This window comes from Pleurodeles waltl, chromosome 7, assembly GCF_031143425.1.
Source record: "Pleurodeles waltl isolate 20211129_DDA chromosome 7, aPleWal1.hap1.20221129, whole genome shotgun sequence".
In the NCBI taxonomy this organism is placed as follows: Eukaryota; Metazoa; Chordata; class Amphibia; order Caudata; family Salamandridae; genus Pleurodeles; species Pleurodeles waltl.
In genome coordinates this window covers 687,834,880-687,906,968 of record NC_090446.1, presented here as the reverse complement: position 1 = coordinate 687,906,968, position 72,089 = coordinate 687,834,880, and positions in this window count along the sequence as shown.

The window sequence follows — 72,089 nt, the reverse complement described above, 5'->3', positions numbered from 1 at the left end:
TGCGTGGAAATTATTTAGAAAGTCTTAGAGTGCACCCAGATTCACATACCATGTCACACAAGCCATGCAATTATGTTGTCAGTATGGTATGGTTACATGTGTGTGCATGCTCATTCATGTCTTGACATTGGTATGTTTTACCTATATGTTTGTTTATGTGTGTGATGCAAGAGATGACTGATAGCATGTGCATATGTACGTTTGTAGTTAGACTGTGTCCACATACATGTTAGCACATGTGTACTATGAGTGTACCACATTGGAATGTCTGATATACAAATATACTCATACCAACAACACAAATGATATGATGGGCTGCGTCCAATACATGGCAAAGCATGGGATATAAAACGTCACATATCTATCTTCCTACATGCACACATGTTTGACTTTGACAAATGCCTGTGTAGTCATATCAGTGCCACTTATGTTTTTTATGTGTCGGAACACATAAAGGTAATTTTTTTCTGTCAATGATCTTGTGATACATTTGCATTTAGATGTGTCGTAAGTTGCCTTTTGTTCAGACTCCAATACACATTATCAGGCCTATGCCATTTAAGTTGTACATATGTGCAGACATATCTGGCATATGTGTGCCTGCCACCAACTAGGTACTCACAATCAACCACATGTTGTTTGCTATGACTGTCACATACAATGGCATTCCACTATGTAGCAGTGTTGCAGTCTGGCAAAGATGGGAGCCTACTCTTCATCACTAGTGTGGGAGTTTTTTATGCCAACACAGACCCATGGTTGCATGTTTAGGTGCAGGTTTACAGAGCTCCACTACTCAGTCCACTGTGCATTAGTCCCCTGACAATATCAATAGTCTATGTAGCCTGAGCAGTGGTGTTAGGGTGTTTTGGGTGGGGATGTATCCTCTTCATGATTGCTACTCAGCAGAGCAATGCACAGTCCCCTGCAGACAGACACATGCACAATTGTGATCAAATGGACTGGGATATAATTTGTCGTCTGGGGTACTTGATGTCAGCTTTCCCCTATCATCTACTGAGGATTGGCTACTTGCACGTGAAGGGCATGTCTCATCATTTGGCATGGTCTGACAGACATGATTTTATGTCTTTTGTAATTTCCATGGGCAGCTTGGTTAGGGGTTCTATCTCTGTTGTGACTTCTATTTTGGGAACGTGCCATGGGACAGATGCTGTTATCTGTCACTGCCTCCTGTCATGTTTGTATGCGATGGGCAACAGGTTATTGTAGTGACAAACATGAATTGGTTATATACTGTACTAGCCATCCTCTCTCTACATATGTTGGGTGATCACATGTTGACATTGATGTGTTGCACAGTTAGTATTGGTCTATGTGTGTTCCTTCTCCACTTTTTACCACATAATTTGTTAGAAATATTTTGTGTCCTACATTGATGCCAATCTTTAGGCTGCTTACACTTTGTACACATCTTCTACAACAACATATTTCAATCATACATGCACAGGATGCAATGTGTGACTTGTGTAAATTGTAGATGTACACATCTTCTACTACTAGCTATGTGACAGTTACCATCCTATCGCCTGGCTTTGCGAGATTACATGACTACCACACAAACATGACATTACACCTGCCACAGCACTTGTGTTGTCTCCAAGTGACCTCCCATGTTGTATTTCCAAGTATATGTGGGTATCTCTCAGCTGTCCATCCACATCTTTCATTAAACATGGGTATGCATTTATTCCTGCATTCCATAACCTATGTCACTCTTACCATAACTGTATGATGTTAGTGTGTGAAATCATCTCAGTGCTGCTTTTTTCATTAGTCGATGCAACATATCTATCTACTTCTACTCCCATTAATTTTTTAATGGGTCTGTGACGTTTGGACATTGTTGAACATACTTCCAAATCCCACAACTGATTGACATGTTGGAGACCTAGACATATTAGGGAATTTTATCACTGTTGGTAACTTGCTTTTGGTTTGGCATGTGAGTGACAATGAGTGGTGTGTATTGATAAGTGCTGTGTGATGGTGTAATACATACTATACTAGGTTACCTTGCTGACACATGTCAACCATTGTTGGTACTTACAAACCCTTTGCTACCTAGGTCATACACCTGTACATCAGTCTTCACATGTATATCCAGATTTGCTGTAGGCATGTGTCAAGACAGCAGATTTGTGTGACAAGTGTGTATAGAATGTAAATAGGGAACACATTCTGCCTACATTCTGCCCAGACAATAATTTGGTGGTGTATTGTACCATTTTATTTTTAAATTCTGACAATGGGCCATATGTTTGGATAGTGGTTCAGCTCCCATTGATTCTTCTTTTGTCAGACAACCCATAGAGCACTCCACAGCCGACGTGTGTGTGCCATAAGTGAGGTACAGCACAACATGGGTCAGGGTTGGGTCTAATGGCAGTGCCAGGACATAAGCCCATGGATATTCAGTGTAGGCTCTGCCTCTAACGTTGGTTACTAACCCTGTACAGTAACTGAAGGTATATAGTTACCAATGATGCCCCCTATTGTCACACATGCACTGTGCTGGCGTAGCAGCAATTTGCCTGAGATGTGACACTGTTCAGTTCCTACATTACTTCAACACCATTTGATAACGGCCCCTACCTTATGTATACCCCCCCTTGCATACATCCTGACAAGCGTGGTCATGATGTGGGGAAAGGACTAGGAATTTGCACATTGCCCACTTAATGGCACGTTATATGTTGTGGTGCATGGATCTAGGCCTTCAAGAGCCACAAGCCCATGAGTTATGTGACACTAATGTGTGACATGGAGGCACTAGATCCTCTTACATCACAAACTGTGTTACATACTTGTAACTGTTGTGTTTCTTTCCTGCTTTCTGAGGTATGAGTTCCATTCCAATGGAATGTGTAGTGGAGAATGAGTAGATCATGGTGATTCAGTAATTTATTGGTGATATCTACAAAGTGATTATAGTTGTACAGTGACTCTGTGTAGTTCTGTACAATTTGTACTCTCTTGGGAACTCCGGCAACAGTGTTTTGTAGTTCCCCCTCCAAATGTACTGCCCCATTGTCATCCTCCTCCTCGTTGGGGACATCTACCTGTTCATCCCAGGGAACATTGGTCCATATACATATATTATGCCAGATTGCACATACCATTATCATCTTATATACCAGTGGTGGAGCATATGACAGGCTTCCTCCTGTCTGAGCCAGGCACCTGAACCTTGAATTCAGAAGCCCAAATGTTCTCTCACCACATTTTGTGTTCTTCTGTGCTCTTCATTACATGCATACTCTTCCACCATTGTGGGATTGCCAAATGGAGTCATCACCTATGGCTGTCTGTCATAACCTTGGTCTTCTGCAAAGGAATGAGAGAAGATGTGGGTTGTGGCTCAGGGACCTGAGGCTTGTAATATTGAATCCAAACTGATGGTTCAACCAGTGCAAATATGTGTTGTGTTGTCCATATTTGTGCCAGTGTCCTATTATTTGTGGAACCATCCATTCCCTTGCACCACAGTAGTGTCATATGTACAGACACCATGGTAGCCCTACAAAGCCAAACTCTGGCCTCCATGTTATCATGTGGCACTACGCATGCCGTGCAACACATCAGTCCTCATTCTAAGATTGGTGGCAAATGTGGCGGAGGAGACCCCTATCAGTGCCAGGGAAGGAATTGCCTGTCACTGAGAGTGCCTACCACCATGGTTTTCGTGGCAGTACAGAAACCACAGAAACCATGGTGGTGGGCAGGGTCAAAATGCCATGGGAGGCCTAGTGATGCCCACCGGGCTGGAGACTGTAGTCTCCAGGCCGGTGGTCGTTACCGCCATGGGGGTCGGTGTGTTAACTTGGCGGTTTGGCTTTGGCCAAACCGCCAATGTCATAATAGTGGTGGTATGTACCGCCAGCATGTTGGCGGTACTACTGCCACTATTGCACCGACCGCCGGGGTCGTAATGCCCCCTATAGTCACCCTTTGCGGTAGGTGATGGCTGTGCTAGCCATCAAATCTACTAGGGTGTGAATCACACAATTTTAGGATGAGCAAAAGTTGGTACAGTGGAATCTCCTAAATTCCTAAACATGATTTACCACAGACACTTTCAACACATGCACAGTGCAGGCATTGGGAGAGGGCACACCATTCTTTTACAAGGGTCCTTATGCACAGTGCATGGAAGGTCAGATATGTCCTCTACACTGCTACAGAGTCCTACTGTGGCATAAATGATCTTTACAGTCTTGCACAAACTCTGTGCCATGGTGGACCATTTCTTATATATGGCACACACATGGTGGTGTTAGAGGGTGTTAAGGGGTGCATATGAGGTGGCACTGAACTTGGTGCTGCACAACTTCTCTTCATTCTGCCCCATGGTCTTTCATGACAGGTAATGTTATATTCCTATGTGTGTGACACAATCAATCAATCAATCAATCAATCAATCAGTAAGAGCATTTGTAAAGCGCACTACTCTCCCATGAAGGTCTCAAGGTGCTGATTGGGGGGGGCTGCTACTGATCGAACAGCCAAGTCTTGAGGTGTCACCTGCAGGTAAGTAGGTCCTGTGTCTGTCATAGGTGGGTGGGAAGAGTGTTCCACGTCTTGGTGGTGAGGTGGGAGAACGATCTGCCGACAGTTGTTGTGTGGATGCATGGGACGGTGGCAAGGGAAAGGTCAGCGGAGCGAAGCTGTCGGGTCAGGGTGTAGAAGGAAAGCCATCTGTTGAGGTATCCTGGTCCAGTGTTGTGTAGTGCCTTGTGAGCACGGGTTAGGAGTTTGAATGTGACAGGGAGCCAGTGCAGGTGGGCTGTGATGTGGCTGTGGCAGGGGATGTCCAGGATGAGGCGTGCAGAGGTGTTCTGTATGCGTTGCAGTCTTTTCTGGAGCTTGGCCGTGGTTCTTGCATAGAGGGTGTTGCCGTAGTCTAGTTTATTGCTTACGAGGGCTTGGGTGACTGTCCTTCTGGTTTCAGTGGGGATCCATTTGTAGATCTTCCAAAGCATGCAGAGGGTGTTGAAGCAAGAGGAAAAGGTGGAGTTGACTTGCTGGGTCATTGATAGCGATGAGTCCAGGATGAATCCCAGGTTGCATGCGTGGTCGGTGGGTGTTGGTGCGGTTCCCATTGTGGCACACAATGCAGCAGACAGGTGAATATTCACTCTACAGGTATGTCAGGTATATGTAGGTTGTTAGAAATGGGGTCTTTGGTTGGCTGTCAGGTTACCCCCTGTCCAAGCAAGGACCCACACTCTAGTCAGGGTAAAGGAGAACCACCCTCAGTTAACCGCCGCTCACCCCCTTGGTAGCTTGGCAAGAGCAGGCAAGCTTAACTTCAGAAGCAATGTGTATAGTATGTGTACCAACACACATAGTAACTCAGTGAAAACACTACAAAATGACAAAACACAGGTTTAGAAAAATAGGTAATATTTATCTAAACAAAACAAGACCAAAATGACAAAAGTCCAAAATACACAAGTCAAATTATGAATTTTAAAAGGAATAAGAGTCTTAAACCTAAGAAAACAGTGAGAACAATGTTATTTCACCAAAGTACATGGGTAGCATCAGAATACAGCAGCACAGCCGAGTGTGCATCCAAAAAGGCCAGTGATCGGTCGATTTCTTACCCGCAAGCGAGAACGTGCATCGTTCCTCATCCAGTCATGTCGATGTGCGTCGTTTCTACTCTTCCTCAAGAGAGTGATGGGTCGATGTGGACAGGCACCTCGGGTCTGGGCAGGCTTTGCCTGGTTTTTCTGCACCCAGCGATGTTACATCGGAATCCGGTTGCACAATGTCAAGAAACCATGCTGGGTGGGGGCTTGCATCATTGACAGCAGCCCCTGCGGGTGTTGCGAGTCATTTCTCCAGCCACGTTGCATCGATCTCCCAGCCGAGATGCAGGTGGAGGATCTATTTTAGCTGACAGGCCGGCAGCACATCGTTTATCAGCCACGAGATGGGTGGTGCGTCGAAAGTTTCCCCGTACAGTGGTCTTTGCGTGGTTTTCTGTTCTTTTCCACCAGCTGCTCCTTTCAAGGGCCCAGAGGCAGGTTAGGGCACCACTTAGCAGGCAGGACTCTCAGCAGAAAGCCCAAGTGCTGGCAGAGAGAAGTTCTTGTTGTCCTTGAGACTTCAACAACAGGAGGCAAGCTGAGTTCAGGCCCATGGAGATTCTTCACCAGTGGAAAGTCACTCAAAAGTCAGTCTTTGCCCTCTCTCAGGTAGAAACAGCTCCCACAGGCCAAACCAGCCAAGCACAGTCACAGGCAATGGGGCAGTACCCCTCCAGCTTCTCCAGTTCTTCTCCTGGGCAGAGGTTCCTCTTGGTTACAGAAGTATTCTGATCGTCAGGGTTTTGGGTGCTTTTCTTGCACCCCTTTCTGCCTTTGAAGTAGGCCTACTTCAAAGAGAAGTCTCTGTTGTTTTCAAGATCGTGCCTTGCACACGCCAGGCCCCAGACACACTGTCAAACTGACCAGACAGGGAATCCACAAACAAGCAGAGTCACAGAATGGTTTAAGCAAGAAAATGCCTACTTTCTAAAAGTATCATTTTCAAGCACACAACTAAAAACCAACTTCACTAAAAGATGTATTTTTAAATTGTGAGTTTAGAGACCCCAAACTCCACATGTCTATCTGCTCCTAAAGGGAATCTACACTTAAGCGATATTTCAAGGCAGCCTCCATGTTATCCTATGAGAGAGATAGGCCTTGCAACAGTGAAAACTGAATTTGACAGTACTTCACTATCAGGGCATGTAAAACACGTAAGTACATCTCCCACCTCTAACATACACTGCACCCTGCCCATGGGGCTACCTAGGGCCTACCTTAGGGGTACCTTACATGTACCCATAAAAAGGGAAGGTTTAGGCTTGGCAAGTGGGTATCCTTGCCAGGTCAAATTGGCAGTTTAAAACTGCACTCACAGAGCCATGTTTACACGGCTACTAATGTGGGTGGCACAACCAGTGCTGCAGGCCCACTAATAGCATTTGATTTGCAGGCCCTGGGCCCCTCTAGGGCACTTTACTATGGACTTACTAGTAAATCAAATATGCCAATCATTTATACATGGAACACTTACACTTTAGCACTGGTCAGCAGTGGTAAATTGTCCAGAGCAAACATAAACAGCAAAAACAGAGTCCAGCAAACAGAAACAGCCTGGGAAGTAGAGGAAAAAAGTTAGGGAAGACCATGCCAATGATGACAGGTCTAACATACGTAATATGAAGTTGGTCATGGCAACACTTGGGTGGCATTTGATATTGGTGCTGCCATATCCTTGAACCCCATGACTGATGTAGGGCTGTGCCTATGTGTGACTTTCTTTACATTGACATGGCCCATGCCATTCATATTGCTGAGCTACACATTATTAGGTGTAATGTGTGTGGGATCTGTATTAAGGTGTCAACCAGTGGACACTTGCAGTGGTTTGTGCCCAGCTTCTATAGGCAAAGAGGACATAGCTCCACCTGTCCTCATGTGGTATGTGTTAGACTTTTCATCCTTGGCGTGGTCTCCCTTAACTTTTTCCTCTGTTCCCCAGGTTATTGATGTGTGCTGGACTCTGATTTTGCTGTTTTTATTACTCTGGGCACTTTACCACTGCTAAGCAGTGCTAAAGTGCAAGTGCTCCTGTTTAAAATGTGTATGTAATTGGTTCACCATGATTGGCATATTTGTTTTACTGTTAAGTCCCTAGTAAAGTGCACCAGAGGTGCCCAGGGCCTGTAAAACAAATGTTACTAGTGGGCCTGCAGCACTGGTTGTGCCACCCACACAAGTAACCCTGTAATCATGTCTCCGACCTGCCACTGCAGTGTCTGTGTGTGTATTTTTACACTGTAAATTCGACTTGGCAAGTGTACCCACTTGCCAGGCCTAAACCTTCCCTTTTCTTACATGTAAGGCACCCCTAAGGTAGGCCCTAGGTAGCCCCAAGGGCAGGGTGCAGTGTATGGATAAGGTAGGACATATAGTAATGTGGTTTATATGTCCTGACAGTGAAATACTGCCAATTTCGTTTTTAACTGTTGCAAGGCCTGTCTCTCTCATAGGATAATATGGGGGCTACCTTTAAATATGATTAAAGTGTAGATTCCCCTAGAGAGTAGATGGACATGTGGAGTTTGGGGTCCCTGGACTCACAATTTAAAAATACATGTTTTAGTAAAGTTGGTTTTGAGATTGTGTGTTTGAAAATGACACTTTTAGAAAGTGAGCATTGTTTTACTTAAACCATTCTGTGACTCTGCCTTGTTTGTGGATTCCCTGTCTGGGTCAGTTTGACAGTTGGGTTGTTTTTCACCTCACACTAGACAGTGACACAAAGGGAGCTGGAGTGTAACGTGCATTTCCTGATTAGCCATCTCTGCTAGGAGGGAGGGGTGGAGTGGTCACTCTCATCTGAAAGGACTGTGCCTACCTCTGACAATGCAGACTCCAACCCCCTGGTGTGTGTCTGAGGCCTTGCCCGGGCAAGGCAGGATTTCACAAGTAGGTGTAAATCCTCTTTGAAGAAAGGTGACTTCAAAGACTAAAATGGGTATAAGAAGGGCACCCAAATCTACAGACTTTAGAAACACTTCTGGAACCAAGAGGAACCTCTGCCTGGAGAAAAGCTGATAGCTGAGGAAGAAGTGCTGCCCTGCCTGTGACTGTGCTTTGTGGAGATTTCCTGCAGTGCTGCTTCTGCCAGAGTAAGAGGGCAAAGACTGGACTTTGTGTGCCTTCCATCTTGTGAAGAAATCTCCAAGGGCTTGAGTTAGAGCTTGCCTCCTGTTGTTTGAAGTCTCAGGGACAGCAAAGACTTCTCTCTGCCAGCACCTGGAGTCTCTGGAGAGACTCCTGCTCTGAAAAGTGGTGCCCTATCCAGTCCCTGGGCCCTTGAAAGGAAAGCTGGTAGAAATCCAAGGAAATCGACTTCGGACGACTCCGGACCGACGCCGCTGCTGAATCCGGTGACGCCGCCTGCACCCGACGCCGTAACCTTCGCTGGAACGCGACGCTCTTCGCAGGCCCGAAGCCGCCGCAGCCCCGATGAAGTCCGCGACTCCGTGGAAGTCGCCGCACCACGTCGTGACCGACACCGCTCGAAGTGCACGCACAGACGCCGCGATCCCCCGACTTCGCGCATCGGCTTGTTTTCACTCTTCACCAAAGGTACTGTAGTTGGGGGTATACACGACTCCGTGTCCGGCGCCGCTGGTGTCGGCTTGTTGGGAATGACTCCGTCACGACGCCGTGTTAACATCTCATCGAAGCATTTTTGTTTCTAAGCGCTATTTTTGAGTTTAATCTTTAAAAATTCATAACTTGACTTGTGTATGTTGGATTTTTGTTGTTTTGGTCTTGTTTTGTTTAGATAAATATTTCCTATGTTTCTAAACTGGTGGTGTGTCATTTTGTAGTGTTTTCATTAAGTTACTGTGGCCCTGATTCTAAGCTTGGCGGGAACCGCCAGAAGACCGTACCGCGGTCAAAAGACCGCGGCGGTCATTCTGGGTTTCCCACTGGGCTGGCGGGCGACCGCCGAAAGTCCGCCCGCCAGCCCAGCGGGAAACACCCTTCCCACGAGGAAGCCGGCTCAGAATGGAGCCGGCGGAGTGGGAAGGTGCGACTGGTGCAGTTGCACCCGTCGCAAATTTCAGTGTCTGCAAAGCAGACACTGAAATTCTTTGTGGGGCCCTCTTATGGGGGCCCCTGCAGTGCCCATGCCATTGGCATGGGCACTGCAGGGGCCCCCAGGGGCCCCACGACACCCCATACCGCCATCCTGTTCCTGGCGGGCGAACCGCCAGGAACAGGATGGCGGTATGGGGTGTCAGAATCCCCATGACGGCGCAGCAAGATGCGCCGCCATGGCGGATTCCCATGGGCAGCGGAAAGTCGGCGGTACACCGCCGGCTTTCCGCTTCTGGCCGCGGCTGTACCGCCGCGGTCAGAATGCCCGGCGGAGCACCGCCAACCTCCGCCATGGCGGTATTTACCGCCAGGGTCAGAATGACCCCCTGTGTATGTTGGTACAAATACTTTACACCTAGCATTCTGAAGTTAAGCCTACTGCTCTGCCAAGCTACCAAGGGGGTAAGCAGGGGTTAGCTGAGGGTGATTCTCTTTTACCCTGACTAGAGTGAGGGTCCTTGCTTGAACAGGGGGTAACCTGACTGTCAACCAAAGACCCCATTTCTAACATTGGTGATCAGCGGTTGGGATTTGGACTTGTATTTGTACTTGACATACAGTAATTAAGTGTACACTACTGTTTGAGTTCAGACCACTACGTGACCACATACTACTAGTCTTGTGATTTTTGTTTTTTTTCTATTTGGACTGTTTTTGCTCTGCATTCAGTTTCTTTTTTTCGCTGATCCTGTGATTGACTTTTCTGGAACTTCATTTGGGAACTTGTTTCTGCATTTGGAACTTTGCACTCTTTTCACCTTTCATCATGTCTCTACTTGGAGATGCATCAGTTGAAGCTGTTTTTGACCTGAAGCAATTGGATAGTTATAACAAGGCTCAGCTAAAGCAGTTTTGTAAAAATGTTGGTTGTCCCATTAAGAGCTCTTCCAAGAAGGATGAGCTGAAAAAGGCGCTGAGGGCCTGGGTGACAACCAGAAGCACTGGAGGGCACACTGAGGATGAGGAGGAGGATGAGGATGAGGAGGGAGGGCAATCAGTATATAATGGTATAGTGGGGGACCTGTTATTCCCAGGGAGAGAGTCTCCAGGGCAAGTAGCAGTGTGTCCTCCAAGGGTCTGACACCTGAAGAGTTACAGGACAGACAGTCAGAGAGGGAGTACCAATTGGAGCTGAAAAAGCTCAGTCTAGAGATGCAACAGAGATGGCTGGCCATTGAGGAAAGGAAGTTAGCAATGGCTCATGAGCTCAGTTTAAAAGAGATAGATCAGAGGAGTCAGCCCAGTAGGGATGGTGGCAGCAATCCTACAGTGCAGCCTGAGAGAAGGGTACACATCCCAAAATACCTTGTGAGGGATAATAAGAGGGAGGATGATATCTACTTGTGGTTCAAGGTTATGAGTCAGCTCTCCACATGAACCTGGTCCCTGAAGCTCATTGGGGGGCAGCCCTGTGGAAGCATTTTGAGGCAGAAGGGAGGGACACACTGACAGCCTTAGGGGATGCTCAGGATCTCACCTACCCTGTCATGAAGGAGGCCTTACTCACCAGGTATGGTCTCACCCCTGAGCAGTACAAGGAGAAGTTTAAATCCTACAAGAGAAAGGAATCCCAAACATGGTTGGAATGTGTTGATTCTTTTTGCAGGTCACTGGATGGTTGGGTGAAGGGCAGTAAGGTAAACACGTATGAGGGGCTTTACAATTGAATTGCTTGGGAGCACTTGTACAGTTTATGTTTTCCAGAGCTGCGCCAGCACCTCATTGACAGCAAGCTGACTGACCCCAGGAAGCTTACGAAGGAAGCGGACCGCTGGGAGAGCACCAGGGTCCAAAAGAGGTATGGGGGAGACCATGCCAAGGGTGGGCAGGGTCCCTCTCAGAAGAAAGGGGGGGTAAGGGCAAACAGGGGGAGTTCTCTAAAGGGCCCTAAACTGATTTCCAGGGTAAGGATTCCCAACCCCCCAGTGAAAAGAAGCCATGGTTGTCCAAAGGGAAGCCAGTGGCAGGTGGTCCCCCATGTAAGTGCTATGCATGTGACCAGGTGGGTCATGTGAGGGAGGACCCCAAATGCCCCAAAAGTACACCGGCACCCATTGGTGCACCGTCCCAGGGTTTGACCAGTGTAGCGCTTGGGGAGGAGTTGGTTTCAGGTGGGTGGGAACCAGCAGAAATGGCCCTTGTCTCACTAGGGGACAGTGAGATGGTCCAGAGAAACCTAGTGCCTGATAACACTAACAAGTACAGGCAATGGGTGACCATCAATGGACAGAGGGTGGAGGCTCTGAGAGACACAGGAGCCAGTGTGACTACAGTGAGGAGTCACCTGGTGTCTGAAGAGCAGATTGATCCCCAGGTACTTCACCAAGTAGTTGCAGTAAACAACTCTGAGCACCTCTGCAGAGAGGCGCAGGTTCCCTTTGAATGGGAGGGGGGGTCTCAGGTTCCTGGAAAGTAGCTGTGAGTCCAACCATGCCTGTTGATTGTTTGCTAGGTAACGACCTGGAGGATTCCCCTTGGAAGGAGGTGGAACACAGGTCTCACTTGGAGATGTTGGGTCTGCCTGGGCGGGTATTCGTATCCACCCGGTCTATGGCAGCCAATCAGGGTAGTCAAGAGCCCCTGGAGCCTGAAACAGTGGCCCAGGGGACCGCCAAGAAGGGGAAGGGCAGGGGGCACGGGAAACCGGCCGCCGAGGTTCCCACGGTCCGGGAGGAGGCAGAGCCTGAGGGTGACGCCCCGGAACCTACAGGGGAGCAGGTGGCTGAACTGGGGGAGGTCCCTGAGCTGTCACAGTGGCAGCAGGAAGGGGGACCCACCAGGGAAGCATTCTGCACAGCGCAGAAGGAGTGCCCTACTCTTGAGGGGCTGCGGCAGCAGGCTGCAGCCCAGGCGGCTGGCGAGGCGCCAGGTACTCACCTGATATATTGGGAGGATGGCCTCCTGTATAGTGAGCCTAAGGTTCCTGAGCCTGGGTCAGCTCGTATGCTGGTGGTACCCCAGTGCTTCAGGGCCTTCCTACTGGGTTTGGCTCATGATGTGCCTTTGGCAGGACACCTAGGGCAAGACAAGGCCTATAATAGGCTTGTCTCCCACTTTTACTGGCCCTTGATGCACAAGCAGTCAGCTGCTTATTGTAGGTCTTGTCAGACTTGTCAGGCAAGTGGCAAGAGTGGGGGGAAATGCAAAGCTCCCCTCCAACCTTTACCTGTAGTCAGTACTCCCTTTGAAAGGGTAGGAATTGACATTGTGGGGCCTCTGGATCCCAAGACAGCCATGGGCAACAGGTTCATCCTGGTCTTGGTGGACCATGCCACACGGTACCCAGAAGCCATTCCTCTAAGGACGGTCACTGCCCCCGTGGTGGGACGTGCCTTGATGGGAGTTTTTACCCGCATGGGGTTCCCCAAGGAAGTGGTATCTGATAGAGGTACAAACTTCATATCCACTTATATGAAGTCTCTGTGGAAGGTCTGTGGGGTACCCTACAAGTTCACCACACCTTACCACCCCCAAAGTAATGGTCTGGTTGAGAGATTCAACCGCACCTTGAAAGGCATGATTCAGGGCCTGTCAGAGCCCTTGAGGCATAAGTGGGATGTCCTCTTGCCATGCCTTCTGTTCGCTTACAGGGAGGTGCCTCAAAAGGGATTTGGCTTTAGCCCCTTTGAGCTCATCTATGGCCACCCTGTGAGGGGACCGCTCAGTCTGGTGAAGGAGGCTTTGGAGAAAGCTCCTAGTAAACCACCCCAGGATGTATTTAGCTACATGCTGGCACTAAGAAACCAGACTGCCCGCTTCAGGAGTCTTGCTCAGGAGAACCTGGAAGCAAGCCAGGAGGATATGAAACGGTGGTACGACCAGAATGCCACTCTGGTTGAGTTTCAGCCTGGACAAAAAGTGTGGGTCATGGCACCAGTGGAGCCTAGGGCTCTCCAAGATAAGTGGACTGGGCCTTTTGAGGTGGTGGAAAGAAAGAGCGAGGTCACCTATCTGGTAGACTTGCAATCCCCCAGGAACCCTTTGAGGGTCCTACATGTCAACCGCCTCAAACCACACTTTGAGCGAACTGAGCTATCCATGCTCCTACTGACAGATGACGGGGTGGAGGAAGAGAGTGAGCCTCTTCCTGACCTCCTGTCTGCAGGAGAGAAAGATGGGTCTGTGGAGGGAGTGATCCTCTCCCCCTCCCTGACTGAGGAACAGGAGAGGGACTGTCACCACGTGTTGGCACAGTTCGCCTCGCTGTTTTCCCTGATCCCAGGAGTCACACACCTGTGCACACATGATGTGGACACTGGGGACAGTACACCTGTTAAACATAAGGTTTACAGGGTGACTGACAGGGTCAGGGCTTGCATTAAGGAGGAAGTCTCCAAAATGTTAACCCTAGGGGTTATTGAGCAATCCAGCAGTCCTTGGACCAGCCCAGTGGTATTGGTCCCAAAGGCTGCTGCTCCTGGTCCCACTCCTGAACTTAGATTCTGTGTGGACTACCGGGGTCTCAATGCGGTCAGCAAGACTGACGCACACCCCATCCCCCGAGCTGATGAGCTCATTGATCGGTTAGGAGCTGCCAAGTACCTCAGTAGGTTTGATTTAACATCTGGGTACTGGCAGATTGCCTAAGCTGAGGGGGCAAAGGAGAGGTCATCATTCTCTACCCCAGATCAGCACTTCCACTTCAAAGTGATGCCCTTTGGGATGAAGAATGCCCCTGCCACCTTTCAGAGGTTGGTCAACCAGGTGTTGGCAGGACTGGATGAGTTCAGTGCCGCCTACCTGGATGACATTGTTGTGTTCAGTTCCACATGAGAGGAACACCTGCAACACCTCTGGAGAGTGTTAGAGGCCCTGCAGAAGGCAGGCCTCACTATTAAGGCGAGCAAGTGCCAAATAGGGCAGGGTTCTGTGGTGTACTTAGGACACCAGGTGGGGAGTGGCCAGGTGGCACCCCTACAGCCTAAGATTGACACGATTCTGGCTTGGGAGCCTCCCAAGACCCAGACTGAAGTGAGAGCCTTTTTAGGTCTCACAGGATACTACAGGAGGTTTGTTAAGGGATATGGTACCATTGTTACCCCCTTAACTGAGTTGACTTCTAAGAAGCAACCCAAGAAAGTGATCTGGACAGAGGCTTGCCAGAACGCTTTTGATGCCCTGAAGGCTGCCATGTGCACAGCACCTGTGCTGAAGGCACCTGTCTACTCCCAGGAGTTTGTTGTGCAAACAGACGCCTCAGAGCATGGTATTAGAGCAGTACTCTCACAGCTTAATGAAGAGGGCCTAGATCAACCCGTAGCCTTCATTAGCAGGAGGTTACTACCCAGGGAACATAGGTGGAGTGCCATAGAACGCGAAGCGTTTGCTGTGGTCTGGGCACTGAAGAAGCTAAGACCCTACTTGTTTGGGACTCACTTCCGAGTTCAGACCAACCACAGGCCCCTCAGATGGTTAATGCAGATGAGGGGTGAGAATCCAAAACTGTTGAGGTGGTCCATTTTCCTACAGGGGATGGACTTTACAGTGGAACACCGTCCTGGTACAGAGAACGCCAATGCTGATGGTCTGTCCAGGTTCTTCCGCCTTAGTGATGAGAACTCCCATGAGGTTGGGTAGTTGCTCCCCACTTTTAGCTGGGGGGGACACGTGTTAGACTTTTCATCCTTGGCGGGGTCTCCCTTAACTTTTTGCCTCTGTTCCCCAGGTTATTGATGTGTGCTGGACTCTGATTTTGCTGTTTTTATTACTCTGGGCACTTTACCACTGCTAACCAGTGCTAAAGTGCAAGTGCTCCTGTTTAAAATGTGTATGTAATTGGTTCTCCATGATTGACATATTTGTTTTACTGTTAAGTCCCTAGTAAAGTGCACCAGAGGTGCCCAGGGCCTGTAAAACAAATGTTACTAGTGGGCCTGCAGCACTGGTTGTGCCACCCACACAAGTAACCATGCAATCATGTTTCCGACCTGCCACTGCAGTGTCTGTGTGTGTATTTTTACACGGTAAATTCGACTTGGCAAGTGTACCCACTTGCCAGGCCTAAACCTTCCCTTTTCTTACATGTAAGGCACCCCTAAGGTAGGCCTTAGGTAGCCCCAAGGGCAGGGTGCAGTGTATGGATAAGGTAGGACATATAGGTGGTCATTACAACCTTGGCGGTCTTTTTACAAGACCGCTGAGGGACCGCCGTGCGGAAGACCGCCAGTAGTGGCGGTTTGCCGCTCGGCGTATTAATACTGTAGGCTGCTCTCCGTCCTTTTTCCGACGGAGAGCCGCCAACAGCCATACTGCCGGGCGGCGGGGAAGTGGAGGTTGCTCCACCTTCGCCGCCACGCCAACAGAACACTGCCTACCGAATCACGTCCTGTGATTCGCCGCAGCGGTGTTCTGTTGGCGGTGTGGTGTCGGCGGAGCAGCCCCCATGGCTCCCGTCCCATCCCGGAGGATCGACGGAACAGGTAAGTCAATCGTCCGTTAGGGGAGGGGGGTGGTGTGGTGTTGTGTGTTGTGTGGGTGCATGGGGGTGTGCATCTGTGTATGTATAGGGGATGTGTGAGTGTGTGTATGCTTGCAGGGGTGTTTCGTGTTTTGGGAATGAGTGCGTGTATGTCTGTGGGTATATCTGTATGGATGTGTGCGTGTATGTTTGTATGTGGGTGTGCGGGTCTGACTGTGTGTGTGGATGTAGGCATGTATGTTGGTGTGTGTGCGTGTGTGTGTTGGTGGTGCGTGCGTGTCGTGTGTGTGTGAGTTCTGTGATGTTGGGGGTCAGGGTGGGGAGGGGGGCCCTGCCACCTTTGGGGGGTGGCAGGGGTGGTGGGGGGTGTAGGGGAGGGAGTCGGGGTGGGGGGTGGGGGAGACCCCTATCAGTGCCAGGGAAGGAATTCCCTGGCACTGATAGTGCTTACCGCCATGGATTTCATGGCGGTTCCAACCGCAGGAAATCCACGGTGGTAAGCCGGGTCAAAATACCCCCGGCGGTATAGTGACGGCCGCTGGGCTGGAGACCCAGGTCTCCAGCCCGGCGGGCGGAACGGAGAACCAGCGGATGACCATGGCAGTTAGACCGCCAGCCTGTTGGCGGTCTTACCGCCGCTTCTCCGCCTTCCGCCAGGGTCATAATGACCCCCATAGTAATGTGGTTTATATGTCCTGACAGTGAAATACTGCCAATTTCGTTTTTCACTGTTGCAAGGCCTGTCTCTCTCATGGGATAATATGGGGGCTACCTTTAAATATGATTAAAGTGTAGTTTCCCCTAGAGAGTAGATGGACATGTGGAGGTTGGGGTCCCTGAACTCACAATTTAAAAATACATCTTTTAGTAAAGTTGGTTTTGAGATTGTGTGTTTTAAAATGACACTTTTAGAAAGTGAGCATTTTCTTGCTTAAACCATTCTGTGACTCTGCCTTGTTTGTAGATTCCCTGTCTGGGTCAGTTTGACAGTTGGGTTGTTTTTCACCTCACACTAGACAGTGACACAGAGGGAGCTGGGGTGTAGCCTGCATTTCCTGATTAGCCATCTCTGCTAGGAGGGAGGGGTGGAGTGGTCACTCTCATCTGAAAGGACTGTGCCTGCCTCTGACAATGCAGACTCCAACCCCCTGGTGTGTGTCTGAGGCCTTGCCTGGGCAAGGCAGGATTTCACAAGTAGGTGTGAATCCTCTTTGAAGAAAGGTGACTTCAAAGACTAAAATGGGTATAAGAAGGGCACCCAAATCTACAGACTTTAGAAACACTTCTGGAACCAAGAGGAACCTCTGCCTGGAGAAAAGCTGATAGCTGAGGAAGAAGTGCTGCCCTGCCTGTGACTGTGCTTTGTGGAGCTTTCCTGCAGTGCTGCTTCTGCCAGAGTAAGAGGGCAAAGACTGGACTTTGTGTGCCTTTCATCTTGTGAAGAAATCTCCAAGTGCTTGAGTTAGAGCTTGCCTCCTGTTGTTTAAAGTCTCAGGGACAGCAAAGACTTCTCTCTGCCAGCACCTGGAGTCTCTGGAGAGACTCCTGCTCTGACAAGTGGTGCCCTATCCAGTCCCTGGGCCCTTGAAAGGAAAGCTGGTAGAAATCCAAGGAAATCGACTTCGGACGACTCCGGACCGACGCCGCTGCTGAATCCGGTGATGCCGTCTGCACCCGATGCCGTAACCTTCGCTGGAACGCGACGCTCTTGGCAGGCCCGAAGCCGCCGCAGCCCCGCTGAAGTCCGTGACTCCGTGGAAGTCGCCGCACCACGTCGTGACCGACGCCGCTCGAAGTGCATGGATTCAACGCTTCGCACAGACGCCGCGATCCCCCGACTTCGCGCATCGGCTTGTTTTCACTCTTCAACAAAGGTACTGTACTTGGGGGTCTACACGACTCCGTGTCCGGTGCCGCTGGTGTCGGCTTGTTGGGAACGACTCCGTCACAACGCCGTGTTAACATGTCATCGAAGCATTTTTGTTTCTAAGCGCTATTTTTGAGTTTAATCTTTAAAAATTCATAACTTGACTTGTGTATGTTGGATTTTTGTCGTTTTGGTCTTGTTTTGTTTAGATAAATATTTCCTATTTTTCTAAACTGGTGTTGTGTCATTTTGTAGTGTTTTCATTAAGTTACTGTGTGTGTTGGTACAAATACTTTACACCTAGCATTCTGAAGTTAAGCCTACTGCTCTGCCAAGCTACCAAGGGGGTAAGCAGGGGTTAGCTGAGGATGATTCTCTTTTACCCTGACTAGAGTGAGGGTCCTTGCTTGAACAGGGGGTAACCTGACTGTCAACCAAAGACCCCATTTCTAACAGTATGCCAGTCAGGTTGTGGTTGTTTTATGTACATGTGGGTGTATATGTGTGTGTAATGTACAATGATTGCGGTGTAGTGTGGCATGTGGCATACAGTATGTGTTGTTGCCTGTACATCTCTGTTCCCCTGCCTATGTGTTTTTAGTGTGGTGTATGTCTGGTTTGTTCTACATGGTAGGTGTGTTGTCAATGTACTGATTGGTATGGTGTTTTACTTACAAGTAGGTCATTGCCATATTGGCCAAGCTGGAACCGCTCATTGATAATGAAATGCCAGAATATGTAGACATCATATTCGCTGCTGGGCTATTCGGCAAGGATGATTGAGAAGAGCCCACAGTGGTCCACAATGGCCTGCACATTTATGGAATAGGTGTTCTTATTGTTACTGTATAGGTGTTCCGTTCCTACAGGTAGCACCAGTTGGACATGGGTGCAGTCCATTGCACCCAGGACATGCGGTAACCCAGCAATTAGATAGAAACTTTGCTTGGTCTCCTGCTGCAGTTGCTGAATGTTTGGGAAGCAGATGTGGTGGACTGTGAGGCATATGATTGCGTTCAGAACCTTTGGAATGAAGACTGAGAAGGATGGCAGGGACATACCATCCACTTGTGCGCCCGTTGTCTGAAAAGATCCTGATGCCAGGATATGGAGGACAGTGAGGAGTTTGGTCATAGTTGGTATGTTTGTTGGAGTTGCCACCCTTGCAGTAATGTCTGGCGCAATGTGATGTAGCAGGCGTACAATTGACTCCTGGTTCAGATGCTAATTCCTGATGACATCTTGTTCCCTGAGCCCAAGGATGGTTGCAAACTGTTGAAAGAGCCTCTCCTGCCTTCAGGGCTGCCTTTCTGGCTGCTGTGTTGGTGTTTGGGGTTGCTGTGATGGCGGTGGTGGTGGTGGTGGAGGGAGTCATCAATGGCATCTGTGGCGTGTGCCAAGCTGGAGCAGTAATACTTCCATGTTGTCCTGGAGGTTGCCAATGCTCCTGTGTGTTTTCCTTAAGTGGTGGTGTGTGGGCCTCTTTTTAACGTCTGGTCTGACCAGGCATTAAAATTTGACGCATATTGGCCTTTGCATCATTTTTTGGCTCCGCCTCCTTTCTGTGCGTCATTTTTACATCAAGAGGTAAATATGGCGCTGGTGGGCTAGCATCATTTTTTGGAAGGGAATGCCTACCCTGCATATCATTGTTGCAATACAATGCAAGGTGGGTTGGCACTGCCAAAAAATAACACTAACTTGGTTATTTTGACGCTTGGTGGGTCTACCATCTAAATATTAATATGGCATTAGGTTTGCGCTGCTTTTGCATAAAAAAATTATGCAAAGGCGGCACAAACTTTTCATAAATCTGGCCCTTACTGTTTAACTTTCCACTTCTTCTTACCCTATTTTACCATGTATTTTTCCTCCACTACCCCTCAATCCTACTTTGTTACTTTCTAAGTGTTCTCTAATACCTCACCTAGGTTGTTGTTTACTATTCTAAAGCATGCTCATCTATCATATACATCAGCTGACTACTTCTGCCTACAAACTATTAAAGCCCCAACTCTTTTTTTCTCTGGTGTTTCTCTATGACAGCTTTAATTGCTCCCTCTAAATCCCTAACTCAAAAACAGTGGGTCCCATTCACAGACTACATTCCGTAATACGTTTTGGAATACTAAAACCTTTTTTAAAAAGGAATGTGGAGTTTATGTCTGCGCTTTTCCAATTTTTTCTGTGCCGAGGTCTTCAACCCAACTGCAGAATCACAGTGCGCAAAATATACATTTTAGTAGTAGATGTGGAAGGAAGAGGAGTGGTTCATTAATGGAGAATACTTATTTGCTAAAGTGGAGGGGTTTAGGGATGGATAAGGAAGGCTAGGGATGTTTAGGAAAGGGTTAAGCAACAGATGTGTACCCAACCACAAAACAGTAAGGGCCAGATGTATCATGTATGTTTGTGGTTGCAAACGGCCCGATTGGGCTGTTCGCAACCGCAAAAATGCATTCAGGTATGTATGAACTCTAATTTGCGATTCTGTAACATGTTACTGAATCACAATTTTGAATTGCGACTACATACAATTTCGGTATTAGGAAGGGGCATGTCTAGGGCGTCCCCTCCTAATACCGAATCGCAGCGGTATGTAGGAATGTTTTATGACCGAAATGCAATCGCACAACATTTGCATTTCACCACCTACTCCAAGTAGGTGGTAACTCATTCGCCAATGGGAAGGGGTCCCCATAGGACACCTTCCCCTTTCTGAATGCATGCAAAAAGGTTTTTTAAGAGCAAGCAGTGGTCTCAGGGATCACTGCCTACTATTAAAAAATGAAAAGAAAACTTTTAATTTTTCTTCGTTAAACGCATCCTGTTTTCCTTTAAGGAAAACGGTCTGCATATTTTTATTTTTTTTAAAGATTGCTTTATTGAATAGCAACCACAGAAGTGGTCGTCTGCTGAGCCCAGCAGGCCACTATCCCTGTAATCTTAGCGATTCCTAGCAGGTCTCCAATTGCAACCTACCTCATGAATATTAATGAGGTAGGTCAATTTGCGAGCCATTGGGAGATGCTAAATAAAACTCCTGGAGTTTCAAACATTCAAATAGCGACTACCTAAATGCAATTCTCAGAAAATCACAATTAGGTAATCGCTATTAAAAACAATTATACATCTGACCCTAAGTCCGCTGCTAATCACAAACCACCCTTCTTACATTACTAGAGCCAAAAATGGACAATAAATAATGATACTGAACTCGAGCTCAGCGCTGATGTAAGTCCAGCAACACACATGGCCAACCACTATTTTTGAAATACTATCTATAGAAATCAATGGAGGTAAGTACCTATAATAAAAATGGATAGGAAATAACCTTACATTATATTAAATTATTTAAATCAGTTAAGAATATAAATTAATTTAATTCAATTTAAAAAAACTGTATATATAGATAAGTAATTTCATATTTGATTATAAAACATGTAATAACTTTTTGCAATGAAAAATTAAAATAACAATACATTTTATTAAAATACAATTAAATTGTTTTTTTAATTAATTCTATGCAGACATTTTATTACTATTAGTGCATTATAAAAATGTATTTTTTACATTAGTTGGGAATTTATTTGTTAATTCTAACTTCAGAAAAAAATATAAAACTTTAACACAGGGCGACACTACAGTTGGGGTGGAGAACTTTCCATTGGGAAATGTAAAGGTAGAGGTTTCCCATTACTTTACCACAGTGAGATCACCAGCCCAGTAGCAGAGATCTCAGCATGGTAAATTATAGGGAAAAGTAAAAGATGTATTAAACTTGGAAAAGGGCGATATAAGCTAATTTTTATATTAAATATTAATGTAAATTAATTTTAAATATGTATTTTGAATGTAGAACTAAAAACGTAATTTTGATTCAAAAATACATTATTTTACATAATTTCTCTTTGTCGTCCACTGGTCTCCCCAGGCAGTCACAGCTTCAATCATAGGTATCAGAATATCACTTACCATAATTATTGTGTCCAAAATATCATACAGAACAACAAAATTGAACAATGGAAAATCTATACCCAATGAGGTGATATTTTTGTAAACAATGTTTAAGACGTTATTTTTATGACAGATGATAATTCTGTAAAAAGTATTCGATATACATCTGCTTCAGGACTTTCTGAATGCTCCAATTTCAGAACAGAAGTTTCGAAGAGAAAGGTGGCTCCATTGGCTGAACCTGTACCCCTATGTCTATAGTCGTCAGCACGAGGCTAGTTCATTAAACCACAGAAACACTTTTCAGTCTGAGAAATGTAATACTGAGCTGAAAACACACTCTCTCATAGTCTCACTAAAGTCGCTCTCAGATAAACTGGAACCTTCAAGTCAAAATGAGGAAAATTAACTTCTCTTTCAGCTCTCTAGTAAAACATAGATAATCAGGGCAATCAATTGTAAAGGCAAAGCCAGTCTGTGATTAACAATGACCCCTAAGTGAATCAAATATGCACACTTTCTCCATTCACGATTTTCAGCAAAGTGACTCAGTTCTTTTTCTTGAGTTATGGTTTTTGAGAAAATACATTTCAGAGTCTCTATAACTACAGCAACAATACCATTAATATTTCCATCTGCTCCTCCATTTGACTTTCTTCTAAATCCTTACCTTGATCAGATTAGCACTACTAAAGAAAATCCCTGTCATCACGTCCTTAACTGTCCTTGTTGTGTTTATCTGCACTGCAGTGAGGTGGGATTCTCTTCTAAAAACAAACTTGGTTGGGTGCCTTTCACAGTGACCTATGACATGGAAAACTGGTACTAGCTTTTCTCCTGTTTCCTAAGTTCAATATATGGACTTGAATTTGAAGCCAAGCAGTTCACCTGATCAGCTACTGTAGTGATTAAGGACCTCATTTACAAGAATCTGACGCATCGACTCCGATGCGTCAGATTTCTTGAGCTGCCCTGCGCTCCCCTAACATCACCATGGATGTGCCTTATTTACAATAAAGAGCTTCACGGCACATGTTTCCACAGATGTATCAGAAATTCTGACTTATCTTTGGCGCTAAAGTCACACATTGCTGCTCTAGCGTGAAAAAAATGATGCTACTCTAACAATGCGAGGAGGCCCCCATTGACAAAAGCCCTGCATCAGTTCAACGCCTGCTCTGAGCAGGAATTAAATATTTGATGCAGTGAAGGCGCAGAACGACACAGTAAAATCTTGTAGATTTCACTGAACCAGTTCTGCGTGACTTTTAACGGGAGAATGCCTACCTTGCGTACATTATACCTGGCATAGGTATAATGTGGCGCGACGCTTTACAAACTGGTACAATGGTCCCATTGCACCAGTTTGTAAATGTGGCGCACTGCAGGGGACTGCTTTGCACCAGCGCTGTATAAAAAAAATGTCACAACTGTGACGCAAGGGGCTTATTAATAAGCCCCTAAGTGTAAAAAGTGAAGAGTATGTATGAATTCATGGGACTAGCCAAAGTATGACTAGTCACTGCAAAACATTGCAGCCAAGGTACATATTTCACAATATAAAACATGGACAAACAACATATGAATTACAAATAAAATGTTTCGATTTAAGTTATATTTGAATACTTGTACACTTTCAGTTTGAATGGTGTATCGCTTTTGTACTTCTAAAACAGACATTTTCAAACTGCTGCAAGAAAACCAAGGTTTCCGCCTGTCAGCCCAGTGGAAAAGGTGCAGCAGCATTGTCGCCGGTTCATAATAGAGCAGGGGGCAATGCTGCTGGATGCAGGGGGCACCAGCACTCTCGAAATGCACACTCTCTGCACAGCAGACAGTGCACACTTCGAGGGTGTTGGGCAGGGCTAGCACTGCACTGCTTATACCATCGGCATTGGAAGTGCAGGCACCCCCTTTTGCCCCCCTGCACTTGTTCTCCACCATCCTTCTCATGACAGTTGAACCGTCATGAAAAGGCTGGTGGAGAGCAAGGTTGTAATCAGCAAGGTGGCCCTGAGTTCATCGCCGCCCTGGCTGATTACAAACTGCACTGCCATCAGCCCTTCGGGATCTGAGGTCCTGGTGGGGACGGCGGTATGTTGGCGAATCTGCCCACCAACCTTGTAATATGGAAGTCAGACCGCCACAGCTGCGGCGATCTGACAGCCACCATGAGGCTGGCAATCTTTGGACCCTTAATCACAATATCATTATAGAAACAAGTGGAGCAAATACTCCCCCCACACTTGTGCCTCCTATTTGGTCATTAGCCATTGTGCAACTGTGCAAACCTTGTGTGCAAAATTATTACCGACTTACCAAAGTTTCCTTTAAGGAAGTGTAACAGATGACAAGTGTATGCAGCCCATTAAGGCCCAGATAACAATTAGGGCTCCTCTAACACTTTTTATAACACAAAAAATGCTCTTCCTAGGTCTCCTTGGAGTTGTAAATTTGGAGCATGTATTTTCTGTGACAGGAGACGTACAAGTTGTGCACTTTGTTATAAATGTGAATTTGCAGATAATAATGACAATTATTGTGCAAAACATGTGGCTTTCAATGACCACACACTAAGGGCCCAATTTTGAGTTTGGCGAATGGAAATCTCCATCCCCCAAACTCCCGACAGGGTGGCCGCCCCCTATGTGGTGATCTCCCCGCCAAAGTTAATAAGAGTTTCCCGGAAGGTCAGGGGGTGAAAACCTAAGTTTCCGTCCACTGGCCGAGCTGGAGACAGGCTACAGCAATGTCTCCAGCTCGTAATTGAGCCAGTGACAATGGTGTGCTTGCCGGGTGCACCAGCACCCTCACAATTTTCACTGTCTGCAAAACGATGGTGCTGGCCAGGGGCGCCCCTGTACTGCCCATGCCAAGCGCAAGGGCAGTGCAGGGGACCCCTTTTGCCCCCCTGCACCCATTCTCTGCCAGCATTTTCATGGAGGTGGTACCACCATGAAACCGCTGGCGAAGAAGGGGGTCGTAATCCCCAGGATTAGGATCACCACCATTTCCAGATTGCCAGAGTTGCAATGTGGCGCTCGGACCACCACATTAGTGGCGATCCGACCGCCGCATTGGTGGTGGTCTGACAGCCATCCGCAAGTCTGGCAATCTAGTGACCACCAGACTCGTAATGACCCCTTAGGAGCCATGGCAGCGGACTAAGTGATGAAACATTTCACTGGGCAATCAACAGGTTGTAGCTTTCTAGTCTTCCCATTTATCAGCAGTTATGTGACACAAATGTTAACACCTTGCTATCTTTAGCACAGCTTTTTTGACTAGATGGTGGGGTTCATTGCACCGCACCCCCAACAGAACATTTATTTGCTGGTGTTGGAAAATGTTTGCAAATAATTAACGTTTGCTTAGTAACGTGAACTATTTGCACTAAAAATGACAATGCTGCACATTATTAAGCTATGTTTCCCTGGAGTTGATCAACCTAGACCCAGACTCCATTTTGGATTTAAACGGAGCCATGTTTTCATCTTTCATTCTGACGCGGCACACATCAAAATGTGAATTAATGCTTTGTGATGACATGCTGTTCCTGGTGAGCCTCAAGGAAGCTCTCTTGCAGCAGTAAAAATTCAAGCCCCTTCCTGTCTATCACCGATAGGCCTGTTAATATCATGTTTGTTATTGTTTTGTGTAGCTAGATTTTGACTGTCAAATCAGATGAGATTAGGTTAATTGGATGCTCATTGAATGTTCATTTAGGGAATGGGGTTAGGATGATGTATTTATCCTGTATTGTGATTTGTCAAATCTAAGTTGTTTTTAGCTCACCTCGTGCTGACTGTGAGATTATTACTGTGAAATTTATCATAGGAAGCAATTCATCTGTATGTGAGGATTCAGGGGCATATTTATACCCTGTTTGCGCTGAATTTGCCTCACTTTTTTTACGCAAATACGCCCCAAAACCAACTCCATATTTATATTTTTACATTAGACCCATCTAATGTCAAAATATTGGCGTTTCCTCCATTTTTTAGATGCGTGAACCTACCTTGTGTCAATGAGATGCAAGGTAGGCATTCCCATCTAAAAAATGGTGCTAACCCCATAGCCCCATATTCATCCTCCTGTGCTAAAATGACGCATGGGTGGGAGGAGGGGCTGTGGGTCAGACCAGGCATCAAGGGACCTGTGGACCCATTTGCATGGTTAAACACCATGGAATGGGTCCACAGGTGCCCTCCTTAAGCCCCAGAAACCCCCCCACCCACACCAGAAGGACACCAGAGGATGGGGGACCCCATCCCAGGTAAGTAGGGTAAGTAAAAGTAAGTAATTTAAAAAAAAATAAAGTGCCATCAGGGGCCCAACTTGGGCCCCCCTGCATGGCACAGAGTGCAATAGCCATGCCCAGGGGACACTGGTCCCCTGTGCTGGCCATTGGGGGGGGGGGGGTGGGCATGACTCCTGTCTTTTCTAAGACAGGAGTCATGTGGTATGGATGGTTTTGCATCAGAAAATGACGCTAGGCTGGTTAGAGCCATCTTTTTTTACCCTAACCAGCCTAACGTCATTATTTGGTGCAAAACCCCCTTCTCCCATACCATCAGCCCCACCCTGCTAACATCAATTTTTTTTACGCTAGCCCACCCTTTGCACCGGCTTGTGCCATTCCATAAATATTGCGCCTGGCTGGTGCTTAGGAATGGCGCAAGCCGGTGCTAAACTTTTTGGTACAAAACTGCGTTAGTGCAGTTTTGCCCCAAAAAGTATAAATATGCCCCTCAGTGTTTTAGCTAAGACTTATGTCAATCTCTCTCATGTCTAGAATTTAGAATATTTTGTCCGGGTTATGCTGCTACATTTGATTGAGCCTTATGCTAATTCCCTATTTGACCAACTTCATTTTTTGCCTATTGTATTGGCTGTGATAATTTAATAAACCTTCATGCTTTTCATTTTCAAATAAACTACTTCCTAATTTACATGATTAACTGACCAGAATTTGATTCCTGTTAGAGACATGTTACCTTAACATTTCTTAAGTATAACAACGCCCCCTTCCCATCATGCAAAGGCGCTTTATCAAATATCATTAGAAAATCAAGATAATGCTCACACCATTAGGAGATTCTGCCGCAGTATTACCCTTAACGCCAGCACAAGACCTAGAATGTCAACTGGACAACTTGCCCACCACAGAGATAAAGCTGACAGGACGGCAAGCAGCTGATGATGAGAATAAACATTGAATGTATCTTATTGTGTTACTTTGTAGACGATAAGCACGAGGCGTTTTCCATTGTTAATATAGTTCAAATTATAACATCATGTTATCATTGTTGGAAAATGTAGTGTTTTTAAACAAACTTTGCTTCAAGTATTGCATGCTTTCCTAGAGTCTAAATATGAACATTGCAAAAGATATATTAGAATTTTGTTCTGGCACTTTTTAGTTCACAATTTGCAAACCTCTGACTACAGTAACGACTATCGTGTCTAGTTGTTAAAAAAATAAAAAACACAGTTTTGCTTTAGTACTGTTTGTTGAGTGTTCAAATTAAAGTCATTTGAAATGACCTCTCTGCTTGTCACGTATCCTTCTTCATTATCAGATTAATTTGCTTCAATTGAGTCTGGCTCCACATAATCGTTTTCATGTAAGGCTCCACTTACATCTTTCTTACGAATGTGTCTTCTGATGGCAATGTAGTATAACAAACAACGTATCAGTATGATTGTATACACTTTTCTCTGGAGCAAATTTTAGTGCATCACCACTAAGGTGAGGAAACCTAACTTGTGATCTCAAAAAGCCCAAATGTATATTTAGTCATATTTCGTGTACACAGTTGTACCTTGATTCAGTCACATTTATAGGTTGCCACAGGAGCATCAAGAGCCAATATTTCAGTAGGAATCCAGCAACACCTATGGAGAGAAAGCAGACTATGAGATGTTGTACACCGATGTATATGCTATGCCAATGCTTACATTGTGAAAGAATCACTGCTGGTGCCCGAAGTTCTTCTCAGAAACTCATGGTAGGTGGTACATGTTGGTAAGCTGAATACAATTTTAAGGGGCCTATGATTTACTACTGGATCAAGCCTACGTTTCATTTCCTTTCATGTTTTCATCCTGCCCCTTCCAAGTACTTTCTGCATTACATGTTATAATAAGGAATGTCTGAAATGTGATAGGTCAAAAATACAAATATTTACTATCTCGGGCGGTACACTGCAGAGCTAGACATCATAATGCCGGCTGATAGGCAATGTTCAGACAATTGTGGCAATTACCATTCAACTATGTGTTTTAGAAATATATTTGAACATCCAGTGCACTTAGCCCCAGACATCCGTCTGTCAGTTGATAAAAACATGATTTTTCTATCAGACACACGCATTTTCTTCGGAACAACAAAATTGAGTCATCCAAACACATGATTAATGTTCTCACAAAAACATTTTTTACTTGAAATACCAACTTTACCTTTTTAGTTAATACATTAAATACACACTTACTGCCCAAACATCAAGTTATCTTTTCCATCAGGTTATTGTATGTAGAACTGCCACACATTGAAAACAGTGCCCTACATGTCATGTGTGACCTTCAACTGCCATGGATTCTTAAAATGTGCTGAGAATTACCACTATGATAGGATTAGCAGTACTTCAAGTGAAGAATTGAGAACCATTATTCTATGGATTGAAACAATATGTCAAGAACTACCATCAAAATGTTAGGGCCAGCATTTTGCCTAGAGAGGGCCCATCTTGCCATAAACGAATTGGAAAAAGACGAGAATCACCACCATTATGCCTTGGGTTGCCATAAAATATTAAGTTATAACTGATACCAATGATGGCTCTAACATTCCAGGAATCACCATCAAATAAGACAGGTCTATTAGCCAGCTAACACCCTTGTTTGCAATTAAGAAAGTATGTATTTATGTATTTGTTTTTCTAGGTTTATATTGGTGCAAACAAGATTTTAATGTGCATCAGAGGGACTTGCGGTATTTTTAAAGCCCATAATACAATAGATATGATTTTACAGAATTGTTTAAAGACAAATAGTGGGACACAGGAATAAAATGGAATGCCATACAATGTGACAACCTTCGACAATGGAAGCTTCTAGATGTGTGTATTGTGGACAAGGTGAGTCAGAGGGGGTTGAGGGATGCTTTGGGTCATTAATATTGTTGGAAAATGTTTGTTTTTTTACATTTTTCATCCTAGAGGCAGTAAATATCCAAAATTCGGGTATGCATTAGGATGTGTGCTCCTGTTTCTGCTTTTTCTCATCCCTGCTTCCGTTAAGTTGCCAATAAAACCTTACCTAGTGCCTGCTGCCATGGTATTGCAGATTTATAGCACTGCAAATAACAGATGTTACTACTACCCAGACTTAAGGAAGAAAGTGTGTGCTACTCCTGCTTTAATTCAGTCCTTAAATCTCTAGTTTGGGTCTGTTCTCCAGATTACGATTTAGCTCACTGAGCTATTCTACCAGCAAAAGGGATATTGTGAGAAAGTGCCTCTTTTGACATGGTTAGGCCCCCGGATTTTCTAGGTATTTGATGTGGTTTCAAACTCGTTAGTGTGTAGGTCCTCTGCTAACCAGGTTCCTTGGGCCAGATCTCTTTTCCAAAAACGGTTGTGATGTATTGAAACAATTGGCAACACCTTTAGCTGCCACTATAAGTCCCTAGTAAATGGTACTTAGGTACCAAGGACATGGGGTACTACTTAGAGTAGGCCCCTGAGGGCAGCAGCACAGATTGTGCCACCCTCAGGGACCATGCATCCACGTGCACCCAGCACTGCCATTGCAGGTTGAGTGTCCTGGTAAAATCCTAAAATGCTAAATTGACATGGCACCCAACCTGTTTGACCAGTCCACTACACATTCCATGCAATATAGGTAAGTCACCCCTCTGGTGGGCCTTCCTGCCTCAAGGCAGGGTGCACTATACTGCATGTGAGGGCATAGGTGCATGGGCAATATGCCCCTACTGTGTCTTTGACAACCCTGGGACATAGCAAGTGAACAGAGCTGCCATTTTAAATGCATGTGCTGGAGACTGGTCAGTAAGACTTTCACAGCTTCATGATGGCCACTCTGCTTTGGTATCAAACAACTTAGAACAATAAAACTAAACTGGTATCAGTATTGGATTCATTGCAAAAGGTACCCAGGGGCCACCTTAGAGGTGAAAAACTGCAAAAGATAACTAACCCTGGCATGGTTGCTGGATGGTTACCACCAGCTTGCCACCCCCAGGCAAGATTCTGGAATCCTGCTCTTTGGGTCTGAAAATATAGCTCTTCATGGGCAGAGATGTTACACCTCTTACCTCACGAATGTGCACAGCTCTGCCTGCAAGCTTCAAGGGGCTTGCTGTGCTTGAAACTAGACCCCAGCCCTGCTGCTAGCAGCAAATGACCACCCCCATTGCAAACCCTCATGTTTTTGCTGGAGACACAGTGGGAAAATGCACCAAGGACAGAAGGAGTGATCATCCCTGCCTGCACCACCGCTAAGGTGTTGAGTGTGAGGTGACCCTTCCATTTCATTTTACTCTATCTTGCATGGTAGGAAAATAGTCAATCAAGGATAGGGAAGTCACCTCTGCCCAGAGGAAGTGGTCACATAGTGGGTGCAGCCACCCTAAGTTAGATGACCCATTGGTCACTACTAGGAACTCCCCTAAATTTACACTAAGTGTAGTATTTAGTGGGCAACTCTACACCTGCACATCAGATTCTAAGGACACAAGAAGGCCAGCAACAAAGAAGACTCAAGGCTCGAGAACAAAAGTCCTGCTGCATAAATAAAAAGGTGCCAAACGCTGCCTGCTGCACCCAGGATTCAACAATCACCTGTGAGGGGTTAACTGGACATCAGACGGACTCTACAAAACCCCAGAGGACCTCCACCCTTCTGAAAATAGTCAAGGACCTCCCACCAGAGTGAAGGTATCACTCCCTGCAACAAAGAAGCAAAGAATAGTGAAGTCCAGTCCACATATTGGCTGCTGGCCGAGGAACTGGACACAGCAACAAGACCAAATTCCACCTGACAGACACGGAAGACAAACTCTGCAAGTGTGCCAAGTTTGGTGGCCCTGCAATCTCCAGTGGCTGAACCGTGCAATAGCTTGGGGTTATGGACCCCCAACATCAGATACCCAGAAGAAAAGTCCAATTCAGACTATCCAAGGACCAGAGGCAAGCTCCTGTCAAGGGACCTCAGGACACATAATAACCACCCCAGAGTGACCATGCTGACCTGCAACCTACCCTCATAATGACCTGCCTCCAGGTTCTAAGGGCACATTTGCACACAGCTCTTCGCTCACCTATCTGGTCTGCACCCGGCCTCCCTGGCACCTGCACGCGAAAACCAGCTGTGCTCTAAGGGTCCCCCACTCCTTGCAATCTCTACATTCCAAGGCGACCCACCTGACTCTCCTTGAAGTCCAGCTGTGCAGTGCTTTTCCAAGTGGTTTCCCAGAGTTGTGATGCACAAGTTCCAATGACTTTTCAGCAGCTGCTCCTGCCGGAACCGGGAGCTGCCCAAACACCTCTGGGTGGTCCACACAACATCTTGACGGCCTCGACATAAAAAAATAAAATGAGATATTAGTAAAAACATTGCCTCATTTTATGTGCATTTTTTAAATATTCTTCTTTTGATTCTTATGGTGCCTAATTAGACACAACAATACTATTTTTACTAAACTTTGGAAAATCATAACTTAAAAAGTCCTTACCCAAATTTGATGATCTTGATCTTAAAAATGTTATAAAAATCTGAAATATGTTTGTAAATTGGTCACAAGTCATTCTTTTGAGTGTTTGTCCACATTTAGTGATACTGTGAGCACAACAAATGCTTAGCACTTCTCCAAAATTGGCCTAACTGCTCGAGCAAGCTACCATAAAAAATGTGATTATTAGGTGGTCTAGTTTAAACCTCTATAAATCAGGCTGGGGTTGCTTAAACTCTTTGCACAGTGCACATAATTTTTTTTACTCTATATAGGGAGCCAGCGTCCTACAGATGTCCATGGCAAACATGCTGTAAGGAATGTTGTCACTGGCTGAAGCGGGCGAAAGTGAAACCCCACTGAAGCAGGAACCACAATCCTTGTCAGGGCTGAATCACAAGCAATTCCTAAATTAACCTATGCTCAAAGATCATTTGCCAACTACACCCACTTATGTGACCCAGAGACAGGCTGTAGGCACTAAATGCCTGACATGAAAACACCAACTTTCTAAAAGAAGTATTTTCAAACCTGTAATCAAAATATCTGACTTCAACCTAAAAGGATTTGTCATTACAGTGTTGAAGACACCAAACATGAACTGTTTACCTGTTTTCATTTGGATGTTACAGCTTATTAAATGTAATAAGGTAACTCTAATGTTATTCGATGGAAGAAGCCAAGTTTGAAGTAATTGAAAATGAATTTAGGAGTTTTTCACTACCAGGGCATGTGAAACTTAAAGTTACGTGTCCTACTTTTTAAATACACTGCACACTGCCCCGTGGCTGTTTAAGACCTATCCTACAGGCAACGTATGTATTAAAAAGTTGGGTTTGAGCCTGGCAGGTTTATTTTCCCAGGTCCTAATGGCAGTTTAAAACTGTGCACACAGGCTCTGACGGCAGGTTCTGAAGCATGTTTAAAGGGCTACTTAAGGGGATGGCACTATCAGTGTAAAAGTGCCACTGGTAGCATTTTATTTACAGGCACTGAGTACATGTAGTATCACTTTACTTGAGACTTATAAGTAATTTAAATATGCCAATTGTTTAGAGGAGGGAGCACAAGAATTTCAGCACTGTTTTGTAGTTGCAAAGTACACAGAGACCTGAAAGTCACAAAACAGGTTGAGAAAACAGGAGGGTGAAGGCAAAAAGTTAAAGGATAATCCTGCGGAGAGGGCCGGATTCAACATGACACCCTAGAGCCAAAAGCTCGGGTAGACTAATAAATTCCTTGATGAGCTTCCCTGGTTAGGCAAGAAAGCATGGATGAAGGCTCTGTTATGCAGGGTCACTTCTCAGATCTATTCCTCTCTGAGCTCGGTTGGGTCCCTCTCTGTATCCTCTCCTGAGCCAATGATCTGACCCAGGGGGAACCTTTCTCCTCACTTTGTACTCCATCTGTGCAGCACCTAACCATAACTTGATGACAGATGCAGCCCAGTAGGTGGACAGTACCACCAGGGCTGACAAAGAGAGTGGCCCATTCTACCCCTTGGATCAGACTTCTGTCCCTAAATGAAAAAATATTCTGCCCATAAGGACAGTGTCTAACAGAGGCCTCTGACAGCTGTCAGTGTCAAGAGCTAGGAACGGGCCATTTACAGGCAGGTGAAAGCTCCAAGCAGGTACATTTGGTAGACCCAGCTTCCAGCCTTTGGGCTGGCAATGATTTCTCTATGGGCTCCTGAGTGGTATCTGACCTCTGAGGTTTCTCAGAATGAGGGCCAACAGCCCAAGGTGTTAGGCACCCTTCTTCCACTCTAGGTCCTACCAGTTCAAGAGGCTAGTCTGAGACTGAGCTTTCAGCCCAGGTTCTGTACCCTGAGACTGAAGAGGGGACGGGGTGAGTCCTTTGTCCCCTAAACCTACATCTTGGCTCCTATACCCTCTGCTTGGGAGTGGTACCCCAAGAAAAATGAACAGCTAGGAAGGCCTGGTGGCTGCCATCCCAGCTCTCCTGACACCGGGGGACTTTTATTCCCAGTCTATGGGCACCTGGGAACTAACTATGACCCTCCTCTGGTTCACCTCCCCAACCACACTCTAAGGATACCAGGGTCATAGGGTAGAAAACATCCTGCCCCTGGGCCTCAGTTACCCTACACTCTTGGCTGTTATACTGTTCTGGAGAAAGTAGCCTTTCTATTATAATGGTCTGGCTAGCCCCAGTGTCCCTCAGAGCAATGAAAGATATCCCATTCACTTTCACCTGGTGGAAGTAATGACTCTCACCCTCAGGGATCACAAGCTTACCCTCTGAGTTTATCACTTAACTGAGGGAGATCAGAACATGGTCTATGACCTGCCCCTGGGGCCTACTCACCTCTGAGGCCATAGTGGCTTCCTCTGTAGAGGTCCTAGTCGTGGGTGGTTTCTTAGGGCAGACAGAGTTGCCCAGTTTTGTCCTAACTAGGAACACTGAAAGCACCAGCGTTGGAAATGGTGCACCCCTAGGCGATGGCCCACTTGAACCACCACCTTGTATCTCAGAAGAAGCTTGGGAACCTTTCATCGCCTTACTCTGGGACTTCACTGGGTCATCTTTCACCTCCCCTTCTTATGGCCATTCCAAGGTACCTTCTTGTACACTATGGTTTTGATCCAGAAGTCTGCCTCCTCAGCAAGATTCCTGGAGTCAGTAAGCTTGTTATCCACTAGGTGCTGGTGTAACTCTCTAAAACAAATATTGAGCATGAGCTCCCTGAGAGTAAAGTTGTACTGTAATCATTAAACTTGCTGCCCTTCACCCAGCCATTCAATGCCTTGCTAGAGTAGTCCAAGAAATCTATCAAAGACTGATTTGGAAGCTCGTGGCTGCCCATGAACCTTTGGCAGTACTTTTCTGGGGTGAGCCCAAATGTAGTTATAAGTATGATTTTCATTGTGGCATAGTAGGTTTGGTCCTCTACTTCTCATGCAAATAGTGTGTCCCTCCACACTGCAGGCACCCCCACAGCTCCTCTAGGATATTGTTCACCTCAGGTTCACCTCCTAAGCAGAAAACCATTCATCTGGGCACCAGATTTTGTATGTATTTGAACCTTCTTTTCACCTTCAAACACTGAGGGCCTCATTTATGAAGAAATGACGCAGTGTAGCACTGCAAGCCAGCTTGCTGTGCTCTGCTCGTCATTTTGAAAGTGCAGGGATGCGTCATATTTTCTCAGCGCTGGCACACAAGCTGCTACCTAGTGCCAAAGCAGGCACCCTTGAAGTATGGTGTGTTTATGTGCAGGAAGGTATACCTTCCTGCACATAAACAATCAGTAATGTTTATGTGCAAAATGCAGCACACATAGAAAGAGGAAAAAACAGGGAGAAATAATGTTATTGCTCCCCATATTGCCACTTGCACGGCATCCCAGATGTGGCATAGGAATCTGATGCATTCCCAGCCTTGTAAATGTGGGAATGCATCAGATTCTGTCAGGTTCCATGGGTTGTGCACTTGAACACCCACAGCAACGCCCATAGTACACCCCTTTCACGTTATGCGTGAATGCGTGAAAGAGGGCCATAGTTACAAGCTCATGAAAAGCCTCACATGGCCTTGTAAATATAGACCAGCACACTGTGCCACAGGAGCATCAAACAAATTACACTCCTGTGGTGCAGTGTGATACTAGAGCCTTGTAAATGAGGTCCTGAATGTATGCTACCACCATTGCTGCTCTACTCTTCTTGTATAGCTCTAAGGTCCAGCTCCTTTCATGAGCCAATTGTTTTTCCTCCAGAACCAATTTCCTTTTCTCCATCTTGAGGTGGACCATCTGGAGCCTGAAATCTCTCTCTGCTCTCCTGTCCGCCAGTTCCTCAGGGGACAGGCCCTGTGAGGATACATTGCTTCCTGCTCTGGCAGGGTATTCCCACTCATCCTCCTCCACTGAAGGATGTGTTTCATGGCTGATATCGAAGTCTTGACCCTGCTCATCCACATCGTCATTATCTTGCTCCTCTGCAGCTGTTACTGACTGGTGAGCCTACTACCAGGTCCTCAGGGCACTCTCTAAATCTGTAACAGTTGCTTTTGCACTCTGAGCCTCTCTGTTGCTTATTTTATTAACTGTACTCTCACTCTCACTGTTTGAGGGAGGTGAAACCCTTTTCAAGCAGCAATCACAATCCTTCCCATGGTGAAGTCACAAGCAAACTCTAAATTAACCTGTGCCCAACTCTCCAGTAGCTTGGCAGAGAGCAGCCAAGCTTAACTCAGAGGCAATGTGTAAAGGTCTTGTGCAACACTTCAGCCAGTAACACAGTGAAAACACACCAAGAAAGGATCCCACAACAGAGTTAGAAAAACTGGAGTAATTTTTAATCAATAAAATAATACCAGAATGACAAAAAATCAAATTAGTAGAACCGTAAATATTCAGTGTTAAATGTTTTAGCAAAAATAGCACCAACAGGTGTAAAGCTCCAACTATGGGTATCTCGTCATGTCGGACTGTTACAAAGTAACATGTTCAGGCCAACCACAATGGAGCATTGACCGACTACCGGGGCCCAGTTAGGCCTGCTGCACAAAGTACCTTCAATCCTGGGTTGTGGAGCATAGCATAAAGCTGAGTTGAAGATGTGCAGTGCAGCGGAAGCAATGCATTGGTTATCAGATGCCACAAAGCTGCTAGGCGAGGGCCTGATTCATCTTCAAGAATACCCTTGATGGGGCTTACATGTGAATTCTTGTGTTGAGGATGTGGTGCACCTACAGGGCAAAGAGCCAGTTCCAAAGAGTTCTGAGGCTGCGATGCAGAGTCCAGCATCGTCATTTGTCGTAGTTTGGACTCTTGCTCTAGGCAAGACTGTTTTTATAAGGATGACAGTACTTATGTTTGTAGGCGACTATGCCTATCCTACAAGTCGCAGCTGTCTTCCCAACCCTTCCGGCTCACTAGCAGCACCTCACCGAAAACCCAAATAGTAAAAGGTGATTTGTGGCAGCCTTTACACATGGACTCAAGAGTAAGACATCTCAGGGAGTGTCGTGGTTAAACGGAGATTAGCCCTTTTTCACAGATACATCATGTCTCTTCCAATCACAGGCAATAACGAAGATGCAGGAAAGTTTCAATAGTTTTTATTTAACACAACTGCAATCTGCGATAAGTTGCATGGGTTGCAATGTGCAATGATTAGGATAATGAACAGTGCAAGAAACAGAATTGTAAAGACAAGAGTCATTATTACAAAGACCCCCACCATCTTGCAAATAGCATGAAATGACATAAGGTGTGTAATATGTCCTGATACTCTAATATGATAGGCCTAACCTCCTACGTAAAGGAGAGCTGGGTTTGTTAAACCTAATCTGCCAATGCCATGTCCATGAGAGGAGCCCCCAACCCTCGTTACCTTGGACTGAGGTCTCTATCTCAGACTCCGCAGGGACCCGAAGACTGTGTCAGCGTCAAGACGACATGCAGCATCGATATCAGTGATGGTGCCGATGCCCTCTGGTCGGAATCCCTCTGATTATCCATCTAAAGTGTGATGTATTTATACAGATCTACTTGGACCCCTGACGTAGGTGTTTTCCCAAACAATAGATAACAGACATGCTTTGGGCGGCAATTACTATAAACAATTCCCTCGAAAGTATAGAGAGGGAAAGTCCCTAAGTGTGAACACCTACTGTTTGTTTGTCATTGTCACTTAATCTTGATGCCTTAGCGCGGTGGCACTGATAATGCAAAGCATAACAAGTGGCCTAACTATAAACAAGGCAGCCATCTTAGAAGAATTAAATAATTAAATGGGCTAAGACAGAGCAAGCTAAGTAGGTTAAAAGTCACTAGGTGACGGGGGTACGAGTCTGCAAGCCGAAGGCTAAGCTAACTCCTGTTATCCCATTAAAACAAACTAGGATTCACTACACATTGAGGCTGCCATTGATGAGAGATGTGAGGGTGTGTACTGTTCATGCATTACTACTGAACAGCTGTGATGCAGGTCTTTCCGACTGGTCCAATCCACGAAGCAGTAGGGTTGTCAGTTCTCACTGGTTTGTGACTCACAGCAGAGGAGATGCATTGCTTCTCCTGGATCCACAGAGGTTGGTAAGCACCTTGAACCCACTTCCAAGGCTCCAGGACTGGAGTGGCACCACTTAGCCGGGTAGACTTACAGATGGCAGAGTCCCGGTGGAGGCGCAATGTTGTTTGAAGCCTTTTATATCCCTGAGGATGCAGATTAGGAGGCCAGTTATCCCTTGGGGTCATTCTTGCTTTTGGGTTCGAGAGATGCAGGTCCAGTCCGTGTCACTCAGGCAAGCAGGCAGCAGGTCAGCAAAACAAAGCAGCAGCACAGCAAGGCAGTATTCCAGCAGAGTGCAGTGCAAAGGAGTGGCAGTCCTTCAGCAGCATAGCAGTCATTCTTCCTTGCAGAGTATCCACAGGTCCAGAAGTGTACTGAATTGGTGGTGTCTGAGGTCTTTTATTTATACTCTGTTGCACCTTTGAAGTGGGGAAGAAGCTTCTGGAGGTTTCCCTTTGAAGTCCCCATGCAGCCTGTCTTCTCTGTCCTGCCTCCAGACTAACTGCCCTTTGTGTGGAAGCAGGACACAACCTATTCAGGTATAAGTTGGGTTGTGCCCAGCTCCTCCCTTCCATCCTACCAGTGATGGCCCATACAGGAGCACCTAAGCTCCCTCCTGTGTGCTTCCGTCTAGGAGGAAAACACAAAGCCCAACTGTCAGCTACATCCAATCATGTGCCCAGATACAGGCTACAACCATTAAAGGGCTAAGGCAGGAAATTGCAATTTAAAGTTCACCTTCACCATAAGTTGGGATTTTAAATTGTGATCCACAGACACCAACCATGCATTGCTAATATCTTCCCATTTGGAAATTATACTTATAAAATGTATTAAGGCAACTCTGATGTTATCCTGTGAGGGAGATAAGCCTTGTTGTAGTGAAAAATTAATTTAAGTGTTTTCCACTACCAGGACATGTAAAACATGAAGGCACATGTCCTACTTTTTAAATGCAATGCACCCTGCTCTTTGTGCTGTCCAGGGCCTACCTTAGGGTGTGACATATGTATTCAAAAGGAAGATTTGGGGCTAGCAAAAGGTTTATATTGCCAGATCAAAATGGCTGTATAAAGTGCACGCACACAGGCTGCAATGGCAGGGATGTGACTTGTTTAAAGGGCTACTTATGTGAGTGGCGCAATCAGTGCTGAAGGCCTACTAGCAGAATTTAATTTATAGGCCTTGGAAACATTTAATGCCACTTTACTAGGGACTTACAAGTAACACAAATATGATATTTGGGGATAAGCCAATGTTACCATGTTGAGCAGAGTTCTAAGGCAAGCAAAAACGAGATTTGTAAAATTGAGGAGGAAGGCAAAAACGTTCGGAGGAAGATCACCCTAGGGTTTAAAGGTCTAACACACACTCTCTGTCCCTCTCTACCTGTTGCACTCTCAACCTCTCTCACTCTCATGTTGGTTGTACAGGAGTTTAGGCATTAGATAATATGCACTGACAAGATTACTGTACCTATTACTTTGCCTCGCCGCCATTTTTTGGCTTATGTGGGCAAAAGAAAAAGTTTATTTACTTTGATATTCATTGTAGATTTGAGCTTAAATTGTTAGTATTGCTTGTGTGTTGCCCTCATCCATCTATCATACAAGAAATGATGCATGTGATTCAGTCCTTGTGAGTTCAGATTTGGATGGATATCTTTTTTACTCACACTAGCACTTTATTGGTAGATAAATAGCTTTCACAATGAGCGCACACACAAGCACACACACTCTCTCTCCCTCACACTCACACTCACACACATCTGACTTTTTTATTTTTCAGTTGAGCTAACAAGATAAGCAAAAAAAAATGTTTGTGGGCTTACCAAGAATATAGAGGGGCGTTCAGACCACCCATTGCTTACCAATCAATGGTTTTATTGTCCCTCACATTTGCTTGCTTCACAATTAATGACTTGCCTTGTCCATCTTGTGTTTGCCCACTCCTAAACCATGTCCTTTTTACTTGTGTCCTTTCACTGATCACTTTTAGGGAACTACTTTTTTCATTCTGCTGCAGCACTGCCTTTGTTTTTGCAGCTGCCCCCTTTTCTGCTTCTCCCAAACCTACCCTTGTCCCCTATGTTCTGTGTTGGGCTCCCTTTGTGTGTTACCCCCACACTGTGTTGCTCTTTCCCTTATCTGCTTTCCCACTTAATCACTGTCTTCTGACTCTGTGTTGTTCTCTGGACTCATATGCTTCTCCCACTACAATTCCCCACCCCACACAGTTGCTCTCTTTCGTCGCAATCCCCCATTTTCCAATGTTTCTTTCTATACTCCTCCAACCTTTCCATCCCATGATTCTCTCTCCTTCGTGTGGCGTCACCCATGATAAACCTCAGAGCCCCTGCACCCTAAGCTCAGTTATTAGATCGAGCATAGCAGCGCTCAAGCGCTGCTTTTCTGACGTGTTGGTATCTATTTGGGCTTCTAACCACGCCCACCTCATGCCCATCACTTTCACTCATTTGTGGGCTTGTCTTTCAAAATCCTTTAATGACATTGGTAAATACTTTATGTTTGTCCCTCCTTGGAGCGGTTTTGTTACTGCCTTGAGGACTGACCATGTTACATGGATAATTGCATATGTTTGACTGCAAGTGTCTCTCTTTCATGCTCATGACGGCTGTGGTGCTTTGAATCAGCTCGCTTATGTAAACTGTTTACTTTTCATTTTCAAACGCTCAGGAATTTACAACGCTAATAGCTCTCATGCTCATGACGGCTGTAGTTGACCGTGCATTCGTGCTTGTGTGCAGTGAACACTAGGGCTGTAAGGCTGGGGGGGTTCGCTTCACTCCTTTCTGAGCAGGGCTTGAAGAACAGTGCGTGCAGTGGATGGTTGCAGTGACATAGAGGCCGCTGCTTACTCCACTCTGAGCAGGGCTTGGCATGCAGTGCGTGCAGTGTGTGCTCTAACTGGACACCAGCTCTAGGCACAAGTTCTGACCCGGCTCCCTGTATATGGGCAGCTGTCAGATCCGCTGTCCTCTCCTGCGCCGCTGGGCAGGGATGGGCTGGGCCAGGGAGTACGGCCTTGGATTCACATAAACCCTTCAGCACTTCACACCCAGTATAAGTGCTTCACAGCCCTTCCACTCTCACCCCCTTCAGAATTACCGACTTACAGCACAAAACTTTAGCTTTGACACTGGTGAATCAGGAAATGAAACAATCGACGCCAGACATGCTTTGGGCACTGCCAGTCAGACGGGCACTGCTGTAACACACACAGCTGCCAGTATTGACGTTACACAAGCTGATGTTGTGTGTGTACAAAGACGGGAAGCCAAGGTCTACGCCCCTGTCACTAGCATGTCTTCGAGCTCTGCCCCCCCACCTACTCCCACAACAGCCCTTTTCGAAGCCCCACAGTGATGTGGCTTCTGTACAGCATTGCGCTTGGATGGGGCCAGCTTAACTTATCAATAGAAGAATACCGGAAAAGACAGAAGTTCAAAGATATTTTGTCATAACAGGTTACTGTAATGTCATACATTGGCATGTTGCTTTGTCATCGCCTGGTTAGTAGAGGCACAAGGTAACTCCAACAACATAAATCACTATAAATCACAATGGCACATAAAGGTTATTTTGCTGATGTCTAAAGGTGATTAGCATCTGATAATTCTGAGTTCCTTAAATAAAAATCATCTATCGGGCTGGGAGAGCCAGTTACATATCAGGTTAGTTCTGCTGGAAGGGTAGTTGAAGGGGGCACTGTCAGTGACCATTCATTTGAGTGCCTCTGAACGACTCAGGAGATTGGGGAAATGTCAGTTCAGTTACTAAAGTAATGCCTGCAAATGGCTGGCGAGATAGAGAAGTTAGTCACATGCAGACTGATGCATTTGAAAAACAGATGAGGCTTGGGTAGAGTTAGTAGCACACATTGACTTGAATGCCAGTAAATCTGGGGCAGTATCATGTGAGACTGTCTCTGAAAGAAGTGGAGGCCTTGGGTAGAGTCAGTCCCTTGCAGAAGAGTGCTTTTGAGGAAGAGTCAGACATTTGTCAGGCAAGTGCTTCTGTAATGCCGGAAGGATTGGGTCAGCAGAAGCCACCTTGCAGAAGTTCTTCAAAAAACCTTCCGGGCAGTGGCGGGCGGTAATTTTAGGAGGGAGGGGGCGGGCGGGAAGCTCACTCACACTCATTCATTCACACACACACGCACGCACATCCATTCATAACACTCATCAACATTCAAACATGCATGAATGCACCAAACATAAATTTAAAAAACACACACACACACTTACCTTCAGCTCGGAGGTCCCAGGAGGGTTGGGACTGCTGCCTTCCCTCACTGGCTAACCTTAGGTTAGTCAGTGAGGGAAGGCAGCAGTCCCAACTTTGTTACAGAGTGGGATGGGGTCAGTGAGACTTCTGACCCCACCCCACTCTATGAAGAGGTGTCACTGATTGACACTCGCCCTGGGCGCTTCAGGGCTTAAATCTGAAGCGCCCAGGTCGAAGTCAATGGATGATGCTCCCCTCGTCACTGAGGGGAAGGGCCTCAAGGCACCTATGCTGAGCCGAGGAGGTCAAACCCATAGGAGCTGTGACCTCTTCAGCCCAGCAAAGTTCAGCTCAGGCAGCTAGGAGTCTGCGCAAATTGCGCATGTGTCGCTCCTGGTTGCCTGAGCTGAACATGAACAGTGTCTGTCAGACTGACCTTTGCTAAGCCTGACAGGCACTCTTCATGAGGGGTAAAAGGTGGGGTGTGTGGCCCCTCTGCCCTAAAGGACGGGCCGCAGCTGCTTCCGGGTTGGGGGAGAGTCAGTCACACGCAGGACTGTACCTGCTATGTGACAAACACTTCCAAGTCCGCCATGTTTTCAGAGAAAGGGGGTTGTTTCTCACACACAAGGCAGCATCCTAAGTTCTAACACAATACTATTAACAGGCACTAATCAATGGAGAATTAGTGCCTCGACATTAGGTATATCGTTTGGAAATGAGAGGTGCTGTGGCACCTCCTGCCTGTCCCGTAATTTTCTGTTCGTGTCTGCCCATCCCCACCACCACTCCCATGATGTAGCTTGTTTTCTTTGTGCCCTCGTTCTGAATTTTGGCAGCGGTGTGATTTTGAGCAAGGTGCAGTCCACAGGGCTGCAGTGGTTTGCAGTGCAATATGCAACCATAACACTGAGACTGTAAGCTAGCTTCCTCTTGCAGCCACCCATCTTCCATCCAGTGAGTGCCGTGAGCTCTTGTTTTTTTGGGCTCAGGCACTAATAATCCTAGCTCATACGTCATGTCATTTTTTAGCACATTTGATCTCGGAAAAAAAAAAAAGTTGCGACATCAGGTATATTTCAAAATGAATTGAACGACAGGGTTTAAGATGACTTTGAAATAAAAATACATAAATATTCAGTGATCCGCTTTACCTTCTACATAGACTGAGTGCCAGAGTTTATTTAGCGGTTTACATTACTTAGTTGACCACCCATAACATGCCACACCCCTAATAAAATGGTTTAGGAAGTATTGCTTTTTACAGATGGCGTCGTACATCTGGTTTCGCCTCCATATGCTGGTAAATTTTTGCATATCCCCAAACAGTCGTTTCAGTCTTACCTTTCATATTAGTACACATTTTCAAGATAAGGAGAAACTCCCGACCCTCCTGGCCCCTAACCTATTTCTTTTTTTATTCTCAACCCTGGACACCACTAAATAGCTGCCAGGCTGATTTATATTCACCACCTAAGTTCATTGGCAATTTTGAATGTTCTCATTGTCAGCTAAATTTTCTATTGTGTTTTTTTTTTTACCTTTTAGTGTGCTGCTTTTAACATTTTCTTTCTTCATGTAAGCAGATTTTTTTGTTTTATATTCCCAAGAGACTTGGTTAGAAAAGGGTGTTGAAATAGGTTCTATTAGCAGTGTATAATTTACAGCCATTAATGGAGCTTGCTCTCTGTTAATAGATATCACGTAGTGTGGAAAATGTTAACCTTGTTTTCCCTGCATGTGAACAGCTCCACTCACCTTTAAGTGAAGTAATTGTTCTTATCTGCTTACATGTAGAATTCATTTTCCTGCTGCTTTAATACATTTATTGCATGAATTTGTTTTCTGAGGCTACCATTGCTTTTTTTGCGTAACTATATAGAGGAAGAAGATAAATGGAAGTGTTTTAGTAATATGAGGGCCACTGGAATTATGTGTTAGAGTTGACCAAATTATGTGGCAAAAAATTCCAGTTATGCATTTACAACCCCAATAGTTCAAACACAAGAAAATGCGAGACCTATAGCACTGCAAATGCTTGTTTTTTCTGGCTGGTGTTTGGTGGTGTGCCCGGTCTTCCATAATAGAGTCAGAGCACTCAGCGGGTCTCTCCATGCTACTGCCATATGTCTTATTATTTATTTGCTCCAAGTTCCCGCACTAACCGCAGAAATAAAAACAATTATTGACTGAAAAATGAATTCATATCTTAAACTGAAGAGTAGCGCTATGTCTCGTGTCCATGATCCATCGTAAATAATTTCAGCATGCCTTTCTTGTTGTTATCATATTACACTTCAATCCTGAGTGCTGGTGAACACTCGACAGTAAACCCCTATCCGTAACCTAATGCAGGTTTCCTATTTTTAAAGCTGACACGGATAATGGCAATGGAGCTAAGTAGTGTAGAAATCATTGATCTCCTCCCGTGACCAGCAACCTCCTGGCCCTATTCACCGGGTCATCCAGCTTGCTGGCTTGTGTAGGAGATCATTTTCATGTTCACTCGCAGCAGCGTGACCCAGCCTGATGTCTACATTTCCAACTCCCAGGCATGGACTCCTGTGAGTTTCATAGTCGCATGGCTCTGCCAGGCTGCAGAAATGATCCATGCCTCGGAATTTCGGAAAGCATCACCCTTTTACACATCCGTGGGTGCAAAAAGGCTCATTTTCACATGGGCTACCTCCGAATACGGCTGCATAGTTGGTATTTTTGCTGTTGTGGCCTTAGTGTTGGAGATCGGTGGCGATCAGCTGTGGGTGCAGTGATGCATTTTAGACCCTTGTAATGCCACCGCTCAGTAAACTGGAATATTATGGTGGGCTGCAGTTTCCTCTAGTCCTACAGAAGGGCCTTTCAGTCAGAATCAACCAGCTTGCACATATGATTTTCAGTATAATCTTCGAGACCACTCTCTAGCATTTATTATCATCGTTGTCCCAGACTCTCTCATGTCAACTCACCCACAGCAGAGGGCAGAAATCAAACAGATTTGCTCTTGTGACGATCATCAGAAGACACCCGTGGCCAGCCAGTGACCCAGCTTGTGCAAGAGTTTGCTTTATGTTTCTCCAGCAGCAACATGACCTTTCAGCAGCACTTGTAAAAACGAAGGAGTCAATGTTTCTATTAGATATTGTGTGACATTTCCATGTTTTGCAATGGGTTCATGACATTTTGTTGCATTTTAACTCTGAGCGACACTATGTTGCAGTTAGACTGAAACAGTCCAGTCCATTTGATGAGATACACAAGACACGTTTTAGAAATTACCCTTTATTCATTCCTCAACGTATTTGTGTGGAAATTACCTTAAAAGTCACTAACCTAAAAACTGGTGTGGTATCACAGCGGATTAATTTCCATGTTTTTTATCCTAGTTTTTCAACAGGTTCGATGGCCATTTTAGATTGGTAAAATGAAAAACACAGGCACTGTCCTCAGTGCTTAATTTGTTTTAAAAAAAAGTCCCAGGGCCGGTGTCAGGAGACCACTGCCGCTTGACCTACCCATTGCTCCTGCCAGCACTGAAACGACAGTACCAACAAACTGCTAACCATCACACTTCTATGAGCGTGACAATGGAGATTTTCTTAGCTTTAGTGAAAGTCTTGATTTTATTAAAGACACGGAGGCGAGTATTAAGCCGTTTTCTTTTGCTTTAATTTCAACAGCAGCCAAGAAAAAACTACAACTCCCAGCATTCCTAGCTGGGAAACTACAGAAAATATGTCACAAAGTACCAACCAATCAGGACATCGGGTAAGTATAAACATCTTGACTGAGAGCAACAAGTCCTCTTTTCTTGCAGAGCAGTTAAACTCTGAATAATGGGAAAATGAGAATCAAAATAACACAAACTAACACAATGGTGAAAAAAGCTTCCAGACGATAGATGACATTGAAAGTCTTTTCATCGAGGTCCGGAGACAACATCATATCCTGGAACCCTTGAAAGAAAGTCATCTTGTGGACCTTTCCTGTCAGACCAGCCGAAGCATTGAACTGAAGAGGAAGATGCCTTTTAAGACGCCTGGTTAGGACTGGCAGTTGTACCTGATAAAACAAAGGGTGGGTTGAAGAAAGTGGAGGGATAATACTCGTCTTCATGTCTTTAATAAAATCAAGACTTTCTTTCACTAAAGCTAAGAAAATCTCCATTTTATTACAAAACACGGAGGCTCCTAATATGCTAGTTCAAAGCATTGAAATTAACGAACTGGCCACATGAGAGACCGGTTTACAATAAAACGTTCTGAAAGTAGAAACATTCGACCAATCGGCCGATTTGAGAATGTCAACTAAACTCAATCCTGCCCAGAAGGCCTTGGATGCCATAGCTCTTCTGGTGGAATGAGCTCCAAAAACAGAGATGTCAATGCCTGCCAAGTTCATGATCCATTTTACCCAACGGGCCAGAGTAGTGGAAGAGACAGGGTTATGCAGGACCTAAAAGAGATGAGGAGTTTCAGATGACTTTCTCAAATCATTGGTTCGTGAAATATACTCTCCCAAACAACTTCCCACACATAAATTTGGATGATCTGGAAAATATGGATAAAATATAGACATCAAATTAGTTTTTGTTCTTTTTCGTACCTGAAAAAAAACACCTGTAGCAGTATACTGAACAGAGGTCACATCTAAAGCTCTAACATCAGAAATAAGTTTCAAAGAAACTAAACAAAGAAGGATAGTAAGCTTAGCAGAGAGGAATTTGAGGGATAAAAGGGAATTAGGCTGTTGTGAAAGTAAAAATTGCAAAATAACATTATTATCCCACATAGCATTATATTTAGGTAAAGGAGGTTTAGAAAAACATACTCCCTTTAAAAGGTGACATATTAAAGGATGTTCTCCGACCGGTTTATTGTTAACTCGAACATGTTCAGCAGAAATTGCAGACCTATACATATTAACAGTTCTATATGCTCTATCCTGAGCTTCCAGAGAGGCTAAAAAATTGACAATCAGAACTACATCTGCTCAAAAGGGATCGGCACCCCTGACGAAACACCAATTATGCCATGCTGACCAGGCAGACTTGTAGGCCCTGGTTGTTTCTGGGGCCCAGGCCGAACGGATGAAGCTTGCAGCCTCTTGCGAAATTCCAGGAATTCTCCAGGAAGACCAAAAACCATCCATGCCACCAGATGAAGAGAATGATTGATTATTAGATTGTGAGGCATTCCTAACGGATTCAATAGGAGAGAGAGAAAATGAGGAAGGAGAACTGGGAAGTCTATTATCAACTCTAGAGCTGAGGGGAACCATGGTTGACCCTGCCAAAAGGGAGTGATTAACAAAATCTTCGTGGATTCGCGTCAGGAGTGGGCGCCAAAACCCTGGAAATCATAATGAAAAGAGGAAATGCGTAATTAATTTGATTGGACCAGTCCTGTTGAAAAGCCTTGGCAGCTAACGCCTGAGGGTCCGGTCTCCAGCTGTAAAACTGAGGGAGCTGAGAATTCAAACGAGAGGCAAAAAGGTCGACAGAGAAAGGACCGAATCTGGAAGAAAGGTTTCTGAAAACAGAAGGGTGAAGATGCCAATCGCTGGAGTCCCGAAGATATCTGGAACACCAATCTGCGATCATGTTCATGTTTCCTGGAAGGTATTCTGCTTGAAGGGAAATCTGATTCTGGAGACAAAACTCCCACAGACTCTTTGCTAACTCGGCCAGAGGTTTTGACCGTATGCCTCCTAGATGATTTATTTATCGGACCGCCGAGAGATTGTCCATTCGGAGGAGAATAGAACAACTTACCTTGTCTTTGGCAAACGTTTGGATCGCAAAGGAACCTGCAAGAATCTCTAAACAGTTTATGTGCAACAACAACTCCTCTTTTGACCATAGACCTCCAGTCGAGAACTGACCACATCTTGCACCCCAACCAGTCTGACTTGCATCGGATTCTAAGACAAGATCTGGTTCTGTAGAGAAAATTGCTCTGCCGTTCCAGGCATCTAGATGATCGAGCCACCATTGGAGTTCGACACGAGAATCGTGATCTAAAGTGACCAAGTCCTCATACCTGAAACCTTTGTGAAGATGTCAAATTTTTAACCTTTGGAACGCCTGGTAATGAAGGGGACCTGGAAATATAGCTTGAAGAGACGCAGCTAGAAGACCGATTATGCGAGCTAGACATTTGATTGTAAGTTGTGCTTTGTGCAAAACCAACAGGATTTCCTTTTTTATGTGAGAAATCTTCTGGGTTGGAAGCTGAAGGGTAGCTTTGACAGAGTCTATGAGAAATCCTAGAAACTCCATCTGGCGAGAGGGAATGAGATTGGACTTCTCTTTGTTTATGGGAAAACCCAGGCTTTGGGGGAGAGAAACTAAATTCTCTAATTGATCTGTGAGAACGGAACGGTCCAGGTGTAAAATGAGAAAATTGTCTAAATAATCCAAAAGCATGACACCTTGAGCTTTCATGTGTGTCACCACTGGCTTCAACACCTCGGTAAAACACCATGGAGCTGAAGAATGACCTAAGGGGAGGCATTTGCATTGAAAGAATTGGTCCTTCCATTAAAATTGAAGAAATTTCCGGATAGATTGATGATTTGGGATGGAAAGATATGCATCTTAGAGATCTAGACGAACCATCCAATCGTTTTCCAATAACAAGTCTCGAAGATGGAGAATAGTTTCCATCTTGAAATGATGGTATACTACAAACCTGTTGAAAAGCTTCAAATTTATCACTGGACGATATTTGTTGTTCTTTTTTTGGATTAGAAATAAAGTACTGACAAAACCTAAAGGATGAGGGGAGCAAACTTCTATAACTTGTTTGAGTGTAAGGGAGTGAATCTCTTGAGAGAGAAGGTCTTGATCTTTGGAAAAAAACAATGGTTTTGGCCGACAATGTTGGACCGGAGTGGAATAAAGCTCTATGCAATACCCTGACACAGTTTTCAACACCCACGGATCTGCCGTTAACTTCTGCCAATTTGTTAGAAACAAACCTGTCCTTCCTCCCACCAACAATGGACCAAAAGAGTGATCTCTTAACTGAATTTTGGAAGCCTCTAGATCTGTAACCACGTCTGAATGAGTGATTCCTCTGGGGATAAAACTGTGGTTTGAACTCTTGTTGATTTGCAGCAGATCCTCTGATTTGATTGGCTGCACCTCTGTGGGCAAATTGGCCGGCAAAGCAACTCCTGCCTTTGCCGGCCCTGCCAAAAACACAAGAATGGAAAATCCTCTGCATGGACGATTGCGCCTTGTCTATGGACGTGAAGGTGGCCACATATTTACTGAGCTCCTTAATGAAGGAGTCTCCAAAAAGCAAACCATTAGCTTCCAGTCCCATTTCTTTGGCAGCGAGGTTACTCAATTTCGGGTACATTTTTAACAGGAGACTCTTCTGTCTCTCTTGTGCCATGGCAGCGTTAGTGTTACCTAAAAGACAAATTGCCCTTTGGGCCCAATTTGATAAGATAACCGGGTCGACTTTGGAACCCTCCATTCTGGCTCCTTCCGCTAAATCCAAAATTCTTGTTAATGGACCAGAAAGATCCAACAATCTGTCCTGACAATTAGTCCAAGCCCTGCCCACACCTTTTGTGGGATCCTTGCCAAATTTAGTGAAGATCATTAACATTTTAGGGTCAATCACTGGCAGGGAAGGTCTAGGACATTCAGACTTTAATCTATTACCCGCCAATTTGTCCAAGGGTTGGTGTAATTTGTTGGAGACATATGTAGCAACATGCTCGCAGGGTATCCATTCAGTGGAATTTGGGTGATGGATAAGAGCAGGTTCAAACATCGGTTGACCTGAGAAATCTAAAATAGATTCAATAGTATTAACAATTTTTGATGACTCTCACAGTTCATTAACAGAAGTTTTACGCCTCTTCTCCACAGGCTCTGACCAGATCATTATGTCTGGATCATCCTTATCCATATCTGAGTCACCCATGTCATCATCTGTGTCTCCCAAGTGAGAAATACGAAGGGAAAGGATAGATTAGAGGACGTACTTGGTTCAGAAAAATAGGTTTTTGAAGGAGAGTCTGTGTTAGAGGCCAAATTGTCTGCCCTTCGTTTTTGGGGCTTTTTGGAACCTGAAGAAGAAGTATCGAAGGTCAATAATTTCTTGACCGAGACCTCAAAGGACTTAGAGAAATCCGAAATGGAACTAGAGGCAGCTTTTTGGACTGAGTCCTCAATAAAGGAATCCGAATTGTCTTTAAAATTTTGAGCCTCTTCATCTTCAGAATAATTTTCCATTATGATAACTTAAAAATAAAAATATAGGGAAAGAAAAAGTAATTTTGGGATAAAAAATAATTAATTAGGGTTAAAATAAGCCTCTCCAGTGACCCACACAGAAAAAAACACTAAACCAGACAAGAAAGGCTGAACTTCTTTTCAGAGGAGGAACCAGAAAGTACAGCTTTGGATAGCAAATGCCAGTCAGAGGGATGGAGGCGTGGCCCGGGTCTGCGGAACAGACGGAGACTTGCCGGCTTGTGGTGGAGACAATGGGGGTTATTCTAACTTTGGAGGAGTGTTAATCCGTCCCAAAAGTGACGGTAAAGTGACGGATATACCACCAGCCGTATTACGAGTTCCATAGGATATAATGGACTCGTAATACGGCTGGTGGTAAATCCGTCACTTTTCCGTCACTTTTGGGACGGATTAACACCTCCTCCAAAGTTAGAATAACCCCCAATATTCCCTCAGGGTAGGAAGCGGCCACAGACAAACTGGGTATTCCCTCAGGGGAGGAGGCGGGAGAATGCCAATAAAATGAAGGGCTGGCCGGCGTTCAAGAAATAACAGCTGGTAAGAGCGTTACGGTCATAGAAGTGACCGTTATGTTGCATGCGCTGAAGGTGCCCAAAATAGACCGCTGGGGAGCGAGTGCAGAAATCATAAATTAGCCACAGGAGCTAGTTAACATATCAAATAAAACGAAATGTATATAGAAACGACATACGAGCACAATAAATATGTAAAATCGAATATAACAAAAAAGTCGTACTTATCTTGACTGAGAGCAGCAAGAAAAGAGGACTTGTTGCTCTCAATCAAGATGTTTATACTTAACCGATGTCCTGATTGGTTGGTACTTTTTGACATATTTTCTGTAGTTTCCCAGCTAGGAATGCTGGGAGTTGTAGTTTTTTCTTGGCTGCTGTTGAAATTAAAGCAAGAGAAGATAGCTTAATAGGAGCCTCAGTGTTTTGTAATAAAATTCGAACATTTATAGGAGCCCTGCACTATAAGAATGGCTTGGGCGTAGGTATTAGTACTTTTTACTGTCTATTGAATTTCTAAATTAGGCAGACAGCACCACCACGTGGCAACGGTGAGAAGTGCTGGTGTTGACAATTAATTGCTGGTGCCGCACACTTGAAACGAGAAGCTCAAATTCAGCACTGAAAATCCTGTTAACCCCTTCTGTGCCCAGGACGTAATGGTTACGTCCTGAGGCACAGTGCTCCTGTGCCCAGGACGTAACCATTACGTCCTGGGCACAGAGCCCATAGGGAGCGCTAGCGCTCCCTCTGTGGGGTTCCCCCCCTTCACCCCCAAGGCAGGGATGGAAGGGGAAGCCCTTCCCATTCCACCCCCAACCCCCCCCACCCCTGTGACATCAGCGCGCGATCACGCGCTGATTGTCACAGGGCCTCCTCACATCGCGCTGGAAGCTCAGCTTCCAGCACGATCAGAAGAGAAATGCAAAGCATTTCTCTTCCGATCACGTGGGGGAGGCCCAGAGAGGCTTCAAAGGGAAGGAAAGGAATTTCCTTCCCTTTGAAGTCTCTCTAAGCGTTTCAAAAGCTGGATTGCAAAGCGGCCTACTAGACACCAGGGATTTATTTTAGAAAATGAAACTGGCATGAGGGAGCGACCCCTTGGGCAAGGGTCGCTCCCAGGGGAGGCATTTTTTTTTAAGGCACCAGGGATACATTTTTTTTGTTTTGTTTTGTTTTTGTTTTCTTTTTTATTTTAGAGGTGGGGAGCGACCCCTTAGGCAAGGGTCGCTACCATAGGGGGCAAATTATATTTAGGCCATTTCTGCCCCCCTTGTTTGCAGATTGGCCTATTTTTATGAGGCCAATCTGCCCCCAAGGGGGACAGATACCAATAGACACCAGGGAGGTTTTTTTTGTCTTGAATTTCACATAAGGGGAGCGACCCCTTAGGCTAGGGTCATTCCCCTGGGGGGCAAATTTATTTTAGGCCATTTCTGCCCCCTTGGGGGGAAGATCAGCCTATTTTAATTAGGCCGATCAAACCACTAGGCACCGGGGATTTTTGTTGTTGTTGTTGTTTTACAGATCAGGAGTGACCCCTTAGGGAAGGGTCGTTCCCCTGGGGGGCAAATTGTATTTAGAGCATTTCTGCCCCCCTAAGGGGCAAATCGGCCGATTTTAGGTCAATCTGCCCCAAATTTGATGTGTCCACGTTGTGTTTTGGGCCATTTCCTTTCGTGGGCGCTAGGCCTACCCACAAAAGTGAGGTACCATTTTTATCGGGAGACTTGGGGGAACGCTGGGTGGAAGGAAATGTGTGGCTCCTCTCAGATTCCAGAACTTTCTTTCACCGAAATGAGAGGAAAAAGTGTTTTTTGGCCAAATTGTGGGGTTTGCAAAGGATTCTGGGTAACAGAACCTGGTCAGAGCCCCACAAGTCACCCCACCTTGGATTCCCCTAGGTGTCTAGTTTTCAAAAATGCGCTGGTTTGCTAGGTTTCCCCAGGTGCCGGCTGAGCTAGAGGCCAAAATCCACAGGTAGGCACTTTGTAAAAAACACCTGTTTTCTGTGAATAAATGTGATCTGTCCACGTTGTGTTTTGGGCCATTTCCTTTCGTGGGCGCTAGGCCTACCCACACAAGTGAGGTACCATTTTTATTGGGAGCCTTGGGGGAACGCTGGGTGGAAGGAACTTTGTGGCTTCTCTCAGATTCCAGAACTTTCTGTCACCGAAATGAGAGGAAAAAGTGTTTTTTGGTCACATTTTGAGGTTTGCAAAGGATTCTGGGTAACAGAACTTGGTCAGAGCCCCACAAGTCACCCCATCTTAGATTCCCCTAGGTGTCTAGTTTTTAAAAATGCGCTGGTTTGCTAGGTTTCCCCAGGTGCCGGCTGAGCTAGAGGCCAAAATCCACAGGTAGGCACTTTGTAAAAAAACACCTCTGTTTTCTGTGAAAAAATGTGTTTTGTCCACGTTGTGTTTTGGGCCATTTCCTTTCGTGGGCGCTAGGCCTACCCACAAAAGTGAGGTACCATTTATATCGGGAGACTTGGGGAACGCTGGGTGGAAGGAAATTTGTGGCTCCTCTCAGATTCCAGAACTTTCTGTCACCGAAATGAGAGATAAAAGTGTTTTTTGGTCAAATTTTGAGGTTTGCAAAGGATTCTGGGTAACAGAACCTGGTCAGATCCCCACAAGTCACCTCATCTTAAATTCCCCTAGGTGTCTAGTTTTCAAAAATGGGCTGGTTTGCTAGGTTTCCCCAGGTGCCGGCTGAGCTAGAGGCGAAAATCCACAGGTAGGCACTTTGTAAAAAACATCTCTGTTTTCTGTGAAAAAATGTGATGTGTCCACGTTGTGTTTTGTGCCATTTCCTTTCATGGGCGCTAGGCCTTCCCACACAAGTGAGGTACCATTTTTATCGGGAGACTTGGGGGAACGTTAGGTAGAAGGAAATTTGTGGCTCCCCTCAGATTCCAGAACTTTCTGTCACCGAAATGAGAGGAAAAAGTGTTTTTTTGGTCAAATTTTGAGGTTTGAAAAAGGATTCTGGGTAACAGAACCTGGTCAGAGCCCCACAAGTCACCCAATCTTGGATTGCCCTAGGTGTCTAGTTTTAAAAAATGCGCTGGTTTGCTCGGTTTCCCCAGGTGCCGGCTGAGCTAGAGGCCAAAATCCACAGGTAGGCACTTTGTAAAAAACACCTCTGTTTTCTGTGAAAAAATGTGATCTGTCCACGTTGTGTTTTGGGCCATTTCCTTTCGTGGGCGCTAGGCCTACCCACACAAGTGAGGTACCATTTTTATCGGGAGACTTGGGGGAATGCTGGGTGGAAGGAAATTTGTGGCTCCTTTCAGATTCCAGAACTTTCTGTCACCGAAATGAGAGGAAAAAGTGTTTTTTTGGGTCAAATTTTGAGGTTTGCAAAGGATTCTGGGTAACAGAACCTGGTCTGATCCCCACAAGTCACCACATCTTAAATTCCCCTAGGTGTCTAGTTTTCAGAAATATGCTGGTTTGCTAGGTTTCCCCAGGTGGTGGCTGAGCTAGAGGCCAAAATCCACAGGTAGGCACTTTGTAAAAAACACCTCTGTTTTCTGTGAAAAAATGTGATGTGTCCACGTTGTGTTTTGGGCCATTTCCTTTTGTGGGCGCTAGGCCTACCCACACAAGTGAGGTACCATTTTTATCGGGAGACTTGGGGGAACGCTGGGTGGAAGGAAATTTGTGTCTCCTCTCAGATTCCAGAACTTTCTGTCACCGAAATGAGAAGAAAAAGTGTTTTTTTGGTCAAAGTTTGAGGTTTGGAAAGGATTCTGCGTAACAGAACCTGGTCAGATCCCCACAAGTCACCACATCTTGGATTCCCCTAGGTGTCTAGTTTTCAAAAATGCACTGGTTTGCTCGGTTTTCCCAGATGCCGAGTGAGCTAGAGGCCAAAATCCACAGGTAGGCACTTTGCAAAAAACACCTTGTGTTTTCTGTGAAAAAATGTGATGTGTCCATGTTGTGTTTTGAGCCATTTCCTTTCGTGGGCGCTAGGCCTACCCACACAAGTGAGGTACCATTTTTATTGGGAGACTCGGGGGAACACAGAATAGCAAAATAAGTGTTATTGCCCCTTGTCTTTCTCTACATTTTTTTCCTTCCAAATGTAAGGCAGTGTGTAAAAAAGACATCTATTTGAGAAATGCCCTGTAATTCACACGCTAGTATGGGCACCCCGGAATTCAGAGATGTGCAAATAACCACTGCTTCTCAACACCTTATCTTGTGGCCATTTTGGAAATACAAAGGTTTTCTTGATTCCTATTTTTCACTTTTTATATTTTAGCAAATTAATTGCTGTATACCCGGTATAGAATAAAAACCCATTGCAAGGTGCAGCTCATTTATTGGCTCTGGGTACCTAGAGTTCTTGATGAACCTACAAGCCCTATATATCCCTGCAACCAGAAGAGTTCCGCTGACGTAACAGTATATTGCTTTCCAAACTGTGACATCGCAGGAAAAAGTTACAGAGTAAAACGTGGAGAAAAATGGCTGTTTTTTTCACCTCAATTTCAATACTATTTTATTTCAGCTGTTATTTTCTGTAGGAAACACTTGTTGGATCTACACAAATGACCCCTTGCTGAATTCAGAATTTTGTCTACTTTCCAGAAATCTTTAGCTTTCTGGGATCCAGCATTGATTCCTCACCCATTTTGGTCACTAACTGGAAGGAGGCTGAAAGCACAAAAAATAGTAAAAATGGGGTATGTCCCAGTAAAATGTCAAAATTGTATTGAAAAATTGGGTTTTCAATTTCAAGTCTGCCTGTTCCTGAAAGCTGGGAAGATGGTGATCTTGCCACCGCAAACCCTTTGTTGGTGCCATTTTCAGGAAAAAAAAACACGAGCTGCCTTCTGCAGTCCTTTTTTCCCATTTAAAAAAAAAAAATGTTCACTGTATTTTGGCTAATTTCTTGGTCTCCTTCAGGGGAACCCACAAAGTCTGGGTACCTCTAGAATCCCTAGGATGTTGGAAAAAAAGGACGCAAATTTGGCGTGGGTAGCTTATGTGAACAAAAAGTTATGAGGGCCTAAGCTCGAACTGCCCCAAATAGCCAAAAAAGGCTCGGCACAGGAGGGGGAAAAGGCCTGGAAGCGAAGGGGTTAAGGCAAGGACTATTGACTTTTTTTTTATTTTATTTTTACCTTAGGCACCTATGTTCTTATTCAACTCATACTCAGATGGAGAATCTGAATACATGGACCATAAGGCACTCAGGTATTTCACACTTAAGTTCCTGCAATCCCTGCAGTTACATACACAGTTGAGAGTAGGGTGTACATTGAACCTCTGCTGTTGATCAAACTAAGTGTGTCTTTTTTTATTTTTATTTTATTTATTTTGTTTTTGGCAGGATCGGATAACACCGAAACAAAAAATGTTACATTGTCACTTTCAGTAAAAATAAAAAGTTGTGTATAATCATTCAGTAGAAAAATTAGACCAAAAACAAATAAACAAAATCAACAAACAAATTCAGCCACACTTATCTAAAAAATAATCCCCCCAGATCAGGGAGAACTTTTTACCATTACCAACTCTGCTAGCATATCTAATTTCCTGAACCCTGAATTGCGTCATCTTACGATGCCATTCTTGACTAGTGGGAGACAGCTCAGAGCGCCAATTTCTTAACAGAAGAGATCTAGCAACCGCAGTGGCAATAAATACGAGTTTCTCCCACCTAGCAAGGAGCCTTGCCTCAGGGTCATAGCCCAACCTTATCAACCGAATGCTGGGGAATATGGAAACCGGTGTCAAAGTTGTTAACATCTCAAAAATTCCATCCCAATACCCCTGAATACATCGACATATCGCAATCACATGAGTCCAGCCTGACACTCCTACTTCCTTACAACGAAAACACATATCGGGATAACCGGTCCCCATGCGAGACAGGGCCTAGGGGGTTCAATACAGTAACCATTTGCTGAAAAATATCATTTGGTGCCAGTTAGCCCCTCTAACAACTGAGAAATTCAGACGATTAATGGTCTCCCAGCATTCGCTTGAAAGCTCTAAGCCCTCCTGACGAGCCCATTTCCTTTGAGCTTTTATCCCAAGATCTGCTTTGTCCCTGTCGGTCAGAAGCCTTCTCCACTATCCCGCTGTCCTTATCCCCGGAGGATCCACCAATTCTGAGACCAACGACTGAACGTTAATAATAGAATTGACATCTAAATCCCTTAAAATAGGTAACAAAATATTGTAGGATCCAACCAACAGAAAGTCATTTTTGACAGCAGACAAAGGCCCGTATTTATACTCTTTTAGCGCCGCATTTGCGTCACTTTTTGATGCAAAAGCGGCGCAAACTTGTAAAATACAATTGTATTTGGTAAGTTTGCGCCGTTTTTGCGTCAAAAAGCGGCGCAAATGCGGCGCTAAAAAAGTATAAATACGGGCCAAAATATTTAATGGAGTTTCCCAGTTGTCATTGGCACGAAAATCCCCAATTTTACTGAATCCGGCGTGCTCCCATCTCCTTACTAATTCTTCATTAGGCTGAGAACCAGAGTGCAGCAAGATCTGTGTAAGAGGAGTGTCAAAATGTAAAAATGGGATCGAATGTTTTCTAAAGACATCTGATCTTCTCTTAAAAAAACATTTGAAAATCTTATAACGAACTTTTTTAGGCGATTTCGCCAAGAGTGCTGGGTTCCGAATATTATACTCCCTACATATTAAATCCTGAAAATCAGTAAAAAACCTACACCCTGCCGAATGATCCATTTTAAAGCTAGCACAGTAATGTGCAAAGAAAGCAAAATAATAGTCTTTGAAATTCGGTAGCGCTAAACCCCCCTTTTCTTTATCCACATATAGGGTACTTAATGCAGCTCAGGCCTTCCGGTTTTGCCAAATAAAAGGGCAAAATATAGACTCCAGTTTTCTGATTTTTTTTTGCGTTAGGACACAGGGGATGGCCGCAAACAAAAAAAAGAAGAGTGGTAAGATCGACATTTTAATCAACGCGATCCGCCCTAGTATAGAAAGGGGAAGGGATCCCCAGCGGGCCAGCAGAGCCTGAGTTTTCTGAAGTAATGGAGCAAAATTTAGATCGTACAGGTCTCCTATATTGACAGAGAAATAAATCCCTAAATATCTCTTTGGATTGGCATTCACACAGCATCTTAATTCAGGAAGCAGATTGATAGGAGAGGTGCCACAAAGAATAATATCGGTCTTGCTCATATTGATCTTATAGCCACCGATTTGCTCAAATTCATTAAATATATTAAAAACCGCTTCCTGAGAAGTACGTTCTTTGTCTAGAAACATGATGATGTCATCTGCATAGAGTTTGATCTTTCCGATTGACTTTAAAGGAGGTTGAATCTGAGTGTGTTGTCTAATTTTAATGGCTAGAGGCTCAATAAAAAGAGCAAATAGTATGGGGGATAAAGGGCAGCCCTGCCTAGTCCCTCGTTGTATTTGAAGTTGACAGACGCACTTTGAGTTTATAATAATATTGGCTTCCAAATTTAAGTACAACCTTTGAATTAGTGCAGTAATCTGAGAGGTCACCTTGTAGCTGGACAATACTGCAAAAAGCGTGTTCCATACAACCAAGTCAAAAGCTTTTTCCGCGTCCAGCAAAAGAATGATGGCAGGAACTTTATTAGAAGCAAAATAATCAAGAGCCTCAGCTAAAAAATGTGTATTAGTAGCAAGTTGCCGGCCAGCTATAAACCCATTTTGATCGGGATGCACCAGTTTGTTAACTACCCCATTATGCTTATTGGCCAAAAGTTTTGAGATAATTTTGTAATCTGTGTTTAACAATGAAATTGGACGATGTGCATTGGGGTCCTCCCTGTCCTTATTTTTCTAGGGAAGCTAACCATGTTTCCTGAATGCCAGGTCTTAGGGATCTGCTCGCCCATCAGTAGGCCATTAACTAAGGCCAAAAAATCCTCAGCAAATGCGTTTATAAAAGACTTATAAAACTCAGCCGGGAAGCCATCCGGTCCACAGGCTTTCCCCATGGGAAGGTTCTTAACAACGACTAGGAGTTCTGGCTTCGTGAATGGCTGTAACAACACTTCAGAGTCTTCGTCTGAGAGACTGGAAATATCCAGGTCCCTCAGGAATTTCTTATTAAACCTGGGATCGATAACTGGAGCATAGCTATAGATTTGCTGATAATGCTCCAGCATCATTTTATCGACGGCTTGGGGGTCAGTATGTCTAGCCCCAGTGACAGGACATCTTAGAGCGTGTATAATATTACCAGCAATACGATCTCTACCTTGCCATGCCAAAAACTTTCCTGTAAAGTTACTCTCTTCATAGACCTTTTGTTTATAAGACCGAAATTCTATATCCACCTTCTTAAAAAAGTTATCAGCCAATGCCTTCTTAGCCGCTTCAAAAGATTGCCTACTATTTTCCAAGGGAACATGAAGATAAGCAATTAAACACTTTTGAACTGCCTCTTCCAGTGCAGTAATTTGTTGTCTCAGAAACTAATTTCAGCTGCCTCTTTGGCAATTACCCAGCCCCTAAAAAAGGCCATAAATGAATCCCAGACTATAGCTGGAGTTGAGGATCCCTGATTGAGTTTGAAAAAGTCCCTTATTTCAGCCTGAGAAATTTGTAGCCACCCCTCATCCAAAAGAAGCCGGAGATTAAAAAAACACCTTCTAGTCTGAATTGTAGGGGCTTTGAAATAGAGAGATACTTCCAGCACCAGGGAGGCATGGTCTGATAGGCCATAGTGCTGAACCGACTGAGTTCTGTAACACAATGTTTCTGATATCAGAAAAAAATCGATGCAGGAGGAGCTTTTAAACCGAGTGGAAATGCAAGTATATTCCCTCGCATGAGGAGCGTTCGCTCTCCAGGGATCACAAAGCATCAAGACCCTAACATAGGGGGTCATTCTGACCCTGGCGGTCCAAGACCGCCATGGCGGAGGGCGGCGGAAGCACCGCCAACAGGCTGGCGGTGCTTCCTGGGCGATTCTGACCGCGGCGGTAAAGCTGCGGTCTGAAAAGGGGAGCCGGCGGTTTCCTGGCGGTTTCCCGGCGGTTTCCCGCTGGCCCAGGGTATCCGCCATGGCGGCTCTGCTTGCAGCACCGCCATGGGGATTCCGACCGCCTTCCCGCCAGCCTGTTTCTGGCGGTGTCCACCGCCAGAACCAGGATGGCGGGAACGGGTGCCGTGGGGCCCCTGGAGGCCCCTGCACCGCCCATGCCACTGGCATGGGCAGTGCAGGGGCCCCCTAACAGGGCCCCACAAAGATTTTCACTGTCTGCTTTGCAGACAGTGAAAATCGCGACGGGTGCCACTGCACCCGTCGCACCCCTGCAACTCCGCCGGCTCCATTCCGAGCCGGCTTCATTGTTGAAGGGGCTTTCCCGCTGGGCCGGCCGGCGGTCTTCTGGCGGTCGCCCGCCGGCCCCGCGGGAAAGCCAGAATGGCCGCCGCGGTCTTTTGACTGCGGAGCGGTCTTTTGGCGGGAACCGCTTGGCGGGCGGCGACCGCCGACCGCCGCGGTCAGAATGACCGCTATAGTCTTTAAAGATTTTGGCGACTTTGGGTTTGTGTTGTTTCTTACCCCTGACAGTGGTATCCAAAACTGGATCCTGAAGGAAATTAAAATCTCCTCCAATAATAATAATAATAATAGCCTCAGATTTTGCTTGTTAATTGCAAGAGGGAGTGAAACAAGCCTACATAGGGGCTGGGTCATCTAACAGAGGGGCATAAAAACTAACAAAGATAAATCTTTCTTTGGCAATTAAACACTGGACCCAACAACATCGGCCGTCAGGGTCAGAGAAAAAAGGGCTCTGGCTAGGAAAACTGCCACACCTCTGTGAGCCGCTGAAGCTGCAGCAACTACTTTAAAATCAGCCATTTTTTTTTTACATATGGAAATCCAACACTTTATTAACTGGAATATGAGTCTCCTGTAAAAGTCTAATTGAGGGATTTAAAGCGGTTACCCTTTCCTCAATTACGGACCTTTTCCTACGGTTGTTTAATCCATTAACGTTCCAGTAGAGTATTCTTAATGGAAGAAAAAATGTTGCCATTGATTTACACCTTGACCTGGTCTGAATATTATCACCCACACTGTGGAGTTAAATATATTATAATGAACATAACGGTGCTATAAAGTGACAAAAACAGATCCTGGTGTCCACATCCCTCCCCCCAAACCCACTCCCTCCCTTACCCCCCCCAACCCTCACCCTCAGTGGCCCACACCTGGAGCCCTCCCGCCTGGGCATCCCGAGGCCACACCTCCCCCTTTCCCCCAACCTTCCCTAAACTGTTGCCTTGACATAGCACCCTAAGCCACAGACTAGAGAGAGACTAAAATGTAATAACCTGGACATGCGCTCTGGACGCTATCGAGAGAATCCCGCATTTTTTTGCAATAACATCTTCCCTCATAGTGCAATTTGTCACCCTGCCATTCTCTTATTAAGTTTTTTCTGCAACTGCCCCGCCCCCCCCCCCTTATTCGATCTGACTGCTCAGAGCTTTGAATTACATGTAGCAAGGATTTAGCAGCATCCACTGAATAAAATTAGAATGACCCTGAAAAAACACTTTAAGTTTGGATTGCTGCACAAGTCCAGCCTGAGCTCCCGCTTTTTGAAATGCCGGAATCATCCCTTTCAATTCTCTTCTCCGATGCGCAGCCGGCACCGACATATCTGAGAAAATCTTAAATGCAGAGTCACCGGGAATCTGGTAGATTTTAGTCTTAATTGCTTGCTGAAGAATCCGTTCCTTGATGCGAAAATCAAAAAAATTCACTAGAATAGTGCAAGGGTATTTAGCATTCGGAGGCTGAACTGCAGGGACCCGATGGGCCCGCATGATGGTGAGACCCGAATGCTTGTCCGTTGGTTCTAATAGAACATGATGTTGAATAAGACCTGTGACCAGATCAGTGACTGTCTGGCCATTTTCACGGCCTTCAGGGACTCCCATGAATCTCAAATTAGATCTACATGAACGATTTTCGGTGTCGTCGAGCCGAATCTGTAGATCTAACAGGTCCTCCTGACACTTTGCCAGGGACGGTTTGACAGTCACCCGAACGTCCTCAAGGTCAGAGACTCGCTGCTCGATATCCGTAATTCGCAAGTTAATTTGCTGGATATTACTACAGATTAAGTTAAATTGTGATTCTCTTCTCTTATTTGCGTCATCTTGGGAAACTTTCAGATTTTTTAATTCCCTTAATATCTGCAGGAGTAGGCTCTCCGGGGGGGTATCAGTACTTGCCGTATCTTTCAGCTCCTGAGACAGGGTCCCATTTTGACCATTTAACTCAGAAGACCCAACAGGAGTAGCAACATGAGGGGAGGATCCAGCTACTGTGTCTCGCCTGACTCTGCTGAATGACTCGTGCAGTGGGAGAGAAACGGAGCTATCTGCCTGAGGGGCAGAGATGCAACCGTTAATTGATGAAGGGGTAACCTCTTTCTGGCCTTCCCCCCCCCACAAACAAAGGATAGAGTGGCTTGGAGGCGGAGTCCATGTCTGTCACCTGGCCGCAGGAGGTCTCAGAGTTCCAGCTAGGGGTCGACCGAATGAGCAGTGGAGATCCTTTACCAAATGATCCCGGACTGGGATCCGAGTCGGATGGCAAAACTCCTAATTCATCAGATGGACAGTCAGAACTAAGGTGAAGGCTTGCCAAATTGCTCATGGAGGGTGGTTGATCATGAGGCAGGGACGAAGTAGAATTAGAGGTTAAATCTATGGCGGACGGTAGGGGAGGTTCTGAAGATGGAGCCTTGTGTATGTGATTATCCGAAGGCACAGGGCGTTTTGTTTTGACAGTACGTGTTGTTCTAGAAGCTCTGGCGGCAGAGCGACCTGTGCCCAGCGCGTGATGAGGAGAACGCCGCATCATCCAAGATCACGGAATAGCCGTGAACTGCCAGAAACACGCCTGTCCTGATACTTCAGGCACGAAGAGTCATTAACGAAGCACAGAGAAGGGCCGGAAATTCGCACCAGGGGCCAGTCTCAAGACCAGAGTTAAAAATAAGCAGTTTCCACTCTAATAGTTCCCTTACACAGAGAGAAAAAAATAGTCTGTGTTAATCTTCAAAGTGCAACTGAATCCAGATTTGGCTGAGTGTAAACAGAGACTAACAGAGCCAGAGCAACCGCTAAAGTCTTTGGGAAAATAGCTCTCTAAATAAAAGACCCCCTGGCACACTGGACAAACCTGACAGTCACAGTCCTCCAATGTATTCACATTGACAAGAAATCGTTACCTAAAAAAGCCCAGGCCAATATAATGGAATGCAGCCCTTTCACTTCAGTCTCCCCCCTTTTTTTTTTTTTTATATTTATAGCTCCTGCCTCACCTCTATGTATCGCGCCAATCTCTCCTGAACTGTTGAAGGAGCCTGGAGGCTGTGGCAGCGAAATCAGCTGTCAGCTGGTTCCACCCTCGGCTCCTAAGCTCCAGCGAAACGGGTCTGAAAACTGCACTCGCAGGGGGAGGCGGGCAGTGGCTCCACGATCAGCTGTTGTGCTCCGTCTGGGCGAAAAAAGTTAGATAAGATACGGCTCCCCGGCGTGTGTGAATTTCGGCATCTTGCTCGCCGCTGCGCCCGAGGAACGAAAGTTGTGTCCACAGCGCGTCTCGCTCCAACACGTGCTCTCCCTCTGTCTACGGCTAGCCGCGGACCATGGCAGGAGCTCCCTGCCGCAAACTAAGTGTGTCATGAGGTCTTACTATTGGTTTAAGAGTGGAGAGCAGTGCTCATCAGAGCCTTGAGACCCACTTGAAGGTGCATGGAATTTGAATGGCTACATGGGTGTACTCTCCTCGGTATCCAAGACATGCAAGGTTTATGCATATTTTGTCTACTATCAGAATGGGATCCTCAAGCTGTGGGGCAGTGCTACAGATTCTCAAACTCACAGGAGAAATAAAGTGAGGAGGCGAGACCCCCTCATCAAGGGGGGGCGAGCAATCACTTCTTTCTTTGTTAAGATTTTGTCAATCAAGTACCATGTAAAGCGATATTTCAAATTCCCTGTTCAAATCCCTATTTCTTATTTCCACTCAATTTCACATTGAGTTCATTTTCACAATGAAACATTTTACATGAGCTCCTTTTAAATGCACATTTTGTAACCAAAACCATGAACTGTGGTTGTTGAGAGCAGAGGTGTTGCTCTGTCTAAACAGACCAATGCATACTGCAACTATGCTGCTCTATTCTGAAAGGGTAACATAATAATCATAATTAGCAGAATGTTGCCAAGAATACCCACAAATTGTTACACGATTACACAAGGATTGCCAGCATTTTGACCAGAAAGCCATAATAACTCATGGATGGCCCACTATTATTTAAGGATAGCCAGGATATCACCATGAATGCCCCCAGTACGCCATTGATGGTTCAATATGATGCAAAGAATGGCAGACTGTTACAGTGAATAACCACACATATCCCACTGATATGGCTCCATTTTGCTGGAATAGGCATTATGCCACAAAGAATGCCTATAAATATCTCATCTATGGACTGCTATTATATAGTAATAGGAAGAATGGCACCAAAACCTTCCACAATTCATCATGGATAGGCCACTTTTTGGAAGGGATAGTAAGCATGTCACCAAGAATTCCCACACATCTGTCACTGATGCGAGACAAATAAACAGACACAATAAAATGCATGTACACACAGAGATCACTGCACACAATCACTGCCCGAACCTGCTCTTCCTCCCTAAAACATGGCTGAGCTCAGCCTCAGTGCCAGACATTGCCACATCCATCTCTGCTGGCTACAGGATCACTGAGCAAGACTGGCAGCAGAAGCCCGGTGGTGGAGTTGCCATCATATTCAAGGACGCCATCAGTTGCACCATCTCCACCGACACATCCAATAGCTGCATGTAACTCCTCACGTTCATGCTACTCATCACAGCAAACTTCAGCCTGTGGGGAACTCTTGTATAGAGATCACCAGGACCTTGTGCATGCTTCACCAGCAACACCACTGACTTCATTGCACCCCTCATCATCGACTCCAGTACTTTCATCCTCCTTTCACCTGGAAGACAGCACCAACCTGAACTTGAACCTCACCTAGTATGTCACGAGACCCACCCACTCAATCTGCTGGACTCCTCTTAGACTTGATTTCCCCTCCTTCACCAATATCATAGTCAACAAACCAACACCAATCACCAAGGCAGACATCAGCCTCAACAGGTTCAGCATCCCCGTCCCACACCACCATAGACCTATTACAATTGAACCTGCCCGCCATAGTTGGAGGAATATCCCAGAGGAGGTCTGGATATCCTCTCTCTATGTACACTGACCCAAGCACACCAGCAACCGGCTGGAAGCCAGGGAGAACGTCAATAGTTATATTACTGCATCCACACCCTGGCCCCCATCAAGCATGGCATGACCACAAGCCAGCTGGTACACAGAGGAACACAGGTTGATGAAACACCACTGCATGAAACTAGAGCATAAGTGGAGAATTAGTTAAAGGACAATGTACAAAGATATCTTCAAATCTGCTCTGAGACGCTAACACAAAAAGATCTGGAACACCAAGTGCACAACACTCATAGACCGCATCAACACTGGCACCAACAGCAGCAAAGAAATACTCACCATTGTTAAATAGTTCACTGTATCTAAAGCTGCCTCCAGCAACGTCACCCCCTCACAAGACCTCTATAAGAAGTTTTAGAGTTCTTTTGCAACAATATCACATCCATATACTACAAATTCGACATTCAAACAGACCCTGTAGTCCTTGCTACTCACCTCCCCATCTAGGCTGGAAAAATGACCCTGATCACAAAGTCCATCACATCAAGACTACCACTAACATGAAGTCCATCTTCTCTGGAACCTGTCGAACCCCTGCCCCAACCATGCCTACACCAAAGGACTCAGACCCATCAGCAAAGCTCATACTTCCATCCTCAATGCCTCCAGTGGCTCAGACACCTTCCCATATGGAAACACGGCATGATCAATCCTCTATTCAAGAAGCCCTCCATGGACATAGCCTTACTCACTAGCTATAGACCAATCTCACTCATACCATACCCAGCAAAGTCATTGAGAAGTTCATCAACAGATGCCTCGCTAACCTCCACATCACCCAGCAGATTCTCAACACCAGACAGTCCACATTCTGGGCAAAACACAGTACAGAAACAGCACTCATTGCTGCCACAGACAACATATTCATGATCCTGGACAGAGGAGATAGAGGTTGGCCCTCATCTTCCTGGACCTCTCTGCAGCCTTCGACATGGTCTCACACACCATCCTCAGCAGATTCCTGCACAAGATTGGCATCCAAGGACATGCTCTTCAATGAATCTTCTCCTTCTTGATGAACAGGACACAAGCAGTCAGCCTGGCACCATTCTCCTCAGAAGCCGGCAAACTTATCTGTGGAGTGCCTCAAGGTTAATTCCTCAGCCCAACCCTCATCAATGCTTACAATACCCGTCTGCCCAAAGTCATCTATGCACACAGCATCAACACTATCCCCTAGGCTGCTGACATGCACATTATAATCTCTATCTTGGACAAGCCCCAACACAAGGGACATGTTTATCACCTGCATGACGGAATTTGACATCTAGATGAAGGCCATTCATCTTGAGCTTAAAACCAGCAAGACAGACAGCAAGACAGAAGTAGTGATATTCAGCAAAAATATCTTGCAGTGGAACTCAACCTGGTCGCTGTCCAATCTTGAACTTACACAAACCTCTAGACACCAAGCCATGAACCTCAGGATCATTACTGGCAGCAAGCTAGACATGAGCTAGGTCATGCATCCAGCTTCCAACCCCTATAAAAGCTGAGGAAGATCTTCAAATGGCTCCCCAATAGAAATCAGAAAACAGTCATGCATGCCCTTGTCACCAGCAAACTGGTCTACAGGAATACTTTCTACGCAGGAATCACCAGCAACTCTCCAGAAGACTACAAACCGTCCAGAACTTGCCAGCCAGACTCACTTTCACACTCCCATGCAAACACAGATCACACCTAACCTCATGCAGCTCCACTGTCTCCCACTGCACAAACATGCTTAGTTCAAACTCCTCACACATTCACAGCACCACACAACTACACTCCTTCCATCAACCACCCAGATACCTCTGCTCCACCAGACTCCTACCTGCACACATCCAACGCAAACACAGAAACAAGTCAATAGGCGGGCCTTCTCATACATTACCCCTAAAACGTAGAACAACCTCCCACTACACATCAAGGCCCTCTCCTCCCTTCTTGAGTTCCACAAGAAGCTGAAGATTTGGCTTTTCGAATATCCCCAACTTTAGATGAGGCTAGGCATACAGACCTGCACAGTGCCAGGATACACTCATCAGCGCCAGGATACATTCACGGGTGCTAGTGTGCTTTACAAATAAATATAACATACTATCCGGGTCATAAAAAAGTTATTCATATCCTCTTCAATCAGAGCCCCTATAAGAGGCATCAGTAATGTATGACAGCTTCCAATTGGTACATCCGTCTCCAGAAACCACCCAGTAAAAAGTTGAAAGAGCATTTTAGACATACCTTCTCAGGCTGATCGCTAGCTTTCCCTATCCTACATTCTGACAAAGCAATGGGAAGATGATGGGCAAACCCCATTGAAGCCTCAATTGATGACATGCTGCACTGCTTGAGGAATGTACAAAATGCCATGTGATCTATGTATTAGGCTCATGTGAGGGTAGTTAGGATTGGGCAAAAAATTCTGCTGCACCGGTGGAGTTTGTAGAGTTTTGCTCACTCCACTTTCCGCTTGGAGCACAAAGTTCCAGAAAAACTCCACCAATCATCTCATGGTGAAGTTTTTACTTGCACCCCGGCTTGCCAACAATATGTTGGTGAGCATGAGCAAGAGTTTGAGTCCCCGCACAACTTTCAGGTGCTAGAATGCCTCCCAACAAGATTTCTCATTGCGGGAGGTCACAGCAGGTTGCGACCGTTCGCATTGAGAAAGCTTCTGCTTGAGAAGAAAATCTACATGAGCAGCAGAAAAATGAGCATCCTCTGGTGCACTGCATTGTGCTGTTTCCACTGATTTTACAGCATGGAACAAGCTCCCTAAACTAAAAATCAGCAAGAGCAACATGACATGCCCGAATACTGCCCATTTGTGGAAACCCGCTGAGTTTTCATGTAACCCTCTGGAATTCTAGAGTGAAACTCCGCGAGGTCCACCGAGGCCTACTTAGTATGTCCCTCAAAGACGGCCAAAACAGCCAATGGAGCAAGTGGACTCATCCACTTTCGATATGTGGAAGTTTTCTTATGGAAATAAATGTTCAGGTGAGAGTGATTTGTTCTCAAGGAAATACTGTAAGATGACTAGAAAGTACACTGTGAAGGAGGTGGCCTCCAAACTCTCCCTACAGATCACTCACAGGATATAGACACCTTGGTGTCTCGATCCTATGCTTTCCATCTCTGGACAGCTTTTAAAATGATCTTTTGGTTAAAGAAATAATGTCTATTACTTGGCATTCTCAAAAGGAAGAAATTGCCAGTTTTTCACTGCATGCATGGCTGGCTTTAATATGCCTAACAATATTACAAGTGAAGTAGGAACCATCATTAATGATTGGAACTTAGCCTTTATCAAACTGACCTAGGAATCAAGTCTGCAAGTTGTGTAACATACAGGGCTTAATTTCTGTGTGTTTTCCAAAATGTAGGCCCACATTTAAGGATGGCCTTGCGCCATCTAATGCCGCATTAGCTTCATTTTTCTGATGCTAATGTGGCATTAGATTGCCAAAAATGCCCAAAATGCCAAGAACGGCATCTACAAAGTGGCACAATGAATTGTGCCACTTTGGGACTCTTTGCACCACATTATGGTTGCACCGTGAATGATGTATGGAAAGGAGGGAGTTCCCATTAACGGAGGCCCACAAAAATGGAGCAATGAAATCCACAAGATTTCATTGTGCCATTTTTGGTGTCATTATTAACGCCTGCTCAAAGCAGGCGTTAAAAGGACGCACCGAAGAAATTTTATTATTGAATCAGCAAACGATCGCTCATCTCCACAAGTGTGTACTGAAAGTGAAAACACACGTTCGTTTCTGTGCCCTATGCCTAAAGCCTGCTAGGCATGTCCAATGGAATGCACTGGAGGCTTTTGTGCAGAGATATTTGAATCAGGTTGTGGTCTTTTTTCGCTAGTTATTCTTTCTATTGTCATCTTGTTACGGATAGGAGTTCTCTACTTTATAACTGAATTTAAAGTTGTAATGAAATATGATTAGCAGTAATTATGTTTTATGCTTCACATGCCAGTTCAGAAAGCAAAAGCTAATTTAATTAGAATGCCTCATATTTCATTTTGTTTCATGAAGCTTGTGGTAGAACAAATTATGTAGGTGCAAATTCGGGCAAGGATAGCATTGCCCAAGTATATTTTATATGCTGGGGTCATGTAAAGGGTTCTGATCATAAAATAAATGAAAGCAGCTTTACAAGATAAAGCACCATGTTCTGTGTTAAATGTTAGCACTTGCTGGAATCTACCAAATGCAAGCTAGCTTTCCATGTCCGCCTTGGGTGCTTTTGTTTCTGATCTGCTCATTCTAAAAGTATTGCACTCCTGTACTTTATCAGGAGTATTTAGGGGCAGATTTATAAAAAGTGACGCTGCACCTAGTGCAGCACCACTTTTCTTGCACCCCTTACCTTCCCCCTAATGCCACCATATGTGTGCCATATTTAAAGTACACTTGGCCCCAAAGGGGAAGTGTATGCCTTGACCTCCACGGCATTAATTCAAGCAATTATTGGTACTTGGATTTCTTTTTAAAACCTTTTGTACGATTAACCAGATCACATGTGAGGAACAATATGCATCTCATTATTATGTTTGAGGGCATGGAGTTCAATAAAACTTCAGATGTTTTGATCACAATGGATATACAGTCTCTATACACGAGTATCCTCCAATAGGAGGCCTTATAGGTGTGAACAAGCATACTATATTCCTGTCCCCAACCAGTGCAGTTACCAACTTGTTTTCTAGTTTCTTTCATTGAAATAGCCATGGGGAGAAATTATTTTCAATTTGATAATTGTTTTTACTATCAAGTGAACGGTGTAGCGATGGGAGCAAGCTTCGCATCGGACCTAGCAAACTTGTTCACAGCTGATTATGAGACTCATAATATTGTTAATCAGTTGAATCCTTTCTTAAAACAGATTAGAAAATGGTCAAGATATATTGATGATGTTTTTTCATTTGGAGAGGTTCCATCATGGAACTGAGTGCATTCCATACATGGCTCAATACAAGGACAGCAGATACACAATTCACTACGGAGTATAGAAAAGATAGTATTCCATTCCTAGATCTGAGGATAAGAGTTGATGAAGACAAGCTATTTGCATCCTTATTTAGAAATCAAACCAAGAGGAATAGTTTGTTACACTATATTGGCATTCATCGTAAGAGCTTGAAAGACAACCTACCGTTTGGAAATGTTTGCGTATTAGCAGAAATTGCACAAAAAAGATAGATTATTTCAGGGAATCAGATACACTCATTGAGAGACTGATTGAGAGAGGTTACCGTAAGAAAATGGTCAAAAGAGCAAGGGAGAGAGTGTGATTTAACCACAGAGAGTGCTTGTTGGAGCCCAAACAAAGGAAGAATACCCTTAATAGGCTGACTTGTGTTACCACATTGATTCCAGCTAGCAACGATATCAAAAAGATCATCAAACTTCATTGGGAACTTGTTAAGGAACATCTCACCACAAAGCAACTCCTTCTATTTTTACCTTTAAAAAAGGAAACAATTTGAAGGAGGCATAAGTGAGGGCGGCTCTACTCCAATCACCGAAAACATCTAATAACACACTATGGGGCCTCCAGCTGTAGTGAGCCATTACAAATGTGGGCAATGTTCAGCATACAAATCTAGTTTTAACACAAATGAGTTCCGTTACAATAACAATGTGTATATTCTGACTTCTTTCAGCAATTGCAATACACAAGATGTTATCTATGTAATTTGGTGTCCATGTAATTGAATGTACATAGGCAAGACAACACAGAAAATAAAGTGCAGAATCCTACAGCATAAGAGTAGAATTAAATGTAAAACTGTGGGAGCATCCCTGGTAGAGCATTATCAGGAACATCAACATAATAGTGAGGATATGAAATGGCAAGTTATTGAACAATGTATAGCTGGACCTAGAGAAGGAGATAAGAATAATCTCCTCACTAAACAAGAACTCTACTGAATAGAGAAATGCAGAACAATAACAAACTGACTCAATACATTGGAAGAATGGCGACAGTCTTCAACAGTCTGAAGTGGGCCCATCGCTATTGCTTTTTTAAATAACTCTCATGTCAAAACTGTGCACCATCTTTTGCTTCAACATGGAATTATCAGAGATAATGCATTTCCCCTCAAACAACTGGGATTATCATTCATCCAACAGTTTGAACTGGGCCCATCGCTTTCAAAATAACCTCCATGTCAAAATTATGTATCATGTTTTGCTTCAACATGGATGTATCTGAGATAAGACTTTTTTCTCCCAAATAACTGTGATTATCTTTTACTCTTCTCCATATTTTATACAATTGTAATATAACTGGAGATTATTCTGAAATAATTCAAGCAATTTTGTTACCGCTTTTCAGCATGAAAATCTTTCAAGTTAAGTGATCTATGCTGCCCAGGCTTATAGTGCTCCATGTCCCCTGGGCGAACTGCATTTGTGAATTAGGTTCCTTTTAATTTTCTTTGGAACACTGGCAGGTGCTCCAAGGCCATAGCGTGCTGGTTAGGTACAGCGTAAATCTACTTAGGTAGGCAGCTTCGGATCAATCGGAGAGATACAAGTTGGCGTCCTCCGTCTCGCCAAAACAATAAAGTCTTGTACTGGGGTTCTTAGCTTCTATGTAAGAATAATAAATATATTGGAGGTTTCATAACTTCCACCCCATTTATCAGAATATTTTGAAGAGGCACTGAATAATAAGTGACGATGTAGGAACAGAGGAATCGTTTACCGATCTCAGTGGTCTACACTGATTTTTTTACCTATTTGAGGAACAAACATTAATATTGGTAAGTTAATGAGTAGTAGTAAATAGTAAAACTACATTGCAGAGGTGCTGATTGCACATTATTGATTCCATAGTTAGATTAAAACCTTCCTACACTGTTGGCATCATGACCGAGAAAGGGAAGAGGGGATTTGATACCCAGTTAACAAAAGACATACAATGATTGTTTGTTTCTTTTAAACAGG